We start from the raw sequence: 72,089 nt of genomic DNA, 5'->3' as shown, positions 1-72,089 counted from the left end.
TTTGCCCCTACATCCCTTTAAAACGTTTATTATGGTCAGGGTTGATCTCAGGGCGTGTAGAGACAATTATTGTGGGGAAACTAGCCTATTCAAATATTTGAATTTTTTCAGCCAAAATGCTGAACCACCCCGGCCCTTACAATTTTGGCCCAAAAGTGGTGTTTATTCGATTTTTAACAATATTTGCCCCTACACCCCTTTCAAACGCATATGATTGTCAGGGTTGATCTCATGGCGTGTAGAGACATTTATTGTGAGGAAACTAGCCTATTTTAATATTTGAATTTTTTTAGCAAAAATGCTGAACCACCCCCGCCCTCACCATTTCGGGCTCAAAGCGGTGCTTATTCGACTTTTTACAATATTTGCCCCTACATCCCGTTCTAACGCATATGATGGTCAGGGTAACTCTCATGGCATGTAGAGACATTTATTGTGAGGAAACTAGCCTATTTAAATATTTGAATTTTTTCAGCCAAAATGCTGAACCACCTCGGCCCTTACCATTTTGGCCTCAAAAAGGTGTTTATTCGACTTTTTACAATATTTGCCCCTACACCCCTCTCAAACACATATGAGGGTCAGGGTTGATCTCATTGCATGAAGAGACATTTATTGTGAGGAAACTAGCCTATTTAAATATTTGAATTTTTTCAGCGAAAATGCTGAACCACCCCGGCCCTTACCATTTTCGGCCTCAAAAAGGTGTTTATTCGACTTTTTACAATATTTGCCCCTACACCCCTTTCAAACGTATATGATGGTAAGGGTTGATCTCATGGCGTATTGAGACATTTATTGAGAGGAAATTAACCTATTTCAATATTTGAATTTTTTCAGCCAAAATGCTGAACCACCCCGGCCCTTACCATTTTGGCCTCAAAAAGGTGTTTATTCTACTTTTTACAATATTTGCCCCTACACCCCTTTCAAACGCATATGAGGGTCAGGGTCCATCTCGTGGCATGTAGAGACAACTATTGTGAGAAAACTAGCCTATTTAAATATTTGAATTTTTTCAGCCAAAAAGCTGAACCACCCCGGCCCTTACCATTTTCGGCCTCAAAAAGGTGTTTATTCGACTTTTTACAATATTTGCCCCTACACCCCTTTCAAATGCATATGAGGGTCAGGGTCCATCTCATGGCATGTGGAGACATCTATTATGAGAAAACGAGCCTATTTAAATATTGAAATTTTTTCAGCCAAAATGCTGAACCACCCCGGCCCTAACCATTTCGGCCTCGAAGTGGTGTTTATTCGACTTTTTACAATATTTGCCCCTACATCCCTTTAAAACGTTTATTATGGTCAGGGTTGATCTCAGGGCGTGTAGAGACAATTATTGTGGGGAAACTAGCCTATTTAAATATTTGAATCTTTTCAGCCAAAATGTTGAACCACCCCGGCCCTTACCATTTCGGCCCAAAAGTGGTGTTTATTCGACTTTTTACAATATTTGCCCCTACATCCCTTTCAAACGCATATGAGGGTCAGGGTTGATCTCATGGCATGTAGAGACATTTATTGTGAGGAAACTAGCCTATTTAAATATTTGAATTTTTTCAGCCAAAATGCTGAACCACCCCGGCCCTAACCATTTCGGCCCAAAAGTGGTGTTTATTCGACTTTTTACAATATTTGCCCCTACACCCCTCTCAAACACATATGAGGGTCAGGGTCCATCTCGTGGCATGTAGAGACATTTATTGTGAGGAAACTAGCCTATTTCAATATTTGAATTTTTTCAGCCAAAATGCTGAACCACCCCGGCCCTTACCATTTTGGCCTCAAAAAGGTGTTTATTCGACTTTTTACAATATTTGCCCCTACACCCCTCTCAAACGCATATGAAGGTCAGGGTCCATCTCGTGGCATGTAGAGACAACTATTGTGAGAAAACTAGCATATTTAAATATTTGAATTTTTTCAGCCAAAAAGCTGAACCACCCCGGCCCTTACCATTTTCGGCCTCAAAAAGGTGTTTATTCGACTTTTTACAATATTTGCCCCTACACCCCTTTCAAACGCATATGAGGGTCAGGGTCCATCTCGTGGCATGTAGAGACATTTATTATGAGAAAACGAGCCTATTTAAATATTTGAATTTTTTCAGCCAAAATGCTGAACCACCCCGGCCCTAACCATTTCGGCCCAAAAGTGGTGTTTATTCGACTTTTTACAATATTTGCCCCTACATCCCTTAAAAACGTTTATTATGGTCAGGGTTGATCTCAGGGCGTGTAAAAACAATTATTGTGAGGAAACTAGCCAATTTAAATATTTGAATTTTTTCAGCCAAAATGTTGAACCACCCCGGCCCTTACCATTTCGGCCAAAAAGTGGAGTTTATTCGACTTTTTACAATATTTGCCCCTACACCCCTTTCAAACATATATGATGGTAAGGGTTGATCTCATGGCGTATAGAGACATTTTTTGTGAGGAAACTAGCCTATTTAAATATTTGAATTTTTTCAGCCAAAATGCTGAACCACCCCGGCCCTAACCATTTCGGCCCAAAAGTGGTGTTTATTCGACTTTTTACAATATTTGCCCCTACACCCCTCTCAAACACATATGAGGGTCAGGGTCCATCTCGTGGCATGTAGAGACATTTATTGTGAGGAAACTAGCCTATTTCAATATTTGAATTTTTTCAGCCAAAATGCTGAACCACCCCGGCCCTTACCATTTTGGCCTCAAAAAGGTGTTTATTCGACTTTTTACAATATTTGCCCCTACACCCCTCTCAAACGCATATGAAGGTCAGGGTCCATCTCGTGGCATGTAGAGACAACTATTGTGAGAAAACTAGCATATTTAAATATTTGAATTTTTTCAGCCAAAAAGCTGAACCACCCCGGCCCTTACCATTTTCGGCCTCAAAAAGGTGTTTATTCGACTTTTTACAATATTTGCCCCTACACCCCTTTCAAACGCATATGAGGGTCAGGGTCCATCTCGTGGCATGTAGAGACATTTATTATGAGAAAACGAGCCTATTTAAATATTTGAATTTTTTCAGCCAAAATGCTGAACCACCCCGGCCCTAACCATTTCGGCCCAAAAGTGGTGTTTATTCGACTTTTTACAATATTTGCCCCTACATCCCTTAAAAACGTTTATTATGGTCAGGGTTGATCTCAGGGCGTGTAAAAACAATTATTGTGAGGAAACTAGCCAATTTAAATATTTGAATTTTTTCAGCCAAAATGTTGAACCACCCCGGCCCTTACCATTTCGGCCAAAAAGTGGAGTTTATTCGACTTTTTACAATATTTGCCCCTACACCCCTTTCAAACATATATGATGGTAAGGGTTGATCTCATGGCGTATAGAGACATTTTTTGTGAGGAAACTAGCCTATTTAAATATTTGAATTTTTTCAGCCAAAATGCTGAACCACCCCGGCCCTAACCATTTCGGCCCAAAAGTGGTGTTTATTCGACTTTTTACAATATTTGCCCCTACACCCCTCTCAAACACATATGAGGGTCAGGGTCCATCTCGTGGCATGTAGAGACATTTATTGTGAGGAAACTAGCCTATTTCAATATTTGAATTTTTTCAGCCAAAATGCTGAACCACCCCGGCCCTTACCATTTTGGCCTCAAAAAGATGTTTATTCGACTTTTTACAATATTTGCCCCTACACCCCTCTCAAACGCATATGAAGGTCAGGGTCCATCTCGTGGCATGTAGAGACAACTATTGTGAGAAAACTAGCATATTTAAATATTTGAATTTTTTCAGCCAAAAAGCTGAACCACCCCGGCCCTTACCATTTCGGCCTCAAAAAGGTGTTTATTCGACTTTTTACAATATTTGCCCCTACACCCCTTTCAAACGCATATGAGGGTCAGGGTCCATCTCGTGGCATGTAGAGACATTTATTATGAGAAAACGAGCCTATTTAAATATTTGAATTTTTTCAGCCAAAATGCTGAACCACCCCGGCCCTAACCATTTCGGCCCAAAAGTGGTGTTTATTCGACTTTTTACAATATTTGCCCCTACATCCCTTAAAAACGTTTATTATGGTCAGGGTTGATCTCAGGGCGTGTAAAAACAATTATTGTGAGGAAACTAGCCAATTTAAATATTTGAATTTTTTCAGCCAAAATGCTGAACCACCCCGGCCCTAACCATTTCGGCCAAAAAGTGGTGTTTATTCGACTTTTTACAATATTTGCCCCTACACCCCTTTCAAACGCATATGAGGGTCAGGGTCCATCTCGTGGCATGTAGAGACATTTATTATGAGAAAACAAGCCTATTTAAATATTTGAATTTTTTCAGCCAAAATGCTGGACCACCCCGGCCCTTACCATTTCGGCTCAAAAGTGGTGTTTATTTGACTTTTTACAATATTTGCCCCTACACCCCTTTCAAACGCATATGAGGGTCAGGGTCCATCTCGTGGCATGTAGAGACATTCATTGTGAGAAAACTAGCCTATTTAAATATTTGAATTTTTTCAGCCAAAAAGCTGAACCACCCCGGCCCTAACCATTTTCGGCCTCAAAAAGGTGTTTATTCGACTTTTTACAATATTTGCCCCTACACCCCTTTCAAACGCATATGAGGGTCAGGGTCCATCTCGTGGCATGTAGAGACATTTATTATGAGAAAACGAGCCTATTTAAATATTTGAATTTTTTCAGCCAAAATGCTGAACCACCCCGGCCCTAACCATTTCGGCCCAAAAGTGGTGTTTATTCGACTTTTTACAATATTTGCCCCTACATCCCTTAAAAACGTTTATTATGGTCAGGGTTGATCTCAGGGCGTGTAAAAACAATTATTGTGAGGAAACTAGCCAATTTAAATATTTGAATTTTTTCAGCCAAAATGTTGAACCACCCCGGCCCTTACCATTTCGGCCAAAAAGTGGAGTTTATTCGACTTTTTACAATATTTGCCCCTACACCCCTTTCAAACATATATGATGGTAAGGGTTGATCTCATGGCGTATAGAGACATTTTTTGTGAGGAAACTAGCCTATTTAAATATTTGAATTTTTTCAGCCAAAATGCTGAACCACCCCGGCCCTAACCATTTCGGCCCAAAAGTGGTGTTTATTCGACTTTTTACAATATTTGCCCCTACACCCCTCTCAAACACATATGAGGGTCAGGGTCCATCTCGTGGCATGTAGAGACATTTATTGTGAGGAAACTAGCCTATTTCAATATTTGAATTTTTTCAGCCAAAATGCTGAACCACCCCGGCCCTTACCATTTTGGCCTCAAAAAGGTGTTTATTCGACTTTTTACAATATTTGCCCCTACACCCCTCTCAAACGCATATGAAGGTCAGGGTCCATCTCGTGGCATGTAGAGACAACTATTGTGAGAAAACTAGCATATTTAAATATTTGAATTTTTTCAGCCAAAAAGCTGAACCACCCCGGCCCTTACCATTTTCGGCCTCAAAAAGGTGTTTATTCGACTTTTTACAATATTTGCCCCTACACCCCTTTCAAACGCATATGAGGGTCAGGGTCCATCTCGTGGCATGTAGAGACATTTATTATGAGAAAACGAGCCTATTTAAATATTTGAATTTTTTCAGCCAAAATGCTGAACCACCCCGGCCCTAACCATTTCGGCCCAAAAGTGGTGTTTATTCGACTTTTTACAATATTTGCCCCTACATCCCTTAAAAACGTTTATTATGGTCAGGGTTGATCTCAGGGCGTGTAAAAACAATTATTGTGAGGAAACTAGCCAATTTAAATATTTGAATTTTTTCAGCCAAAATGCTGAACCACCCCGGCCCTAACCATTTCGGCCAAAAAGTGGTGTTTATTCGACTTTTTACAATATTTGCCCCTACACCCCTTTCAAACGCATATGAGGGTCAGGGTCCATCTCGTGGCATGTAGAGACATTTATTATGAGAAAACGAGCCTATTTAAATATTTGAATTTTTTCAGCCAAAATGCTGAACCACCCCGGCCCTAACCATTTCGGCCCAAAAGTGGTGTTTATTCGACTTTTTACAATATTTGCCCCTACACCCCTCTCAAACACATATGAGGGTCAGGGTCCATCTCGTGGCATGTAGAGACATTTATTATGAGAAAACAAGCCTATTTAAATATTTGAATTTTTTCAGCCAAAATGCTGGACCACCCCGGCCCTTACCATTTCGGCTCAAAAGTGGTGTTTATTGACTTTTTACAATATTTGCCCCTACACCCCTTTCAAACGCATATGAGGGTCAGGGTCCATCTCGTGGCATGTAGAGACATTCATTGTGAGAAAACTAGCCTATTTAAATATTTGAATTTTTTCAGCCAAAAAGCTGAACCACCCCGGCCCTTAACATTTCGGCCCAAAAGTGGTGTTTATTTGATTTTTAACAATATTTGCCCCTACACCCCTTTCAAACGAATAAGAGAGTCAAGGTTAATCTTATGGCATGAAGAGACATTTATTGAGAGGAAAGTAACCTATTTCAATATTTGAATTTTTTCAGCCAAAATGCTGAACCACCCCGGCCCTAACCATTTCGGCCCAAAAGTGGTGTTTATTCGACTTTTTACAATATTTGCCCCTACATCCCTTTCAAACGCATATGAGGGTCAGGGTCCATCTCGTGGCATGTAGAGACATTTATTGTGAGAAAACTAGCCTATTTAAATATTTGAATTTTTTCAGCCAAAAAGCTGAACCACCCCGGCCCTTACCATTTCGGCCAAAAAGTGGTGTTTATTCGACTTTTTACAATATTTGCCCCTACACCCCTCTCAAACACATATGAGGGTCAGGGTCCATCTCGTGGCATGTAGAGACATTTATTATGAGAAAACGAGCCTATTTAAATATTTGAATTTTTTCAGCCAAAATGCTGAACCACCCCGGCCCTAACCATTTCGGCCCAAAAGTGGTGTTTATTCGACTTTTTACAATATTTGCCCCTACACCCCTCTCAAACACATATGAGGGTCAGGGTCCATCTCGTGGCATGTAGAGACATTTATTATGAGAAAACAAGCCTATTTAAATATTTGAATTTTTTCAGCCAAAATGCTGGACCACCCCGGCCCTTACCATTTCGGCTCAAAAGTGGTGTTTATTTGACTTTTTACAATATTTGCCCCTACACCCCTTTCAAACGCATATGAGGGTCAGGGTCCATCTCGTGGCATGTAGAGACATTCATTGTGAGAAAACTAGCCTATTTAAATATTTGAATTTTTTCAGCCAAAAAGCTGAACCACCCCGGCCCTTACCATTTTCGGCCTCAAAAAGGTGTTTATTCGACTTTTTACAATATTTGCCCCTACACCCCTTTCAAACGCATATGAGGGTCAGGGTCCATCTCGTGGCATGTAGAGACATTTATTATGAGAAAACGAGCCTATTTAAATATTTGAATTTTTTCAGCCAAAATGCTGAACCACCCCGGCCCTAACCATTTCGGCCCAAAAGTGGTGTTTATTCGACTTTTTACAATATTTGCCCCTACATCCCTTAAAAACGTTTATTATGGTCAGGGTTGATCTCAGGGCGTGTAAAAACAATTATTGTGAGGAAACTAGCCAATTTAAATATTTGAATTTTTTCAGCCAAAATGTTGAACCACCCCGGCCCTTACCATTTCGGCCAAAAAGTGGAGTTTATTCGACTTTTTACAATATTTGCCCCTACACCCCTTTCAAACATATATGATGGTAAGGGTTGATCTCATGGCGTATAGAGACATTTTTTGTGAGGAAACTAGCCTATTTAAATATTTGAATTTTTTCAGCCAAAATGCTGAACCACCCCGGCCCTAACCATTTCGGCCCAAAAGTGGTGTTTATTCGACTTTTTACAATATTTGCCCCTACACCCCTCTCAAACACATATGAGGGTCAGGGTCCATCTCGTGGCATGTAGAGACATTTATTGTGAGGAAACTAGCCTATTTCAATATTTGAATTTTTTCAGCCAAAATGCTGAACCACCCCGGCCCTTACCATTTTGGCCTCAAAAAGGTGTTTATTCGACTTTTTACAATATTTGCCCCTACACCCCTCTCAAACGCATATGAAGGTCAGGGTCCATCTCGTGGCATGTAGAGACAACTATTGTGAGAAAACTAGCATATTTAAATATTTGAATTTTTTCAGCCAAAAAGCTGAACCACCCCGGCCCTTACCATTTTCGGCCTCAAAAAGGTGTTTATTCGACTTTTTACAATATTTGCCCCTACACCCCTTTCAAACGCATATGAGGGTCAGAATCCATCTCGTGGCATGTAGAGACATTTATTATGAGAAAACGAGCCTATTTAAATATTTGAATTTTTTCAGCCAAAATGCTGAACCACCCCGGCCCTAACCATTTCGGCCCAAAAGTGGTGTTTATTCGACTTTTTACAATATTTGCCCCTACATCCCTTAAAAACGTTTATTATGGTCAGGGTTGATCTCAGGGCGTGTAAAAACAATTATTGTGAGGAAACTAGCCAATTTAAATATTTGAATTTTTTCAGCCAAAATGCTGAACCACCCCGGCCCTAACCATTTCGGCCAAAAAGTGGTGTTTATTCGACTTTTTACAATATTTGCCCCTACACCCCTTTCAAACGCATATGAGGGTCAGGGTCCATCTCGTGGCATGTAGAGACATTTATTATGAGAAAACGAGCCTATTTAAATATTTGAATTTTTTCAGCCAAAATGCTGAACCACCCCGGCCCTAACCATTTCGGCCCAAAAGTGGTGTTTATTCGACTTTTTACAATATTTGCCCCTACACCCCTCTCAAACACATATGAGGGTCAGGGTCCATCTCGTGGCATGTAGAGACATTTATTATGAGAAAACAAGCCTATTTAAATATTTGAATTTTTTCAGCCAAAATGCTGGACCACCCCGGCCCTTACCATTTCGGCTCAAAAGTGGTGTTTATTTGACTTTTTACAATATTTGCCCCTACACCCCTTTCAAACGCATATGAGGGTCAGGGTCCATCTCGTGGCATGTAGAGACATTCATTGTGAGAAAACTAGCCTATTTCAATATTTGAATTTTTTCAGCCAAAATGCTGAACCACCCCGGCCCTTACCATTTTGGCCTCAAAAAGGTGTTTATTCGACTTTTTACAATATTTGCCCCTACACCCCTCTCAAACGCATATGAAGGTCAGGGTCCATCTCGTGGCATGTAGAGACAACTATTGTGAGAAAACTAGCATATTTAAATATTTGAATTTTTTCAGCCAAAAAGCTGAACCACCCCGGCCCTTACCATTTTCGGCCTCAAAAAGGTGTTTATTCGACTTTTTACAATATTTGCCCCTACACCCCTTTCAAACGCATATGAGGGTCAGGGTCCATCTCGTGGCATGTAGAGACATTTATTATGAGAAAACGAGCCTATTTAAATATTTGAATTTTTTCAGCCAAAATGCTGAACCACCCCGGCCCTAACCATTTCGGCCCAAAAGTGGTGTTTATTCGACTTTTTACAATATTTGCCCCTACATCCCTTAAAAACGTTTATTATGGTCAGGGTTGATCTCAGGGCGTGTAAAAACAATTATTGTGAGGAAACTAGCCAATTTAAATATTTGAATTTTTTCAGCCAAAATGCTGAACCACCCCGGCCCTAACCATTTCGGCCAAAAAGTGGTGTTTATTCGACTTTTTACAATATTTGCCCCTACACCCCTTTCAAACGCATATGAGGGTCAGGGTCCATCTCGTGGCATGTAGAGACATTTATTATGAGAAAACGAGCCTATTTAAATATTTGAATTTTTTCAGCCAAAATGCTGAACCACCCCGGCCCTAACCATTTCGGCCCAAAAGTGGTGTTTATTCGACTTTTTACAATATTTGCCCCTACACCCCTCTCAAACACATATGAGGGTCAGGGTCCATCTCGTGGCATGTAGAGACATTTATTATGAGAAAACAAGCCTATTTAAATATTTGAATTTTTTCAGCCAAAATGCTGGACCACCCCGGCCCTTACCATTTCGGCTCAAAAGTGGTGTTTATTTGACTTTTTACAATATTTGCCCCTACACCCCTTTCAAACGCATATGAGGGTCAGGGTCCATCTCGTGGCATGTAGAGACATTCATTGTGAGAAAACTAGCCTATTTAAATATTTGAATTTTTTCAGCCAAAAAGCTGAACCATCCCGGCCCTTAACATTTCGGCCCAAAAGTGGTGTTTATTTGATTTTTAACAATATTTGCCCCTACACCCCTTTCAAACGAATAAGAGAGTCAAGGTTAATCTTATGGCATGAAGAGACATTTATTGAGAGGAAAGTAACCTATTTCAATATTTGAATTTTTTCAGCCAAAATGCTGAACCACCCCGGCCCTAACCATGTCGGCCCAAAAGTGGTGTTTATTCGACTTTTTACAATATTTGCCCCTACATCCCTTTCAAACGCATATGAGGGTCAGGGTCCATCTCGTGGCATGTAGAGACATTTATTGTGAGAAAACTAGCCTATTTAAATATTTGAATTTTTTCAGCCAAAAAGCTGAACCACCCCGGCCCTTACCATTTCGGCCAAAAAGTGGTGTTTATTCGACTTTTTACAATATTTGCCCCTACACCCCTCTCAAACACATATGAGGGTCAGGGTCCATCTCGTGGCATGTAGAGACATTTATTATGAGAAAACGAGCCTATTTAAATATTTGAATTTTTTCAGCCAAAATGCTGAACCACCCCGGCCCTAACCATTTCGGCCCAAAAGTGGTGTTTATTCGACTTTTTACAATATTTGCCCCTACATCCCTTTAAAACATTTATTATGGTCAGGGTTGATCTCAGGGCGTGTAAAGACAATTATTGTGAGGAAACTAGCCTATTTAAATATTTGAATTTTTTCAGCCAAAATGCTGAACCACCCCGGCCCTAACCATTTCGGCCCAAAAGTGGTGTTTATTCGACTTTTTACAATATTTGCCCCTACACCCCTCTCAAACACATATGAGGGTCAGGGTCCATCTCGTGGCATGTAGAGACATTTATTGTGAGGAAACTAGCCTATTTCAATATTTGAATTTTTTCAGCCAAAATGCTGAACCACCCCGGCCCTTACCATTTTGGCCTCAAAAAGGTGTTTATTCGACTTTTTACAATATTTGCCCCTACACCCCTCTCAAACGCATATGAAGGTCAGGGTCCATCTCGTGGCATGTAGAGACAACTATTGTGAGAAAACTAGCATATTTAAATATTTGAATTTTTTCAGCCAAAAAGCTGAACCACCCCGGCCCTTACCATTTTCGGCCTCAAAAAGGTGTTTATTCGACTTTTTACAATATTTGCCCCTACACCCCTTTCAAACGCATATGAGGGTCAGGGTCCATCTCGTGGCATGTAGAGACATTTATTATGAGAAAACGAGCCTATTTAAATATTTGAATTTTTTCAGCCAAAATGCTGAACCACCCCGGCCCTAACCATTTCGGCCCAAAAGTGGTGTTTATTCAACTTTTTACAATATTTGCCCCTACATCCCTTAAAAACGTTTATTATGGTCAGGGTTGATCTCAGGGCGTGTAAAAACAATTATTGTGAGGAAACTAGCCAATTTAAATATTTGAATTTTTTCAGCCAAAATGCTGAACCACCCCGGCCCTAACCATTTCGGCCAAAAAGTGGTGTTTATTCGACTTTTTACAATATTTGCCCCTACACCCCTTTCAAACGCATATGAGGGTCAGGGTCCATCTCGTGGCATGTAGAGACATTTATTATGAGAAAACGAGCCTATTTAAATATTTGAATTTTTTCAGCCAAAATGCTGAACCACCCCGGCCCTAACCATTTCGGCCCAAAAGTGGTGTTTATTCGACTTTTTACAATATTTGCCCCTACACCCCTCTCAAACACATATGAGGGTCAGGGTCCATCTCGTGGCATGTAGAGACATTTATTATGAGAAAACAAGCCTATTTAAATATTTGAATTTTTTCAGCCAAAATGCTGGACCACCCCGGCCCTTACCATTTCGGCTCAAAAGTGGTGTTTATTTGACTTTTTACAATATTTGCCCCTACACCCCTTTCAAACGCATATGAGGGTCAGGGTCCATCTCGTGGCATGTAGAGACATTCATTGTGAGAAAACTAGCCTATTTAAATATTTGAATTTTTTCAGCCAAAAAGCTGAACCACCCCGGCCCTTAACATTTCGGCCCAAAAGTGGTGTTTATTTGATTTTTAACAATATTTGCCCCTACACCCCTTTCAAACGAATAAGAGAGTCAAGGTTAATCTTATGGCATGAAGAGACATTTATTGAGAGGAAAGTAACCTATTTCAATATTTGAATTTTTTCAGCCAAAATGCTGAACCACCCCGGCCCTAACCATGTCGGCCCAAAAGTGGTGTTTATTCGACTTTTTACAATATTTGCCCCTACATCCCTTTCAAACGCATATGAGGGTCAGGGTCCATCTCGTGGCATGTAGAGACATTTATTGTGAGAAAACTAGCCTATTTAAATATTTGAATTTTTTCAGCCAAAAAGCTGAACCACCCCGGCCCTTACCATTTCGGCCAAAAAGTGGTGTTTATTCGACTTTTTACAATATTTGCCCCTACACCCCTCTCAAACACATATGAGGGTCAGGGTCCATCTCGTGGCATGTAGAGACATTTATTATGAGAAAACGAGCCTATTTAAATATTTGAATTTTTTCAGCCAAAATGCTGAACCACCCCGGCCCTAACCATTTCGGCCCAAAAGTGGTGTTTATTCGACTTTTTACAATATTTGCCCCTACATCCCTTTAAAACATTTATTATGGTCAGGGTTGATCTCAGGGCGTGTAAAGACAATTATTGTGAGGAAACTAGCCTATTTAAATATTTGAATTTTTTCAGCCAAAATGTTGAACCACCCCGGCCCTTACCATTTCAGCCCAAAAGTGGAGTTTATTCGACTTTTTACAATATTTGCCCCTACACCCCTTTCAAACATATATGATGGTAAGGGTTGATCTCATGGCGTATAGAGACAATTATTGTGAGGAAACTAGCCTATTTCAATATTTGAATTTTTTCAGCCAAAATGCTGGACCACCCCCGGCCCTTACCATTTCGGCCCAAAAGTGGTGTTTATTCGACTTTTTACAATATTTGCCCCTACACCCCTCTCAAACACATATGAGGGTCAGGGTCCATCTCGTGGCATGTAGAGACATTTATTATGAGAAAACGAGCCTATTCAAATATTTGAATTTTTTCAGCCAAAATGCTGAACCACCCCGGCCCTAACCATTTCGGCCAAAAAGTGGTGTTTATTCGACCTTTTACAATATTTGCCCCTACACCCCTCTCAAACGCATATGAAGGTCAGGGTCCATCTCGTGGCATGTAGAGACATTTATTATGAGAAAACGAGCCTATTTAAATATTTGAATTTTTTCAGCCAAAATGCTGAACCACCCCGGCCCTAACCATTTCGGCCCAAAAGTGGTGTTTATTCGACTTTTTACAATATTTGCCCCTACACCCCTCTCAAACACATATGAGGGTCAGGGTCCATCTCGTGGCATGTAGAGACATTTATTATGAGAAAACGAGCCTATTTAAATATTTGAATTTTTTCAGCCAAAATGCTCAACCATCCCGGCCCTTACCATTTCGGCCCAAAAGTTGTGTTCATTCGACTTTTTACAATATTTGCCCCTACACCCCTCTCAAACACATATGAGGGTCAGGGTCCATCTCGTGGCATGTAGAGACATTTATTATGAGAAAACGAGCCTATATAAATATTTGAATTTTTTCAGCCAAAATGCTGAACCACCCCGGCCCTAACCATTTCGGCCCAAAAGTTCCGTTATTCGACTTTTTACAATATTTGCCCCTACATCCCTTTAAAACGTTTATTATGGTCAGGGTTGATCTCAGGGCGTGTAAAGACAATTATTGTGAGGAAACTAGCCAATTTAAATATTTGAATTTTTTCAGCCAAAATGTTGAACCACCCCGGCCCTTACCATTTCGGCCAAAAAGTGGAGTTTATTCGACTTTTTACAATATTTGCCCCTACACCCCTTTCAAACATATATGATGGTAAGGGTTGATCTCATGGCGTATAGAGACAATTATTGTGAGGAAACTAGCCTATTTCAATATTTGAATTTTTTCAGCCAAAATGCTGGACCACCCCCGGCCCTTACCATTTCGGCCCAAAAGTGGTGTTTATTCGACTTTTTACAATATTTGCCCCTACACCCCTCTCAAACACATATGAGGGTCAGGGTCCATCTCGTGGCATGTAGAGACATTTATTATGAGAAAACGAGCCTATTCAAATATTTGAATTTTTTCAGCCAAAATGCTGAACCACCCCGGCCCTAACCATTTCGGCCCAAAAGTGGTGTTTATTCGACTTTTTACAATATTTGCCCCTACATCCCTTAAAAACGTTTATTATGGTCAGGGTTGATCTCAGGGCGTGTAAAAACAATTATTGTGAGGAAACTAGCCAATTTAAATATTTGAATTTTTTCAGCCAAAATGCTGAACCACCCCGGCACTAACCATTTCGGCCAAAAAGTGGTGTTTATTCGACTTTTTACAATATTTGCCCCTACACCCCTTTCAAACGCATATGAGGGTCAGGGTCCATCTCGTGGCATGTAGAGACATTTATTATGAGAAAACGAGCCTATTTAAATATTTGAATTTTTTCAGCCAAAATGCTGAACCACCCCGGCCCTAACCATTTCGGCCCAAAAGTGGTGTTTATTCGACTTTTTACAATATTTGCCCCTACACCCCTCTCAAACACATATGAGGGTCAGGGTCCATCTCGTGGCATGTAGAGACATTTATTATGAGAAAACAAGCCTATTTAAATATTTGAATTTTTTCAGCCAAAATGCTGGACCACCCCGGCCCTTACCATTTCGGCTCAAAAGTGGTGTTTATTTGACTTTTTACAATATTTGCCCCTACACCCCTTTCAAACGCATATGAGGGTCAGGGTCCATCTCGTGGCATGTAGAGACATTCATTGTGAGAAAACTAGCCTATTTAAATATTTGAATTTTTTCAGCCAAAAAGCTGAACCACCCCGGCCCTTAACATTTCGGCCCAAAAGTGGTGTTTATTTGATTTTTAACAATATTTGCCCCTACACCCCTTTCAAACGAATAAGAGAGTCAAGGTTAATCTTATGGCATGAAGAGACATTTATTGAGAGGAAAGTAACCTATTTCAATATTTGAATTTTTTCAGCCAAAATGCTGAACCACCCCGGCCCTAACCATGTCGGCCCAAAAGTGGTGTTTATTCGACTTTTTACAATATTTGCCCCTACATCCCTTTCAAACGCATATGAGGGTCAGGGTCCATCTCGTGGCATGTAGAGACATTTATTGTGAGAAAACTAGCCTATTTAAATATTTGAATTTTTTCAGCCAAAAAGCTGAACCACCCCGGCCCTTACCATTTCGGCCAAAAAGTGGTGTTTATTCGACTTTTTACAATATTTGCCCCTACACCCCTCTCAAACACATATGAGGGTCAGGGTCCATCTCGTGGCATGTAGAGACATTTATTATGAGAAAACGAGCCTATTTAAATATTTGAATTTTTTCAGCCAAAATGCTGAACCACCCCGGCCCTAACCATTTCGGCCCAAAAGTGGTGTTTATTCGACTTTTTACAATATTTGCCCCTACATCCCTTTAAAACATTTATTATGGTCAGGGTTGATCTCAGGGCGTGTAAAGACAATTATTGTGAGGAAACTAGCCTATTTAAATATTTGAATTTTTTCAGCCAAAATGCTGAACCACCCCGGCCCTAACCATTTCGGCCCAAAAGTGGTGTTTATTCGACTTTTTACAATATTTGCCCCTACACCCCTCTCAAACACATATGAGGGTCAGGGTCCATCTCGTGGCATGTAGAGACATTTATTGTGAGGAAACTAGCCTATTTCAATATTTGAATTTTTTCAGCCAAAATGCTGAACCACCCCGGCCCTTACCATTTTGGCCTCAAAAAGGTGTTTATTCGACTTTTTACAATATTTGCCCCTACACCCCTCTCAAACGCATATGAAGGTCAGGGTCCATCTCGTGGCATGTAGAGACAACTATTGTGAGAAAACTAGCATATTTAAATATTTGAATTTTTTCAGCCAAAAAGCTGAACCACCCCGGCCCTTACCATTTTCGGCCTCAAAAAGGTGTTTATTCGACTTTTTACAATATTTGCCCCTACACCCCTTTCAAACGCATATGAGGGTCAGGGTCCATCTCGTGGCATGTAGAGACATTTATTATGAGAAAACGAGCCTATTTAAATATTTGAATTTTTTCAGCCAAAATGCTGAACCACCCCGGCCCTAACCATTTCGGCCCAAAAGTGGTGTTTATTCGACTTTTTACAATATTTGCCCCTACATCCCTTAAAAACGTTTATTATGGTCAGGGTTGATCTCAGGGCGTGTAAAAACAATTATTGTGAGGAAACTAGCCAATTTAAATATTTGAATTTTTTCAGCCAAAATGCTGAACCACCCCGGCCCTAACCATTTCGGCCAAAAAGTGGTGTTTATTCGACTTTTTACAATATTTGCCCCTACACCCCTTTCAAAGGCATATGAGGGTCAGGGTCCATCTCGTGGCATGTAGAGACATTTATTATGAGAAAACGAGCCTATTTAAATATTTGAATTTTTTCAGCCAAAATGCTGAACCACCCCGGCCCTAACCATTTCGGCCCAAAAGTGGTGTTTATTCGACTTTTTACAATATTTGCCCCTACACCCCTCTCAAACACATATGAGGGTCAGGGTCCATCTCGTGGCATGTAGAGACATTTATTATGAGAAAACAAGCCTATTTAAATATTTGAATTTTTTCAGCCAAAATGCTGGACCACCCCGGCCCTTACCATTTCGGCTCAAAAGTGGTGTTTATTTGACTTTTTACAATATTTGCCCCTACACCCCTTTCAAACGCATATGAGGGTCAGGGTCCATCTCGTGGCATGTAGAGACATTCATTGTGAGAAAACTAGCCTATTTAAATATTTGAATTTTTTCAGCCAAAAAGCTGAACCACCCCGGCCCTTAACATTTCGGCCCAAAAGTGGTGTTTATTTGATTTTTAACAATATTTGCCCCTACACCCCTTTCAAACGAATAAGAGAGTCAAGGTTAATCTTATGGCATGAAGAGACATTTATTGAGAGGAAAGTAACCTATTTCAATATTTGAATTTTTTCAGCCAAAATGCTGAACCACCCCGGCCCTAACCATGTCGGCCCAAAAGTGGTGTTTATTCGACTTTTTACAATATTTGCCCCTACATCCCTTTCAAACGCATATGAGGGTCAGGGTCCATCTCGTGGCATGTAGAGACATTTATTGTGAGAAAACTAGCCTATTTAAATATTTGAATTTTTTCAGCCAAAAAGCTGAACCACCCCGGCCCTTACCATTTCGGCCAAAAAGTGGTGTTTATTCGACTTTTTACAATATTTGCCCCTACACCCCTCTCAAACACATATGAGGGTCAGGGTCCATCTCGTGGCATGTAGAGACATTTATTATGAGAAAACGAGCCTATTTAAATATTTGAATTTTTTCAGCCAAAATGCTGAACCACCCCGGCCCTAACCATTTCGGCCCAAAAGTGGTGTTTATTCGACTTTTTACAATATTTGCCCCTACATCCCTTTAAAACATTTATTATGGTCAGGGTTGATCTCAGGGCGTGTAAAGACAATTATTGTGAGGAAACTAGCCTATTTAAATATTTGAATTTTTTCAGCCAAAATGTTGAACCACCCCGGCCCTTACCATTTCAGCCCAAAAGTGGAGTTTATTCGACTTTTTACAATATTTGCCCCTACACCCCTTTCAAACATATATGATGGTAAGGGTTGATCTCATGGCGTATAGAGACAATTATTGTGAGGAAACTAGCCTATTTCAATATTTGAATTTTTTCAGCCAAAATGCTGGACCACCCCCGGCCCTTACCATTTCGGCCCAAAAGTGGTGTTTATTCGACTTTTTACAATATTTGCCCCTACACCCCTCTCAAACACATATGAGGGTCAGGGTCCATCTCGTGGCATGTAGAGACATTTATTATGAGAAAACGAGCCTATTCAAATATTTGAATTTTTTCAGCCAAAATGCTGAACCACCCCGGCCCTAACCATTTCGGCCAAAAAGTGGTGTTTATTCGACCTTTTACAATATTTGCCCCTACACCCCTCTCAAACGCATATGAAGGTCAGGGTCCATCTCGTGGCATGTAGAGACATTTATTATGAGAAAACGAGCCTATTTAAATATTTGAATTTTTTCAGCCAAAATGCTGAACCACCCCGGCCCTAACCATTTCGGCCCAAAAGTGGTGTTTATTCGACTTTTTACAATATTTGCCCCTACACCCCTCTCAAACACATATGAGGGTCAGGGTCCATCTCGTGGCATGTAGAGACATTTATTATGAGAAAACGAGCCTATTTAAATATTTGAATTTTTTCAGCCAAAATGCTCAACCATCCCGGCCCTTACCATTTCGGCCCAAAAGTTGTGTTCATTCGACTTTTTACAATATTTGCCCCTACACCCCTCTCAAACACATATGAGGGTCAGGGTCCATCTCGTGGCATGTAGAGACATTTATTATGAGAAAACGAGCCTATATAAATATTTGAATTTTTTCAGCCAAAATGCTGAACCACCCCGGCCCTAACCATTTCGGCCCAAAAGTTCCGTTATTCGACTTTTTACAATATTTGCCCCTACATCCCTTTAAAACGTTTATTATGGTCAGGGTTGATCTCAGGGCGTGTAAAGACAATTATTGTGAGGAAACTAGCCTATTTAAATATTTGAATTTTTTCAGCCAAAATGTTGAACCACCCCGGCCCTTACCATTTCGGCCAAAAAGTGGAGTTTATTCGACTTTTTACAATATTTGCCCCTACACCCCTTTCAAACATATATGATGGTAAGGGTTGATCTCATGGCGTATAGAGACAATTATTGTGAGGAAACTAGCCTATTTCAATATTTGAATTTTTTCAGCCAAAATGCTGGACCACCCCCGGCCCTTACCATTTCGGCCCAAAAGTGGTGTTTATTCGACTTTTTACAATATTTGCCCCTACACCCCTCTCAAACACATATGAGGGTCAGGGTCCATCTCGTGGCATGTAGAGACATTTATTATGAGAAAACGAGCCTATTCAAATATTTGAATTTTTTCAGCCAAAATGCTGAACCACCCCGGCCCTAACCATTTCGGCCAAAAAGTGGTGTTTATTCGACCTTTTACAATAATTGCCCCTACACCCCTCTCAAACGCATATGAGGGTCAGGGTCCATCTCATGGCATGTGGAGACATTTATTATGAGAAAACGAGCCTATTTAAATATTTGAATTTTTTCAGCCAAAATGCTGAACCACCCCGGCCCTAACCATTTCGGCCCAAAAGTGGTGTTTATTCGACTTTTTACAATATTTGCCCCTACACCCCTCTCAAACACATATGAGGGTCAGGGTCCATCTCGTGGCATGTAGAGACATTTATTATGAGAAAACGAGCCTATTTAAATATTTGAATTTTTTCAGCCAAAATGCTCAACCATCCCGGCCCTTACCATTTCGGCCCAAAAGTTGTGTTCATTCGACTTTTTACAATATTTACCCCTACACCCCTTTCAAACGCATATGAGGGTCAGGGTCCATCTCATGGCATGTGGAGACATTTATTATGAGAAAACGAGCCTATTTAAATATTTGAATTTTTTCAGCCAAAAAGCTGAACCACCCCGGCCCTAACCATTTCGGCCCAAAAGTGGTGTTTATTCGACTTTTTACAATATTTGCCCCTACATCCCTTTAAAACGTTTATTATGGTCAGGGTTGATCTCAGGGCGTGTAAAGACAATTATTGTGAGGAAACTAGCCTATTTAAATATTTGAATTTTTTCAGCCAAAATGTTGAACCACCCCGGCCCTTACCATTTCGGCCAAAAAGTGGAGTTTATTCGACTTTTTACAATATTTGCCCCTACACCCCTTTCAAACATATATGATGGTAAGGGTTGATCTCATGGCGTATAGAGACAATTATTGTGAGGAAACTAGCCTATTTGAATATTTGAATTTTTTCAGCCAAAATGCTGGACCACCCCCGGCCCTTACCATTTCGGCCCAAAAGTGGTGTTTATTCGACTTTTTACAATATTTGCCCCTACACCCCTCTCAAACACATATGAGGGTCAGGGTCCATCTCGTGGCATGTAGAGACATTTATTATGAGAAAACGAGCCTATTCAAATATTTGAATTTTTTCAGCCAAAATGCTGAACCACCCCGGCCCTAACCATTTCGGCCAAAAAGTGGTGTTTATTCGACCTTTTACAATATTTGCCCCTACACCCCTCTCAAACGCATATGAAGGTCAGGGTCCATCTCGTGGCATGTAGAGACATTTATTATGAGAAAACGAGCCTATTTAAATATTTGAATTTTTTCAGCCAAAATGCTCAACCATCCCGGCCCTTACCATTTCGGCCCAAAAGTTGTGTTCATTCGACTTTTTACAATATTTACCCCTACACCCCTTTCAAACGCATATGAGGGTCAGGGTCCATCTCATGGCATGTGGAGACATTTATTATGAGAAAACGAGCCTATTTAAATATTTGAATTTTTTCAGCCAAAAAGCTGAACCACCCCGGCCCTTAACATTTCGGCCCAAAAGTGGTGTTTATTTGATTTTTAACAATATTTGCCCCTACACCCCTTTCAAACGAATAAGAGAGTCAAGGTTAATCTTATGGCATGAAGAGACATTTATTGAGAGGAAAGTAACCTATTTCAACATTTGAATTTTTTCAGCCAAAATGCTGACCACCCCGGCCCTTACCATTTCGGCCTCAAAAAGGTGTTTATTCGACTTTTTACAATATTTGCCCCTACATCCTTTCAAACGTATATTATGGTCAGGGTTGATCTCAGGGCGTGTAGAGACAATTATTGTGAGGAAACTAGCCTATTTAAATATTTGAATTTTTTCAGCCAAAATGCTCAACCATCCCGGCCCTTACCATTTCGGCCCAAAAGTTGTGTTCATTCGACTTTTTACAATATTTACCCCTACACCGCTTTCAAACGCATATGAGGGTCAGGGTCCATCTCATGGCTTGTGGAGACATTTACTATGAGAAAACGAGCCTATTTAAATATTTGAATTTTTTCAGCCAAAAAGCTGAACCACCCCGGCCCTTAACATTTCGGCCCAAAAGTGGTGTTTATTTGATTTTTAACAATATTTGCCCCTACACCCCTTTCAAACGAATAAGAGAGTCAAGGTTAATCTTATGGCATGAAGAGACATTTATTGAGAGGAAAGTAACCTATTTCAATATTTGAATTTTTTCAGCCAAAATGCTGAACCACCCCGGCCCTAACCATTTCGGCCCAAAAGTGGTGTTTATTCGACTTTTTACAATATTTGCCCCTACATCCCTTTCAAACGCATATGAGGGTCAGGGTCCATCTCGTGGCATGTAGAGACATTTATTGTGAGAAAACTAGCCTATTTAAATATTTGATTTTTTTCAGCCAAAAAGCTGAACCACCCCGGCCCTTACCATTTCGGCCAAAAAGTGGTGTTTATTCGACTTTTTACAATATTTGCCCCTACACCCCTCTCAAACACATATGAGGGTCAGGGTCCATCTCGTGGCATGTAGAGACATTTATTATGAGAAAACGAGCCTATTTAAATATTTGAATTTTTTCAGCCAAAATGCTGAACCACCCCGGCCCTAACCATTTCGGCCCAAAAGTGGTGTTTATTCGACTTTTTACAATATTTGCCCCTACATCCCTTTAAAACGTTTATTATGGTCAGGGTTGATCTCAGGGCGTGTAAAGACAATTATTGTGAGGAAACTAGCCTATTTAAATATTTGAATTTTTTCAGCCAAAATGTTGAACCACCCCGGCCCTTACCATTTCGGCCAAAAAGTGGAGTTTATTCGACTTTTTACAATATTTGCCCCTACACCCCTTTCAAACATATATGATGGTAAGGGTTGATCTCATGGCGTATAGAGACAATTATTGTGAGGAAACTAGCCTATTTCAATATTTGAATTTTTTCAGCCAAAATGCTGGACCACCCCCGGCCCTTACCATTTCGGCCCAAAAGTGGTGTTTATTCGACTTTTTACAATATTTGCCCCTACACCCCTCTCAAACACATATGAGGGTCAGGGTCCATCTCGTGGCATGTAGAGACATTTATTATGAGAAAACGAGCCTATTCAAATATTTGAATTTTTTCAGCCAAAATGCTGAACCACCCCGGCCCTAACCATTTCGGCCAAAAAGTGGTGTTTATTCGACCTTTTACAATATTTGCCCCTACACCCCTCTCAAACGCATATGAAGGTCAGGGTCCATCTCGTGGCATGTAGAGAAAACTATTGTGAGAAAACTAGCATATTTAAATATTTGAATTTTTTCAGCCAAAAAGCTGAACCACCCCGGCCCTTACCATTTTCGGCCTCAAAAAGGTGTTTATTCGACTTTTTACAATATTTGCCCCTACACCCCTTTCAAACGCATATGAGGGTCAGGGTTCATCTCGTGGCATGTAGAGACATTTATTATGAGAAAACGAGCCTATTTAAATATTTGAATTTTTTCAGCCAAAATGCTGAACCACCCCGGCCCTAACCATTTCGGCCCAAAAGTGGTGTTTATTCGACTTTTTACAATATTTGCCCCTACACCCCTCTCAAACACATATGAGGGTCAGGGTCCATCTCGTGGCATGTAGAGACATTTATTATGAGAAAACGAGCCTATTTAAATATTTGAATTTTTTCAGCCAAAATGCTCAACCATCCCGGCCCTTACCATTTCGGCCCAAAAGTTGTGTTCATTCGACTTTTTACAATATTTACCCCTACACCCCTTTCAAACGCATATGAGGGTCAGGGTCCATCTCATGGCATGTGGAGACATTTATTATGAGAAAACGAGCCTATTTAAATATTTGAATTTTTTCAGCCAAAATGCTGAACCACCCCGGCCCTTAACATTTCGGCCCAAAAGTGGTGTTTATTTGATTTTTAACAATATTTGCCCCTACACCCCTTTCAAACGAATAAGAGAGTCAAGGTTAATCTTATGGCATGAAGAGACATTTATTGAGAGGAAAGTAACCTATTTCAACATTTGAATTTTTTCAGCCAAAATGCTGACCACCCCGGCCCTTACCATTTCGGCCTCAAAAAGGTGTTTATTCGACTTTTTACAATATTTGCCCCTACATCCTTTCAAACGTATATTATGGTCAGGGTTGATCTCAGGGCGTGTAGAGACAATTATTGTGAGGAAACTAGCCTATTTAAATATTTGAATTTTTTCAGCCAAAAAGCTGAACCACCCCGGCCCTTACCATTTCGGCCAAAAAGTGGTGTTTATTCGACTTTTTACAATATTTGCCCCTACACCCCTTTCAAACGCATATGAGGGTCAGGGACCATCTCATGGCATGTGGAGACATTTATTATGAGAAAACGAGCCTATTTAAATAGTTGAATTTTTTCAGCCAAAATGCTGAACCACCCCGGCCCTTACCATTTTGGCCAAAAATTGGTGTTTATTCGACTTTTTACAATATTTGCCCCTACATCCCTTTCAAACATATATGAGGGTCAGGGTTGATCTCATTGCATGAAGAGACATTTATTGTGAGGAAACTAGCCTATTTAAATATTTGAATTTTTTCAGCGAAAATGCTGAACCACCTCCACTTGACCACTTCGTATTCAAAATCAGTAATCTATTACATTGATAGCAATAATAAAAAGATTTATATACCTGGGTTATTTGAATATCCATACAGAGTCACAGACACTCAACAATTACAGGTACTCCAAAATTGAAGTTGCAAACTAATACTAACACTCGTACCATGTAGAAGTAGTAGAATACGTGCAGGTATTATGTATGTACAGTGGCTGCTAGATATGAGCTCACAGGACAACGTAATTTAATCAGTTAAAAGCTGAAGATGATTTTCTCTCCACCGAGGTGACAATTGACCTTGCTCTTCAAGCTAGCAAACCATGATCAAATAAAAATAAGACACACAATGACTGTTCCTGAGTAAGGTGTCAAATCAGGGACACAGACTTGTACACGGAGAAATGAGGGTTACATTAAGCAGTTACAACATGCCAGTAGAGAGGTGTTAGTACAGTATGAATTTTTTGATGGAAAAATTGACAGCTTACACCAACAATTATTTGATCATGTCAAGGAAACAGGAGCATTGTATAAATTTATACTGCTCTAAATCATGTGGTTTCACACTCCACTGGTTTAAAAAAACAGTCAAACAATAACATACATTACTAAAAGACTGCCAAACAAATACAAAAAATTGTCTTTAATGGCAGGTGGTTTTAAAAGACATGCTTAGTTTAACAATTACACTACTTTACAAATATGGTCTTTCTAGATACAGGTGGTTGCTAAAAAAAGGTTTGATTATATCTAGATAGCAATTGTCCTGTAAGAATGGGGGTCTGCTACTAGAAACAGACTGGCTTGTAGAATCAGGAACCCTTATTTGGAAATGTCCTTCAAAGTCCAAATTCTTCATTTACAATCACAGTTGAAAGGCTAGGCTAGGCATTTTCTATATTATTCTCTCCCACTGTTCAATTATTCCAATTTTGAAAAGCAAAGCAATACATTTGTGCACAACCCAAGCAAGCGGCGCTGCCCTACCAAGGATTTAATCCTTAATAATTGGTTGTTGTATGTTTTCTAATCTATGTTCTGGTTCAGAACTACATGTACTTTCTTTTCTTATTCATGTATTCATGATTTTTCACTTCCCATTCTTCACTTTCTTTTTTATTCATTTCTCTCTCTCTCTCTCTCTCTCTAGCTCTCTGTGTCTGTCTATGTTTTTCTCTCTTTCTCTCTCTCTCTCTCTCTCTCTCTCTCTCTCTATATATATATCTTTATTCCTCTCTTTAATTACTCTCTTCTATTTCAGATAATTGAGCACCATGTATGTAACACTTCCTTGTACTGTAGGTCTACTAAACCTGATTTGTTTTAAAATTAAATTTTGCATGCAATATGCAGTTAAAATCAAAACAGTCTAAAAAATTGAAATGTTGATGAAACTCTCAGATGAAGATGTAACTGTAAAATAGAACAACATTTGAATGTGATGGCAGATTGACTGATCCTAAAACATGCCTACATATTCAAAAGACATATATTCTTTTCTTTCCCTGTCTGACATTTTACTTACAGCTACATATATAAAAACACTTTGCTCTTTTCAAAGGCATACAGCTGAGAACTTCAAAATCTACAGTCCACATTTTCCTAACCACATACAAAATACAATGTAGCCTGCATGAACTCTTTATTTAAAATTTATTTGTGATTATTTTTCTTTAGTGTGGTTAACAAATTTGGACGGTAAAAGTATCTTGAGTATATTTCACCTCACTTTGAGTTTCCCTATTATCTACATGTACATGTACTTCAAATATCTGTGACCATTATTCAACTACCTTTTCACCTCCTTCAGTAAATTCAGTTACTGTTGTAATTCAATTTTACATGCTGTTTATACACTGTATCAGGGACACGGGGTCCTTTTGATACAAACCAAAGTGGCCTACCTTTACTACTGTACACAAGTCCAAAAATGTGCCCTTCTTTTGAGGGGTGGTTGCTTGTTAGAGAGTTTTGGGAATGAACTGGAAAGAACATAAAACTTTGTAAGGACCGCCCCCTCCCCCCAAACACTTTTTTGGGGGCTGTCAGCAAATTCTATTAAAACCCCACTGTACAGTACTACTTGTAACTACATGGTGTACTTGCTCCCTACATGTAGAAAACAATGCCTTATCGGTGACCATTGGTCCCCCATGATCCTCTTTTTCTTATGTTAATTGAGAGCCGAGTTGATGAGATAGCCACCTGTCAGTGAGCACCCTGGATGGTCTAATCCCTCCTAGCCAAACTAATACAGAAGGCCTTTAAAGTTGTGTTTGTGCCCCCTCTTTTACCGAATCCTTGATCTTTGCCCATGCCGTATAGAGTATCGAAGCTGTGACGTCATAAAAATCTATTTTTAGAATTTCTCAATGTTTTCTTCATTGGCTCCTAATGGTTAGGAGCCAGAGCATATAAAAACACTGAGTTCCGTCATGTAGGACATTTATTTATTCAGATGGTTATATCTCAGCCAATACTTACATGTACATATTCAATTGGTTTTCGACATTTAGACATTATTTTTTATGCTCTTTCGGAAAATGAAGAAAAAATTGAGAAATTCTAAAAATAGATTTTTATGAAGTCACACTTCACTACTCTATGCTTCTTACATTCACCTCCTGGTTAGACTAATGCAATTTATTGCCAAGCTGACTTTGTTAGAAGAGCAAATTGTCATTTATTTCCCTCCACAAAAGCAATAACAATGATTGTTTTGTAATTGATCCGTCATATCACTAACACCACCAGCACCTTGTAATTTAGACCTTTTCAACTATATCAAATGACTCATTAATCATTAGTTAGTTTTAATTTGAAACTAGTTCTCAGTTTTTTTTTATTAACTCATCACACAGCTGTAGTGCTTGTACCTTCAATTGTCACTAAAGTACAGAGTTTTAGTGAAATCAGTTGAGTTTTGTACAGTGGTGTTTGAAATGTTGAGAATGAGTATAATAGAACAAGTTTTGATACACAGCCAGGATAGTATAATGCAGCTATGTGTGTGTGGGTACCACACATAGAATCTATAGTCTAGTCCTTACCTTACTTCCTTATAGACTTAGTAAAATCTAGACCTATTATTAAAAATATTATTATCAACATCATAATATGAACCATTGCCAATATCATCATTATCTCCTCCTTCATCACATCATCATCATCAGCATCATCATCATCATCATCATCATCATCATCATCATCATCATCATCATCAGCATCATCATCATCATCACCATCGTCTTTAAACAAAAATATTTAAAAAATCATTGAACTTCGGTCTTGTACTAGCTGTAGGCAACACAAAAAAATACAATATGTGGGACTGGGTGTGAGAGGTGCTATCTAATAACGGGTTCAGCAACATAACATTAGGCCTAACACGTATTCACCTAGAAATACATGAATTTGTTCTCCCAGTAGATTAAGAAAACAAGAATTAGGCTGTACTCACAGTGACTTATTCAACTAATAAATAAATAGATTATCGTCTCCTGAGTCCCGAGTATCAAATCCACCGCCAGATCGATGTGTCACGCTAGCAGCTAGAAATACTGTAAACAATGCGTACGAAATTAACGGAACATATCTCGGCGAGCTATCCTCGCCACAACCGCCGGGGCAAGGAGCGATCGGTCGGCCCACTCGCTGGCTCGGCTGTCGTCTGCAGAGCTAGAGATACTAGCCCAGCTTCGTGGACAGTTATGGGAGGGGGTCGTACCAGATGACCATCGAGCGACCGAGAGGGGATAAGGGGTGCAAGTTGTCCTATCATCCCTTCCCTTTATTTACTTTTTTTCTCCCGTATGCACAACATGTATGACTATGACAATGCATGATGAGCTCCTTTTTTGTCACGAGGGGGGCCGGGGGGGGGGGGGGGGGGGTGGGGTACTAGTAGGCCTAATATGCCATGTTATCGGGGGAAATTTATTCATCCAGACAGTGAGTAGAGTCTAGCCAATGTTTACCAATCCGGTTGTTCGCATGATGGACAATATCTCAAATTGGCCCCATAGACCCGGGAGTCAGCCAGTCAGGAGTTCTTGGGGTTTCAGTGCAGCACCCCCTCCCCCTTTCTTCTTCTTTTTGGGATGTGGGGGGGGGGGGGGTGCATGATGCCGGGGTGTTGCACAGTATATATCCCTGACTGAGAGAGCGTCAGTGGGGCTTGGCGGCATGAAGGGTGGTGCAATTAAGGGGGCTGCACAGGGTCCTGATTGATAGTAAACTTGGAGTGCCGGAAGAGGAACCTAGAATTTACACCGTTGTTAGTTTGCTTGAAAAAGTACCTCCCATCAGCCCAATTAGCCCAATATTTTTTTTTCTCCAATCGCTCCTGGTTACTAGATGTTATATTAACTCAATTCTAAGAGTGTGTAAACGGTACACAATGTGATAGGTAATTATAAGCCGGCCTGCTTCAGCTCGAGTTTGGGCTCAGTCCACCCCCCAACATTCTTGGGTTAATTTTTGAAGCTGTAAACGACAACTCTATGGAAATTAAATGCTCATACCAGCCATCCTCTCCTACCGGCGCTATGGTTATCTTTTGCCTATAAGCTCAAGAAAGATAATCAACAGTCCTATACATGGACTCCCCAATCCTACCCCTCTCACATGGTGCAACCCTAAACCTAATTGAGCATTGATTTATTTACCAGTCCATGCAGACTATTAGCAGGGGCGACCGAGCGACTTTCAAAGTGGGGGTGGGGGCACCAAGAAAAAGGGCACTTTTTGGAAAAAGAGGGCACCTACAAAGGAAAATCTCAAAGCGAAAATATACACTCTTTTAGACATAGGTATATACCCCTACATTGTAATTACATTATCAGGGATGATTTCAATATTTGTTTCACTTTATACACCATACATACCATACAAGATATTGCTTAAACATCATGCTTTGCAGTTGGGTGTGATGGTCTGAAAAATTAATTGCGAGCGACCGAAGGGAGCAAGGAAAATATGTAATATTTGTGAGATCGCAGTGCAAAAATCTTATAAAGAGGAAAAAAAAACAATCCTGATGGGGTTATAAGCACATTATCATAACGGAAGACTGAAAAGACCTTTGATAAGTAACATAACTATATCACATATAGATGCGTGCGAGCGTAGCGAGCGAGCTTTTGGAGAAATTGCTTTTAGTCGCTTGAAATTTGTGGCGCGTTTAATGATGAGAGGAAAAGGGGATACTTATCAGAAAAGAAAAGGAGCATGTGTCAAAGTACAAAGAGTAATTATCGGAGGTGAAAATTGGGCACTTCTTACACCCTCTAAAAGAGGCACTCACCGGGGATGAAAAAAGTCAGTCATGAGAATAGAAAATGGTCATTTGTCGACGGAAAAGGGGCTCTCATCAGATTTTGATACGGGCATTTATAGGAGGTGAAAAGGGGCATTTATGAAAAGGGGATAGGTCCTTATTAGAAAGGAAAAGGGGCACGTATCATTGTTAAAAGGGAAATTATCAGAGGTGAAAAGAGGCACTTATCGCACCTGGAAAAGGTCATTTACCATAGAAGGGGCACTTATGAGAAGGGGAAGGGGCTCTTTTTTAATGGGGCACTTATCATTAGGTAAAGGGGCACTTATTAGAAAGGAAAATGGGCATTAGTCGAAAGAAAATGTGCACCGATCAGATTTTAAATGGCATTTTTAGTATCGGAGGTTAAGGGGGCACTTACCAAAAGTGAAAAGGAGTAACTTCTCGTACCTGAAGAGGTTATTTACCAGAGAAGGGGCACTTATGAGAATGGAAAGGGTCTCTTTTTTTGATGGGGCAATTATCATTGAGAAAAGGGGCACTTATTAGAAAGGATAAGGGGCACATGTGAAAATATAAGGTGTGCTTCTCCGAGTTAAAATGGGGGTAGTTATTAAAAGGGAAAGGGGCACTTATTACAAAGAAAAAGGGGCACTTATTGCAAAGGGAAAAGGGAACTTGTCGAAAGGGGCACGTGTCCAAATAAAAGGGGCACTTATCAGCACTATTCCTGTGTAAAAAGGGGCTCTTCTTACAAAGTTTAAGGGGCACATTTCCTATGTAAAAAGGGGCACTTTTCGGGTGCTTGAAAAAGTGGGGGCACTGTGCCCCCCCCCCCCACCCCCCCCCCCCCCCCCCGGAGGGCCGCCTCTGACTATTAGTATGCTAGAGTACAGTTATAGAACTATCTTTGTACACATTATTATGTTGTAATAGATAAAAAGAAAATGAAAAAAATAGTGATATATTAAATATAATGTTAGTAAACTAATAGTGAGCATCGGATGGTAATATATACGGAGACCAAAAGGGTGTGCCGACATCTGATATAGCGATTTCCCATTTCTAAATCACTTAGTGAAGAATTACTGTACTTATACACAAATGATTATAAACCACCAAACTAATTGTAAAGCGATGGTTTGCCATTCAAAATTCTGACCTGAGGCTGTAACCCCCACCCCCTGGTGCAGGCCCCGCAGAACGTTTTTCGAAATGGGAAGGGGATGGGGGGGGGGGTAAAGTATTTATGATCACGTAGGGCGGAGAGTAGATTGACGTTGGGTCCAGGGCCGGGGGTCTAAGCCAAGCTTAGGTGTTTTAGGCATTTAATTACGGTCAGATGAACATAATTTGATACCTTATTATTTTGTGGCACTGGCCGGTAACTATATTTTTGTTTAATGACGACAATCATGGTGTGAAGCAATATTTCATTCAAATGAGACAATTATTGCTATATAAATTTAACTTTGACCCTTTATTTGTGTGATCACACTTTATTATTGATTGAAAATCAATTTTTGTTTAAAATATAATACAAGCGAGTTCTGTATCATCTCTTCCTCTCACATTATTATTTCTAACGTTTGTGGCAGATTTGTTGTGTAGATTTGTTGTTCAATGCAAGGGTTGCGCCAATAGAAAGTGCGTTTATGCGTTCCATACACACCTTTCCGTTTCCAGGATCGCCATTAAGTATGATTTTTACAGTTTGACCATTAAAGATAATTTATAAAGAGTCTGTCTTTCTTTCTATATCTCTTTAACATACTTTTTCAAAGAGTGTGGGGATGGGGCTCGAGCCCCGTCGTTCCGCGGGCCCTGTGGTAGGGTCAACACTAACAAGACAAATGAATACAAAATTCAGAAACCCAAATATTGCATTAAAATTCAATATTTTCGTATGCCCATTAATTTGTCCGTTTTGTTGTTGTTGTTGTTGGGGGGGGGGGGGCTTTTCTGTTCAAGTACATTCTATGGACATGAGTGTTCATCCAGTCATCCAGCTTTCACAGAGTCCATCTCGCAATTTCCCTCAACATCTTTATTTTTTCATTTTTAACCGCACATTTTTTCTCAGGTTCCTGATGGGTCTGTTATAATATCCTTGTACAGGTTGCACGAAACGCTTCACCGTGCCGAATCATGAAGCTCCATAGTTACATCAATCATGCCTAAAGATAACAAAACATCATGCGTTCACCGCAATCTTAAGAAAGCTTATTGGAAAAAAAGGATTAGATTGAGTTAAGCTACTGGTAGTGGTAAATCTCTTTCCATTGATAGGTTATACCTTGAGGTGATGCTTTGCTTAACTATTCTAAGGTCTCAGTAACAATATATAGATTTGTACATGGAAGGTTATTAACTAACTACTGAGATCAAAGGTATACAATATGAGATTCGGCTATATCATGATATCTCTCTCATCTGTTCACAGTTTTTGCTTGAAATATGATGTTGCTTTTAGCGAAAACTGTTTAAAGATATACAGTATCTTGATGGGCATACTTATGTCTTGATAATTCCCTTTCGCACCATGAAACGTGTTTATAATTATGCAGCGGGTATTATTTACTAATGTGGCCTGGGTTCTAAGCTCGGTGATTCAGCAAAATGATTTTCATACGAGAATCTACAGTTAACAACTAAAATATTCATACCCCTTGTAAATTTGATTTGGTGTGTGTGTGTTTCTCGTTACTCAAGAATGAAAGGTGGACTGGTGGAATAAGGGCATCTGTTGAATACTTTTAGATGTACATTCTCAAGAAATATGATTTGAGACAAATAAATTGTTAAAATACTTTTGACAATTACAAAACTCTGTTATGGAATGAATAATTTAGTTGTTAACTGTAGTATTAAATCAGATCGTGTGGTGACTCCAACCTCGATCACGTGGCAATTAAACTCTGTAAGTTGCCATTGCTTGCCAGATACCGAGACTTCATTAAGTCTCAATTAGCAAGCCGAGCAGAGAAGGTAAAAAGACAATTAGAGGGCCCTGCTAGCAATGTAGCATTTGTTCATAAACCACTTTATGGGAAGAGGTTGCACGTACTGATACTACATCGTAATACAATTTCGAGGAAGAGGAGCAACTGAGAAAGGGAGAGTCTAACGGTTTGAACACGTCATTTTTTCGCCTCATGTTCCGCCATCTCTCCCCTTTCTTTCAAGATCCTACACAACATGCCCTCCCTCTATCATTCTCTCTCCCTCCACCCCTCTCACTCTCTCTCTCTCTCTCTCTCTATTTCCCTTCCACTTTCGGCTTTCACCAGAACCAGTTATCATTACTTTAGTATCGTTTATAAACCGTGTCCATAATGAGAATGATAATGAAAAACACGCGCAGAATACAATGCAAAATAATCCATGCATACAATATTTGTCCATGTTTATACCATTTTGTCATGAAGCAGTATGAAGAAGTCGATAATTTCCGTGTTTGTTTTTGCATTATGCAAGCTTAATTGCAATTGCAATGTCGTGAAAGCAATTAAAGATGCTTATCTTTATTTCAAGAAAATGTTCTTGCTCATTTTTGTTGACATAAAAATAAAATATGGAATTGTATAAAATTACCCTCCAGCAAAAGTTGACATTTCAAGGCAATTTCTTTGAAGAATTCGGAACGCAGTTAAAGGAAAGCAAAACGTTTATTATGAAATCTTTTATTAGATTAAGGTATAAGCAACAACAGACCAAAAAAAAGAGAGAGAGAGAGAGAGAAAAGGGGTGGATGCGGATTAATATTCAAATACAAATTTGAGTGATTTTTAAAAATCGTTATCTAAATCAAGCGGTTTCTATTGATGCATGAACTCGATTAAAATCACCTTTTCTTTGTGGGAGGGGAAGGGGGAGCAGTCGATGTGCCTTACTTATTTGGGGCATTTATCAAGAATATATTAATGATGATTCAGGTTACTTTGGAGGAAAAAAAAGAGAAACCTCAATGTCAACGCGAGTAAAAAGTTATGTACGCTTGTGAGCTTTAAAGTACAATAATGTATGCATGTTTAAAGGTGGTTTAATCATTAGGCTCCACCAGAGAAAAGGGAAAAGAAGTTTCCTTTATGGGGCCTGCATCTTGGGACTATATTTACTAGAATTTCAACACTTCCACCACACTATAACAATCACATCAAGCTGTCTTTCCTGAGGGACCCATTCAATACATCGCTTTGTGAAATATAAAAGGAGTGAATAAGATCCAATACCAAGCATAACAAAATTAAATCTTTGGTCAACATTGGGCTATTGGCGCTACTATGGGTTCTTAAGATGGGTAGCATAAGAGCACTGCTAAGGATTCGGGAGGTTCTCAGAGAGGACGAGCGGATTAAACCTTGAGCAAAATAAAGCTGGGATGTCTATTGCGAGAGAGTGTATATTGATTGGGAAGACACTCTCATTGCGTAACTATAGCGCTTTGGTTAACATCACTCCATCACTCCCCTACTGATTACCGCCACATTACGACGACAGGGGACGAGACACCACTTTACATATAACTGTCACTAATGGCAGTGCCACCGTCAAGTGTTGTGACGAGTCATGTCTATTCTTTATACCTAATTGGACGGGACATTGTTATGTTTTGGAAGTTTTAAGTAACTGTTGATGGTTTTCAGTGACTTGGATTATAATTTTTGCTTCCCGGCCACCTCGTGGTTTTAAAGGATCGCGACGACAAACAAAAATTGATTTCAAATTGTATTTCATACGAACTCATGTGTTGTGGTGATAAATTATCATTTATCTGCGATTCGATGTCTTCTTTAAGTATATTTTTGACAGGAGAATAGGACACTCTTTGATTGTATGGTCTGTTTTCGACGTAGCTCACTTGAGGTTTCTTCACAAAGAGGATTTCTACGGAAACGAATGTATACTTTCTGTTCGAGTATCGAAAGGACAGTGCCTGATGAAAAATGATTTCTTGACATGGGAATACATTTATGGATGGGATGTGAGTGCTCAGAGAAATCAAATAAAGACAAAATGGAGTGAAATGATTCAAAAGAATTGACAGCACTAGCTTTTGTCTTATTTTCTTCAATCTCTTTCTCCTCCACACTCTCCCTCTCCCACATCACGATGAGCGGACAAGGATCGAGCAGACTTTTGGCAAAACGGGAGAATACGTCTCTTGCCGAAGTCGATTTGATCAATTCGAATCAATTTAAGCACGACCAACAGAAGCTTCAACGTCATCAAGCAAAACTCAGGAAGGATTACATTGAAACCATGTTGGTCCATAATCGGGAGTACTCGGAACTTAAACAGTTCCTTCATTGCATCAAACAAGTGAGCAAAGAGGATGACGATCCGTCCGTCAAATCAGTGCAGCGACCGCTAGGTGCCAACCAGAAGAAGTGCATAAAGGGCAAATCTAAGAAAAGGCACAAAGATGTTGACGATGAAGATGATAGCGATGATGAAGACGATGATGATGACGAAGACAGTGATGGATCAGCTGATGATAATCAGGATCAGGCAAAGAAGATGGATAAATCTGGTCAAGAAGTCGCCTCTAAAAAGGCAAACATTTACTTGACACGACCAAATGGCATGGTGCGAGTGAACATTAATCAAAAGAGTACGGACGACAAACCTGTTCCTGGTAAAACAAAAGCCGTGCAACCACGATTGACATCAAGAGAACAAATAGACAACTCATCTGCGCTTTCAGATATTTCAGAGTCTACACGGAAAACCACCGCCCGTCTAACAGCTTTAAATCTTAATGCGATGAGAGAACAATTTCAACGGATATCGAGCCCGTTGCCGCCGAACAATGTGGCGCCAAACACCGGCGCAATGGTGGGTTCGAATTTAAGAGCGAGTTCACCAAGATTTCAAAATCACAATACTTTATTTCCCACCAACAACCAAAGAATGGGCGCATCGTCTCCATTCCATATTAAACAGACTGGTGATCGCCCGTCGTCAAGGCGAGAATCCTCCTCATTTGGAGCGAGCGTTTCTCACTTTACTCTGTCGGCACCTCGACGTTTGTCTGCCGTTCCGCCGCATTCGTCATTTTATCCACGTCCTCAAAGCGGGATGAGCGACGCCGATTTCGGTTCTCCCAAGGTGTCCAGCTCATTCCCCGGTGCTCAAAGACCATCGCTGTCGAGGGAAACTGTCACCGGAGAAGGCTCCGTTTCCAGCAGTGCTCGCTCCTCAAGCAGACGTGCACCAGTCCCGCCAAAAATCGGCACCAAGGCTCTTCAGGTGCTCGTAGCATCGCAGAAGAAGATCCTAGAGAGAAGAAAATCGGGTGAGAATTTGAGCACCCGGCTCATGACTCCTGGTGAGTGCATCGAGATGCAGAACAGACGGAGAGCGCTCATGAGGATCTCTGAAGAAAAGCGAAACAGCATACCACCAAATACTCCTAGAATTGGACCAAAGAAGTTATCGAGTTACGACAAAAGTAAATCTTTTTAAACGCAGGACGAGGGCATGATCAATTAGAGTTTGAGTTTTTGAGAAAACGACCCGTCTTCATCATAATTATATTTATGGAGAAGGTTGCAAAGATGAATACATTCTTATACTCATAATTATATTACTTACATTGCTTGATTGAATGACTGACTACATTTATAGTTTTAACAAGTGCAATGTAAATGTATCAAAAGTAATGTATGGAAATCAAGATTTGCGTTGTTCTATTTTCATAGCATATCCTGCTGTCCTCCGAAATATTTATTGTGATAGTTTGTTAGACAAAGCTCTCTGTAAGCATAGGGAAGCTGAAATGTTTGTTGTAATATTATTGATTGATTTGCTGCTTCTGTCGGTCTGTCTCTGTCTGTCTCTCTCTTGTACGTCTTTTTCTTCTCTCTCCATGTTTTTGTTTTGTTTTGACAAGCAGAAAGGCGCGGTCCTTGATTACACCATAATCAGATAATAAATTAAGATAACAAATTGTACATTTTCGTCCGTCATTATGTTTGAAGAAATAACTTAGCGAAAGTTAGAAACATATTGAATCTTATTATAAACATTAGTTCATAAAACAATTTATATTATAATTTTTTTGTTCGTTTGTTTTTTATTCCTTGTCGATATCATGCGCATGATAGCTTGCATCAAGGATTAAGTTGTGAAAACGTGAAGGTTTTATAAACAAACAGTTGTAGTCAAACAATTGCAGAAAACTTGCTCAGTCATATCGTGTGCAATACAATAGAACAGGCGTATGTATTTTATTGACATAGTCAAATGTTGTACTTGTTTGTGCTCCTGGTGATTTGATACCTTTACAAAAAGCCATCGCGGTATAAGAAATCTATCTGTCATAGGGAGATACCGTCTTACATTAATAATGGACTTGATAGGTCATCAATTAGTGTTCTAAAGAAAAACATTCTTAAGTTTGAACTGGCTCCTGGCCTAGTCAATCTGCCTCCTCAAATGTTATAGTACAACGTTTTTCAACCGGGTTGCCGCGAGATTATTTTAGTTACATCAACAAGTAACAATAACTGGAATAACGTCAACTTCAAAACTGCAATATGCCTAAATATTATGTATAGAGATCTCGCTGGTCATTTTGATGAAGAAAAATTATTTCAAAGATATTACAGTGTATTTTTTTTCTCGCTCGCTTTGCTCACTCGCAAAATGTAAAAACGGGATAGTTTTTGGCAGCGAGGCAACATCCCCATAATATTCGTTCAGCATGGCGCCCGAATATAACCTTCTTTATTGTATTTGTATATCGAAATTAAAATGTATACCACACAAAGTGTATTTTTTTCCCTCGTTCACTTCACTTCTCGCAAAATTGCTAACTCATGATGATTTCTGGCAACAAGATGACCGACTATATAATTTAACATCTTATCTAGTGTATATTGATGACTAAAAAACATTATTTGTTGCCATTGAAAGAAAAAAGTTGCAAATTTTCGCTCGATCACTTTGCTCGCTCACAATATTTCAGATCCGCATAGTATATTTTCGGGCAAGAAGCCTTCACGACCCTCACGCAAAAATTTTTACATAGGAATAGTGACCCTTTTTGACAAGTGCCCCCTTTTAATTTGTAAAAGTGCCCCTTCCCCTTTTCAACTCTGATAAGTGCCCTTTGTATTTGTACACGTGCCTCTTTTCCTTCGACAAGTTCCCATTTTCCTTTGCAATAAGTGTCCATTTTCGATTCTTATAAGTGCCCTTTTTAATCTCTAGTAAGTTTCCCCCAGTTAGGTACGAGAAGTGCCTCTTTTCACTTTTGATAAGTGCCCCCTTCACCTCTGATAATTGTCCTATTTAATTCTGAGAGGTGCCTCTTTTACTTTGACAAGTGCCCCTTTTCCTTTGTAAGAAGTGCCACTTCCTTTCTTAATAACCACCCCCATTTTAACTCGGATAAGCGCACCTTATATTTTCACATGTACCCTTTTCCCTTTCGAATAAGTGCCCCTTTTCCCAATGATAAGTGCCCCATTAAAAAAACAGCACCTTCCCCTTTTCATAAGTGCCCCTTCTCTGGTAAATGACCCTTTTTAGGTACGAGAAGTTACTTCTTTTCACTTCAGATAAATGCCCCCTTCACCTCCGATAAATGCCCCTTTAAAATCTGATCGGTACCCATTTTCTTACAACTAATGCACATTTTCCTCTATTACAAGTGCCCCTTTTTCATTCACATAAGTGCCCTATTCATATCTGGTCATTGCCCCTTTTCAGATGCGATAAGTGCCTGTTTTCACGTCTGATAAATTCCCTTTTAACAATGATACGTGTCCCTTTTCCTTTCCAATAAGGGACCTATCCCCTTTTCATATATTCCCCGTTCAAAATCTGATGGGGGCCTCTTTTCCGTCGACAAATGCCCATTTCCTATTCTTATGACTCACCTTTTTTTATCCCTGTAAGAAGTGCTCCATTTTCACCTGTGATATTTACTCTTTGTACTTTGGCACATGCTCCTTTTCTTTTTTGATAAGGTCCCCCTTTCCTCTCATCATTAAACGCGCCCTAGCTAATTTCAAGCGACTATATATAAGAGCAATTTCCCCCAAAGCTCGTTCGCTACGCTCGCACGCATCTATAGATGATATACTTTAATATGTTACTTATCAAAGGTCTTTTCACTCTTTCGTTATGAGAATGTGCTTATATCCCCATTAGGATTGGGTTTTTCCTCTGTGTAAGATGTAATTTATCGCACTGCGACCTCACACATCTTAAATTTTTTCCTCACTAGCTTCGCTCGCTCGCAAACAGTTTTTTAGAAATTCAAAAGCAATATCTTGTATGGTGTATAAAGTGAAACAAATATTGAAATCATCCCCGATAATTGTAATTACAATGTAGGGGTATATACCAATGTCTAAAAAATTGTATATTTTCGCTGTGAGATTTCCCTTTGTAGGTGCCCTTTTATCTTGGAAATTTCTGTTCATTGGTTAAAACAAATAATGTATTTACTTCCTTATTTTGATCACCATTTTGCACCAGGTCATTGCTGTAATGTCTTAAATATATATAGCTGTCTAAAGGAAAACGTACTCTTCTAACTAAAGAATGAAAAGAATTCATGATTTTCATAGAATTACAAAATATGGGCCTTTTTATGGCATTCCCTTCCCTGCACTCCGACAGTTTTTTTCCATAGTTATCCCGCTACCAACAAAAAGATAGAAAGCTCATATAACGTCATCTTTCATGAGAAAACTTAATCAAACAAAATTAACAGCCTTCTTCAACCTTACCGCTGGATAAACAAGAATTGCGCAATCAATGCCCTTACTCTGTATTAAAGGTACTATGTCCCATTTGCAGGCTAAAAAACGAAAAGGTTTTTTTTTTTGTGGGAAAATGACGACCGTTAGTTGTCGAATCGACTGTAGTGATTGCAATCATTTAGTAATGGTTTGATTTTCAGACCCTTGTACCGAATGGTCGTACGTTTTGTAGGTGCTGCGAAAAGAGTCAGTTTACAAGAAGTGGGTTATTGATGTAGACAAGACAGTGCTCATAATACCTTTACAGCTCATTTTATGAATTGTATTACCAAAGAATAGTGTCTGACAGTGAAGTCTGGAAAGTAACGAGATTCCTTGCGTACTGTGAATACTAGGACACTGCTAAAGTTTAAATTTTACAGATAGGACATACGTGACATATTCATAATTCCTGCAAAGTTCAACAGAAATTGACATTGGCTGCAAAAGGGATACACTATACACCTTTAATTACGTTCAGCAAGATAGAGCACATTGTGAAGTCGGGATATATAGAGTGCTCGCCCTCATATGTCTTGATATTGCAGGTGTACTTTCTTCGTGACTTTTAATTGAGATTCGATCGAATAAACGTTCGAACCTGAACATACTCCAAGTTTCAAATCAACGAGGTTTTCTTTACATATATGATTACATGCATCTTGACGTCACCCAAAAAATGCAATGTTTGTCTAGACTGTACAGTGTAAAAAGGCTCGATATCAAGACCTGTGTCGTTTACACATTCATTTAACGAATCTTTCTACTAGTAAATATTGACTTGATTTACTTTCTCTGTACCGGGTAGTACCAGGTCTGCTAATGACCACGGGCTTTTAGAGAAAAAAGCAGACGGCTCTTGGTGATACGCAAGAGATAGCAAAGGGGTGGAGAGGGAGAGGGAGAGAGAGAGAGAGAGAGAGAGAGAGAGAGAGAGAGAGAGGGAATGATAGATAGAGGGGGAGGCAAGGGGTGGAGAGGGAGAGATATATTATGGGAGAGAGAGAGAGTGAGAGAGAGAGAGAGAGAGAGAATGATAGAGAGAGGGGAGGCCAAAGGGGGGAGAAGAGAGAGAGAAAGAGGGGGGGGGGGGGGGAGAGCTCATGTGTTTGTGTAGTTTTGTGTACAAACTTTTTATTGCAAATTTATTCAATCATTTCAAAATGAGAAAAAACTATTTCTAAGAATGATTTGTATTGTTTTGGAATCAATAAATCAATAAAATTAAATTAAAAAGAGGGAGGGGAGAAGTGGAAAGAGAGATTGGCAGATAGGAAGGGGAATGGGAAAATGAGAGAAGAAATGAAAGAATAATGATAGGGTGATGGAATCAAAACAAACATTCTGACAGAACGGAAGTAAGAAATAAAGTTGTTTATATATTTTTTAATATTTTATGTACAACATATAGTATAACGACTTCTATGAAAGATTGCAAAATACATGTATGTCCATCACAGTCCCAAGAGTTCATTGCACATTTTATATCAAACAAATGTGCATTAAAAAGCTGCATATTCCCATGCAATTGTCCAAACAATGATAATGATTTTTGTTGTTGCAGATAACAAAGTTATGTAAGATTTGTTATCTTACTAAGCTTTTATCAAACAAACTCATCCCATCAGAAAAATAAACATAACTGACTCTTAAATCTAAAGTAACAACAAAATACAATGTACCCAGTAATAGATGGGAGTAGTGGATTTTCATATGTACATGTATGAACAGTTTGAACGTTACAGCACCATACACTTACCAGGAACTAAAGTAATGAATTCTATGAACAAATTTTAAAAAGTTAAAAAAAGGACATGATAAATCAACCCGACTGCCCCAAAAAGTACCCTAAGAAAGAATAGTCCATCATATTTTATTCTATTCAAGAATAATAAATTAAATATCAACCATTATAAACATCAGGCCATCGTTGCAATACCGAGTATTAATACTGCCATTGATGAAGAGGCTCATTGTTCATTTACTACATCAAGTAAGAAATAAACGAGATCTTTGATACATAAAACTTTCATCAGTTGGGGATAATGATAAAATGTAGTGTTTAAGCTTCTACCAACCTTAAATTTGTTATGCAAACGTGTGACTCAGACTAATCACTTAGCTTGAGAAAGTCCACAGGAGTGGACGAAAGCTTGCATAACAAATTTAAGGTTGGTAGAAGCTTAAAAACTACATGTTAAACAAGATCTTTGTTTTTAGTACATGGTGAAACGACAATTCCACTCAACCACTTACATTAAAAGATATTTACATTTACTATTCTGCACCTAAGAGTCTCTTTGGTATAACAAAGGAGGAGGGGGGGGGGGGGGAGGGGCTCAAAAGAAGTAACCGCAGAAAAGGCAAGTTACTTTATATGGTTAATGACTTCATTTTCAAAATCACAAAGCATGGATGTGGAGAGGATGAATAGTGGATAGGATAGACGGTTTAATGGCATAGCAATGTGCAATAAGTGTTGAAAGAACTTAGTAAGGAATAAATTATTTGAAAATTTCCAGCTTATGCACAGACATGTCAAATTTTTACAGATTTGTATACTGGAACCCTCCCACACCCCCCTTTGCCTTTTCCCCTGATAACCTTTATATTTGCTTGTCAGAGATTTTTGGGTGCTGAAAAAATCTGATGACTTTACAGGTAAAAGGGACTTGGACCCATCTTAAAATATTCTGGAGCCCCCCTTCTTTTAAAATAGCTTTGAATGAAGATTTCAATTCACTGGATTCCAAAAGTGTCAATTTGTCACCTTTAGCATTATATCTACTCTGTTGAAATGTTCATTCATATGTTTCTTTAATTTGTCTGCTTCTTTTCACAGCAACATGTATATCCACTCATAGATTCCTTCCACATTTAACATCATATGTGTTCAAACATGAACAAACAAAACAAATCTTACACATATTATTTGACACAAAACTGTGGGCCTACATATAATAATAATAATAATAATAGCCTATGGGCCACCTCATTCATTGCTTTTTAAGTAGGTTCATTAATTTCACAAGACTCTAAAAAAGGATATCATTTTAAGATCATACAATGTAATTAAAGGGATAGTTGAGTTCTGTTGCAGAGGGTGCTACACATTTTTTTTGTGAGATAGTGAAAAACTGAGTGTCAAATTTGAAAGAACATATAATCTAAATGACAAAATCATCTTTGTTTGATCAAAATATGTTCAGAGACAGCTGAATATCCATAAATATAACTATTTCTAATACTTGTGTACCACCACAAATATTAGATAATTTGAAAAAGCCGTTGCAAAAACGAAATAGCGCCTTTTACGTCGTATTTCAGCCAATGCCGATGTTGGCTTATTTTTGTTGGCATTTTCGTGTTGGTTATATTACGCACAACCAGCCGGCCCATGTATTGTTATTTTTAATTAAATAATTAATTAATGGTCACCATATTCTTTAAAAGTGGAGCTGAATTGGTATGATCGTATTGGCTAAATTTCACACATTCTGGGGTCTAAAATGACCTTCATAGCAATTTTAAAAGGGCACTAGAAATGTCATAGATAAGAATAAGAGCAATAACCATGCACTTTGAAGGATATTTGCAGTCTGAAAACAGAACTCAACTATCCCTTTTACCTTACCTAATCACATAGAATGTAAATGTGTCATTTATACATAAAGTACAGTTGGAAGAAAAAAGATCACTTTAGATAATTGTATAAAAACCATGCACATTCAAAATTCAAAATAATGAAATAGCTTTTGGCACTAACCCAAACAAAGATAATTATCATCACAAAGAATACTCTCAGTGATACAAATGTGGTACATAACTCTTAGTAAAGTAACATAAATATAACCAAGATATTGATTTGAGTTGATTTGTGTCATAGAACCAACATTCAGCTCCAGAAAAAACGGTATAGAGTGTGATGTCTCTGAAACACAAATCTTTTGTTCTGTTTTTAGATACAAGCATTTCATTTTTATCAATTTGTTTAATGCCCTGGTACTCAAAACAGGATATCACAATGCCGGATATCACCTAGAACTACTTCATGGAATAAAATGCATTATACAGAACTCCTATTCCTTCACTTCTTTAACGACATTAGTTGTATTCAATTCAAGTTATCATTAATTTGTTTTTATAATAAAAACAGAAAAAAGAGAAAAGCGGGTCAGTAAATGTATAAGGAAAATCCAATGAACGATAAAAAAACTCATGAAATTTTAAAGTAGTAATCAATCAAGTCCAAATTGCCAACTCTATGACATATTCTTAGAGCACCTCTCCCATTTCATAATTTATTTTTTCTGAGGAAAATATCTACATGTATTTATATAAAATAGGGTATTTGTTTGCAAGTATCTTCTCAGCTAAAATGTGTCATGTGACAATCAACAATTTGTGCTTGGTGCTTGGTAAAAAACATATTTTGCATGGTATAGCACATATAAAAGTGAATTACACAGGCAGTGCACCTATCCCCCTATGCATACCCATTGTTTCCATTGTCTTGCATACTAGCTGCGCACATCTGATGGAAGGCAACCTGAATGTAATCAAGAGGGACTGACTCCAGAGGAGTAAATGCATGAGAACATGTATATCCTAAATTTTATACAACAAATATTGCATGCATTTTCTTGTTCAATATAACAAATATTCACCTACATATTCAGAATTTCCCTGGTGCCATTATACCTCACCCTTTGCCTGCGGCTTCAGTGACATATATCATTAGTAAGAAATTTTGTATTTTTTGTTTGCATGTATTGTTATATTGAGCGCTGGAGATTCAATATTTGTGTATTATACCCGAGCCCTAGATATATTATTGGGAAAGATCTATAGCTTTATCAACAATAATTAAAATTGAAATTTATGAAATTGTCATTGCAAAGCAAATGATAGAGGTACTCGAAGGGTGTGTCAGCATCTGTGTTAAATTGATTTTTAATTTGTTTTTTCCTTCTCTTTATTCTTGATAACAATTTCCTTTAACTTTTAAAGAACTTTTTGACTCATTTTGCTGCATTCTTTGAGAGAAGTATACCCTTGTTTATCTTGATCTATATCAATATTCACACATCACAAACCCCTCACTTGTCAGGCACTGAGTTATATAATATTGCTGACATTATGAGTAACATCTGAATAAATAAGCTACCCTTTGTATTGCAAAACTATTTATATATTTGACTCTAGATTCACCAGGCTACAGGTAAACATACAAGATATACACGCATTGGTAAATATTCCTAAACCCTGCACAAAATTCACAATATTTTGATGCAGCTGTGATACAAATGCATATCAAATTGCAATTATTGGAAAGATTAAATCACTCTTTCAATATCCAATAAAAAAAAATGTTTCCTCAACATATCTACCTGAACATAAAACCCAATAACATTAACAAACTGCAAAATTTTGTTGATGCGTAATGCAGCGTAAATTGTAATTAAATAATTTTTGCATCGTGTTACAAACTTTGTGTGCATTGTATGCACACAAAAAGATTCAAAATCAAAACCAATAGGCAGGCTTACCTCATGTTTTTCTATCATTGTGACATTCATTTGAGTGACAGATCTTAATTCAGACTATTCAATATCATCAAAGTTAACAGAACATTAGATGAAGGATTGCACATTTTGGTCATGAACAATATAAAAATTGTTTTGCTATTGAAATTGAAACTTGAGGGAAGGGAAGGTAAAGTTTGTTGTAAATGATGTTTCAAGCTGATAATCTCTCTCACAAATCACATGACTTGTCACCTGATGCATCTTCATGGCATATCCACTTAAAGGGGCACGTTCCCCCAGTGTAGTTATCGGAACATGCCATCTGCGTAAGAGCCGTATTCTGTTGGCGTCAATAGGCAGCTATAGCACCGTCCGCCAGCGCGTACGTATTTTGAGCGCCTTCTGGATTTACTTTTAATACACACAATAAATTACCTAACAAAAAGGGCATGCTGTAGTTTGTGTCACGTGATCTTGATACCGCTGACGGTGAACGTGGAGCTGAGGGAACGTAAGCTAACGACCCTCTTGCGGGAATAGAAGCGGTGGTTGAAGGCACATGGTACTTGACGACAGAAGATTGCCAGGAAGACGCACAGGCATAGTAAGAAGGGAATGACATAGCTCTTTGGAATGTACAGATCAGTCTGCTGTAAGAAAGAAGCAAATAAGACAGATGCATCCTACATTCCTATTCGTAATATAAAACTTGCACAAGTAGAGAGAATTTAACTTCTCAATAATTAAGACATGCCTTTCCTTAATTAGTATACATATTAGCAAGGATGCTGTCGAAGTCATTCAGAAAATAGATATAATATATTGAGTAATATTTATGTATGAATGTATTCATGATGTAACTCCTAATTTTGTTCTTGTTATATACCATCTGCTGAGATCTTGAAGAGCATTATATTATGAATAAATAAAAATATAAAACATAAGAAGCTAACAGAAGTAAAGAATAATAAAACTAAGAGACTGGTCTCATTTACTTACCCCTAATTGGTGGTACTGCTCATGAATTTGCTTTTGTTTCCAATGCACTAAGTGTGTAAAGAGTGCATCATACAGAGGCATACTGTCATCTAGTGAGGCCTGTAAGATGTCAAAAATAATATTTAGGAAAATGAACAGAGGTAATAATAAGGTTTAAATTCAATTAACGAATGTGCATGCCATAACATAACATTAGGTATGATAGCTAGTGTTCAAATTCAACAGGTGCCACAGAAATATTACATCTTTTAACTCATAAAATACATTTTATCAATAATGAAAACTTTTAACCCAATTTCAAGTTTATGGACACTCAAAATATGCAAGATAATCATCTTAAAGCTGTCCTTTTATGCACTTTTTAAATATTTCAACACAAATCATACTGTAATATGCACCAGAAAATATAGTACATTGCATATCTTTGTGGGAATTTATAATGAAGAAACATATACCAATGCAAAACATATTTTGTTCTCTCAACCTTGAAACTAGTATCTGATCAACTTTTCATCAACAATTACCAAAATGATGCATTGTCTCATGCCATAATCTGGCAATAAATTAATAAATAAATAAATAAACTGTTCATCAACATAGCTGTCCTTCAAATAAATCTTTGATACAATAAGAAAAGCCCTTAAATCACTCAAGAGGTTCATCTGATTGTCATTGAAAGTTAGTTCTCTCTTCACAACTCGTAGAAGAATTACCTTTTTCTTAAAGCCTTCACTTGCCATGCAGTACAAATGCGATACATCCTTGAACTGATACTTAGGCCGACACACTCTTTTTTTTCACTCTACCATCCCATTTCCCCCATGATGTAATGCATCATAAATAGCGTCAGCTACGAAACAGGTCTGAAGAAGCTTGCAGCATCAGGCATGGCAAATAAAAACTCACCGAAACAGGTAATTTTTCTACTGAAAGTGAAGAAAGAACTAATTTTCATCAATAAGAAGAACCCATAAGGGTGAAGATATGTTCATACTTACTACTAATTTTTCATTTGGAGGATTGAAGAGATCAAAGCACTGTTTATTATCTACATCACCCTCACCCCACATCTCAACATTCAAGGAATATGGTATCTGTAGAAGAATAGACATATCAGTTGAACTCATCTAGTCTGGTAAAAAATACATAATACATTTGTATTTTTTTAAATTGTTTAAAGGAAACAACAAAGCTGAATATCTGAAAAGAAAACAAAGCCTGAAGTATTACAAGGGTTACAAAAAAAATAGCGAGTTTCTGATTCTGGGGATTATGCAATATTGTATTACTACATCACAATAGCATAATGTACATTTAAACACTTACAGTAGAAACAAATCAGAATATCATTACACCAAAGTCTTGCTCAAAACTCCTGATATGTATTTTACCAGTTTTCCATGACCATACACACTGCGTCTGAAATCTTACTGTATCGTATCTCAACAAATAACATTCAGGGTATTGCAGCCTTTTAAAAACACTGCCTTTGATGCTTTAACCTCCATCTAGACCCTGTTTTCCTTCACTCATATTTAAAGATTTTCACTATTATAAAAAAAAGTAATACAATAGCATGGATCAATTACATCTCTAATGATTTTGGCAATAAAAAGTATGAGACAACTGACATACTGCATTTAACAACCTAGTGCTCAGCAACGCCTTTATGTATAATATAGCAGCATTACTGACTTCTTCAATGGGCATAATTGTACATAACAGTGAATGTTTTCAGTCTTCAAAGAAAAGGCCGAGTTCTGGCAAAGATGACAAATAATTTGTGAGCATTCTCATTCTATTGATGTCAGTTTGGAAGAATATTAAAGTAGAAATATCCCCAGAGCAGGATTGCTCTTCAAATGCCTTTATAATAAAAGTATAACAGGGAATAGATGTAGCTGAAAAGATTGGACCAAACTTTCATGCCACATGTGTGTGGTCCTATACAATATACATATGTATATATATATATATTCAAATGCGCACACACAAAAATGTGTATAAATGCGTATGTATAAACATGTACATATTTTTGTGTGTGCATATTTTATTTTTAGCAAGATTGAGTCAATTTGTTTCATTTTGATCATTCAAAGACCTTACAGACTGTTTTTGTTCCCTTGCAGTTTTCTTCCAAATATAATTGGAAGACCCGTTCTAAAGTTTAGCTTCAAAGGCCCACTGCACTACATGTAGCTACTTGCGCCCTCTATATAAAACACAATGCCTAATCGGTGACCATTGGTCCCCCATGATCCTCGTTTTCTTATGTTAACTGAGAGCTGATTTGATGAGATAACCACCTGTCCAGTGACCGACCTTGAAGGGAGGTCTAATCCCTCCTGTACACTAGGCATATTACAGATAATAGCTTACCTTTTTGACACCAGCCATATAATCATATATGGTGCCATCAGCAGGGTATTCACAGAGGTTATAGCCTATTCCATATTTAAATGAAGAGCCTCCTGCCTTAGACATTGCTTCAGCTAAAGCAAGCTGGACAATACTATTCACTGGGACTATTTTGGCCTTTCTAGAGGCAGAATCTGTGATAAAGAAACAAAAGGAGAGAAATGCAATATTGGAAGACAAAACAAGGAATAAGGTGTTGGAGGGTTTATCCAACAAATAAAAGATGGTGGAACTATAAAATCTCATATTTATAAAAGCTGAAGATGATACAATCAAACCTGTCTATTGAAGCTAACCAAAGGGAAACAAAAAAAGTGGCCAATGTAGACAGGTGGCCATTTGACACAGGTTCTACAACACCGTTTTTTTCTTGAGGGAGACAAAATACTTGGCCACTACTGAAAGGTGGCCTTTATAAGAGGTGGCGACTAAGACAGGTTTGATTGTAGATTTCCTTGTGCTTTACAGTGTCTTTCAGTTTTATCTATGTTAAGGGGATATATTCTACACAAACAACCCATGAAATTTGCAGGCATTTCTGCTTGAGGGTCCCTAGCAGTGCAAGGCTAAGTTGAGCCTAGTGCCAAGTTAGCCTCCTAGGGGGGTCACTCTCATACAAAAGTGCTACCCACCCGTGTCCATCAACCTCTGAAATGGACCCTAATGGCGTATCGCACCTTTTCTGAAACCTGTAAACCTGAAAAGGTACCCTTTTTTAGGTTTTTGTTCGATCAGTGCTTGAAAAACACACCCTTTTATAGGAAAACGTTGATGACGCCAGACCTGTAAACCTGAAATGAAAAGGTGCCCTTGTTTTGCTTTTGTGCGATCAATGCTTGAAAAACACCCCTTTTTGAGAAAAACGGCGACAACGCCGTGTACTGAAAAAGACACCCTTTCAATACTTTTTCAGGACGCGGATGCGTAGCTAGTCATGTGGAGAGTGACGCACCCATGGGGTTAGCCTGACCCTATCTACATCTACATTTTCACAACAATCAAAAAAACATACCAGCAAATGGAATGTAGATTTGTTTGATTCCAGAGTGGAATGAGATGAAGGCATCAAAGTGATGTGTGTTTGACAGCTCCAAGTAGACTCTGCCTTCAGGTTCTGAGTAGATGATAGAATGGAAAATATTATCATTATGTTATTCATCAAACCTAAAGTATTAACAATCACTACAAGTGCATTTAATATTACTTTCATTCAACTTCAGTGAAGTTGTAAAAGTGTCGATTTTAAAGGTGACAGGGAGACAAATGAATTCTTACCCCGGAAAATAATAATGTGAGTGCATTTTCCTTTAAAAAGAGAAAAAGGAGAATAAAATTTAATAACATGGGGTATAAAGGAGAAGCTGGGAATCAGTACATTGCATTGTGAAGCGATCAGTCTTATCCACAAGACCACTTTGCCTCACTGCATTAAGGTGTATAAGAGTTGTTCCAAACTTGTGACAATTGAATTCTTAATATTCAAATCTGAATGACACGCGCCATAAAAACTATATCGACAACAACAGCAAGAATTTAAGGCTCTAAAGATATGACACGGTAAGCCGCTACAAAAAGCCACAAGGTTTTCTTTATGTGAAAATGAATTCCTACTATGCACAAAACAGGTCTTGCGCATATTCACTGCTATAAGAAACAGCAATGTGTAGTGTACCGTAGTACACTTTATGTCATTAAAAAACATTGCGGTTTTGCCACATTATATCTGAACAAGGCTCTAATGTACCTGATGAAATGAAACCATAGCAAATTCACAATAACAGAATTAATCAACACATCGTGATTGAGGAAATGATTTAATAACATACAATAATCTTTTAATGAAACTCATTGTCAACAGCAGACAAATTTTGACTATTTCAATTTGAAGGGATTTTTACTTGCAGTGCCTGTACAATTATTCTGCACCAAACTGATTTGAATGTTAGACGGCCTTGTCCTTGCTTTTAAAATGCATTCTCAATACTACCAATGAAAAACACATGAACGAAACCCAAACCGGACCAGAAACAGACCAAACACAAAATTACATGTACATAACCCTAAATGGCAAAGAACTGGTTGGTCTGGAGTCAGTCTGGACTCTGGAGGTGTGACTATGGTATAACATTAATCAAATAGGATTACGCTTCATGTATGTACCTGAATGTGGAAATGGCCCTCTAAACTCCTCATCACCAGGATCCCCTGAGCTTCCACGACCTCCAAAATTCCAAGGAAAGTTCCTGTCCAAGTCCACCCCAGTGCTAGTCCCCCTCCAGCAGTAGTTACCCGTCTTTTCAATGAGATGTCTTCCATCTGGATTAGCCATAACAATGATGTAAATATCCAGCTGAGAAAGAACATGTTTGGTGTACTGGTCCTCCGGGCTATTGAGTGGAGCATACAGCCCTCTTGTGATTCTTTTCAGAAGATGTATCATACTTTCAACTGGGAAGAACTCTCTAGCATGTTCCCCGAACGAGAGGAGGAGGCGGGGCTTGACATTTGACACACCGTGGCTTCCATACGATATCCTTGAGCTTGAAAAATTGGTCATGTGCAAGACGTACTGAGGAATGTTGGAGCGGGACTTGAAGTTTAAATCTAATCGAAAGTAGGTTGGATGTTTGACGACCAGGTCGGTAATGAATGTCCCGATGGAGGATACATTATGATAGTACTTGTAGTTAGGCACATAGAGTTCAGCTCTTGGGCTCACATTCCCAGCAGAGCCAAGACCAAAAAGGAATAAACATATAATGAGAGAGGAAAATAATAATGTTATATGCATGAATATGCTCGGGGGCTTTGTGATGCAAGTCCTAATAGTACAGGTTTCTTGTGTTGCCATCTTTGCACTGTCTTCGACGCACGATTTCACACACCTGAAATCGTGTTAAATGAAAAGCTCACTGTGTGCCAGAAGTTGATATTGGTAGCCTGGAAAATCATAGAACAAAGAAAAACATAAGAAATTAAGTCCTCCCAAGCATCAAGTTGTAAAAATATGGGATAAACAGATGTTTACAACTTAATGGATGTGAAAGTTGCAAGGTTTTGAGAGTTAATTGTGACTAATCACATGCATACGGACAACTCTGTTGTTTCTCTTGATATCCACCCTCTAAAACATCCACATCACCCCCACTTTATTTACGATATTTACGATTAGGAATGTAAGCTTAGTTTATGGTCACTAACTGTGTTCGCTGCATGCAAGTTGGATTTATCGATCGTTGATAATGCAGTGTCAGATTGATCTTTACTCATGAGGAAATAGTAATTGGAATACATCTCAAAACTAAGGTAGGCCTATTTATTTATTTCAATCACTTTCTTAATTTACAATGAGTGGCTTTCGAGCTTTCTCTCATTATGTTTTGACCCTCCATGCCATGGCATGCTAGCATGGCTCGATTGCGGCTTGCATGCAATTACCGTACCTGGCCGGCCTGTAGTACTGTGTTGGTGTGTGCGACTAATTCAAGGCTAGCCGGTGATGATGAATGTACTTTCGCGCGAAGTTTTGAACTTGTTGTCCGGGCAATGACCATGATGACACGCCTATTCCCTCGGTCCTGTCTAATTCTCAACGTAATTTTTGGGACCGAGAGGCTCACCTACTTTGGGTTGAAGCTGGCAAAAACAGACAGGGACGGTTATTTGAACTAAAGAAGAGGGCCAATGCACGATTCAAGTATGCTCTCCGTTTTATAAAGAATAATGAGAATGTTATGCGGGCGGACTCTGTTGCTCGTAAATTGCAGGGTAAAAGTTATTATGAGTTTTGGAAAGAAATTAAAGGTGTTAATAATAGTAAAGCGCCTCTTCCAACTAATATTGAAGGTATCTCTGGTGATGAAAAAATAAGTGAATTGTGGTGTAATCATTACAAGGATTTGTTTAATTGTGTACAGAGTACGGTGCAGGATGTTACCAATGTTGACTTTGATGTAAATATGGTTATCTCTCCAGAGGAGGTTAAAGAAGCTATCAGAAAATTAGATGACAATAAGTCATGTGGTCTTGATACTATTACAGCTGAACATCTAAAGCTTGCAAGCCCGAAACTCATGCCGTTGCTTGCAATGTGCATTTCGGGCTTTTTGATTCATGGTATCTTACCAGATAGTATGATTTCCGTTGTTTTGGTGCCAGTCATTAAAAATAAAGCTGGTCGCATTACTAGTAAGGACAACTATAGACCTATAGCATTGGCAAGTGTCCTGTCCAAAGTGCTGGAAAAGATATTGCTTGGTAGGTTAGAGATGTATATTCTTACTAAAGATAACCAGTTCGGTTTTAAAGCCAAACATGGCACTGACATGTGTATATTTGCTCTGAAGGAAATCATTGCAAGTTATCGTAGCAAAAATTCTTCCTTGTTTCTTTGTTTTCTTGATGCTTCTAAAGCTTTTGATCGGATAAATCATGATAGGCTGTTTACGAAAATGGCTGATAGAGGTATTCCTAAGTACCTGATTAGGATACTCGTGTTTTGGTATGCCCATCAAACAATGATGGCTAGATGGGGAAGTAGTGTCTCTGAACCATTCCATGTCAGTAATGGTGTTAGACAAGGTGGTACTCTTTCTCCCTTTCTCTTTAACCTGTACATGGATGGTCTATCTGACAATTTGAATGCTTGTAAAAAAGGCTGTGTAGTTGGTGGTATGGTAGTCAATCATTTAATGTATACAGATGATCTCGTTATTATTAGCCCGTCAACTGCTGGGTTGCAGAGTTTGCTCAAGATTTGTTCTCATTATGGATATGATAATGATGTCAAATATAATGCAAAAAAGAGTCATGTTATGATAATTAGATGTAAGGAACACCGTAGATTGGTATTCCCGGATTTTTATTTGTGTGGAGCTAAACTCAATGTCTGTACAGAGGCCATGTATCTTGGTCATTTCTTTACTGAGGATTTCAGTGATGATAAAGATATTAGTCGACAGTGTCGTAAATTATATGCTCAAGGTAATATGCTTGTTAGGAAATTTCATATGTGTTCTCCGGATGTGAAGGTGGCTTTATTTAGGGCATACTGTACACCTCTATACACTGCGCATCTGTGGTGTACTTTTAACAAGAGCAGTTTGTACAGGCTTACTGTTGCCTATAATGATGCCATGAGAATGCTTCTTAGGGTACCTAGATACTTTAGTGCTAGTCAAATGTTTGCTGAGTTGAATGTAGGGAATGTTCCAGCCTGTTCGGCTGTATTACGAAATCTTATGTATAAGTTCATCCAGAGAGTGGATGTGTCTGAGAATGGTATTTTAAAGATGTTAGTGAACCCCTCGTATAGTTGTCTTAGATACACATCGGGCCTCTGGAGATTTTGGCTGAATAGCCTACTGACACATGGCGATTGATCATTATGTTCCTGTTACCAAGGATTCCAGTATCCTTGTTTCTTTGTTTTTTTATAATAGTTATTTATTATTAGTTTATCGTTTTGGTTAGTTGAACAGAGACAGATTGTTACGAGATACAACTTTAATAGATTGTTATTGATTGTAATACGTACTTATTTTAATTTTACAGTTACAGGTACAGCTTAGAGTTAGTTTGTTATGCTGTTATCAACCTTGCAGGTTACATGTTACTCTTAGAGTTTAGATTGTTTGTACGTAGGCCTAGTAGTTTAGTTATACTCTTTGTAAGATTTGTTGTTATTATACTCATCATGTTTATACTCCCTATATATCTATGTAACATATGTTTTATGGACCTCTGCCTTGTGTAGTTGAGTCTGAAATAAAGTTCTGAATTGAAATTGAATTGAAATTGATTGTTTCAAGGCTCTTAGTACGGCCAGGCGTAGAAGGAATAGCATAGAAAAGAGCTGGATATCTCCTATTTTATGGAACTTCTGGAGTCGGCAGATGGGCGAGCTGTCTTAGTGAAAAAAAATGCTTTCTTTTAACCTTTGTTTTATTTTAAACAAATTTGTTATTAAAAAGTTAGATTTGGGCATTGGCCTCCCTACTAATACTAGACTAGTCTAGATCTAGATTTAGATCTAGATTTAGATCTAGATCTAGGCCCTATAAACTTTTAAAACAAATAAATGACATATAAATGAGATAGGGACTAGAATCTACATTGTTATTGTTTACAATTTGTAAACAATAATAAATAGTCTATGGCACCTAGACTTAAGCCACTCCAGCAAAGCATAGAGTCAATGCTAATGCGTATTGACCTCTAACACTGCATACTTGCTGAGAGGCAGGTATTTATACACACACCACACACTATTGCATAGACTGCATACAGTACCGATTGAGTTGATCGGCAAATTTGACACTAGACCTACAATTTCAATTTTTAAATTATTCTTTTTAACATCAGTAAGTTGAAAAAATTGTATTTTACTGCTACTTAGGAGTCATCAATTGTCACTAAAGCAACGATTTTGAATGATATCAGTTGAGTTTTGTACAGTGGTGTTTGAAATGTTGAGAATCAAAAGCACAGCTTTTAATACACAGCCAGGATAGTAATGCACCTATGTGTGACCTAGGCTAGTCTAATCTAGTGTACTTTCGTATCAATTTTTATTAGCAATTTCATATCCATTCTTAGCAAAGGAATTTTAGCCCAATTTTTTACTAATTTTTATCACAATCATATATCGCATTTTCACCTGAATTTGGATCACATCCGATATCGGTAAGCCTCCGTTTAGGGCTTCGATGTCGACATCGTCGCTCAGTACCGTCACTAGATAGTAGAAGCTCTACGCTGTAGCTGTGCACCTCAAACTGAAGCTATCAGTATAACATTATACAAACTTGTAAGGTTTATGGTATCGTGCATGCGCGTAATACCATAAACCATACATCGAAATCTTGGTTTGAGTTCGTTGAAACCATACGAGAGATTTGCATATTTTTTTTACTGATAGCTTCAGTTTGAAGTAAAAAAAAAAAGGGGGGAGGGGGGGGGGGGGGGAGGGGAAAGGGGGAAAAAGAAAAAGGGAAAATAAAGAAAAGGGAAGAGGAGTAAAAGGCGGAAAAGGAAGAAAGGGGGATGATATTATAAGAAAGTGTTTTTTTTTACCGGGAAAAGGGAGGAGGCATGCAATTTTGCAGTGTGCATAATATGGGGTCCCTCTTGCCAGGCGTATAGCCCCTCCGCCCCCCCCCAAAAGCACAAAAAGACAACAACAAAAAAGAGGAAAAAAGGGGGAAAGAGAATTAAACAACGATAGAAGAGAGGTGTGAGAGCACGAGACATTTCTTTTAAAAGAATACTGGAATAACAAACAGGGGCGTCGCCAAAGGGGGGGGGGGGGGAGGGTCGGGATATTGTCAGGATTCTGTCGGTAGAATTGCACTGCTGTCGGGGAAAATGAGAAAAGGGGGAGGTGTAAATGAGAGGGAAAGGGAAAGGAAAGGGAAAGGAAAGGGAAAAAAGGAAAAGAAAGGTTTGAACGACATGACAGATCACTTTTCTCTAACTTCTAACCAATCAGAAGACCTCGGTTTTTTCCAGGAAGTGCCGGTGGACATTAATGCGTCAAATGTGGTTCTCAAATTGCAAAAGATCGCTACTCTTGGAGGAGGTAGGAGAAAGCAATTTTACGCCGTATAGGAAGTGCCTTAAAATTCGCCTAAGTAGTTCTAAAATTGCAAATGCTTCCTACTCAGGGAGGGGGTTCTGACCCCCTCCAAGACCCATCCTTGCTTGGTCGTTCAGCTTACTCGCCGCTGACGCCTCGCCGCTGTCGGTTCGCTCCATCGTTTTTCATATATTGTATCGAGTGGGTGAGGTTTGTCGATGCAGAAGTGGCGGACCCGGGGGGCAGGGGGCACACCTTTTTAATGTACTCCTAAATTGCCCCTTTTTACATAGGAAAAGTGCACCTTTAAATTCAGATAAGTACCCCTTATTATTTGTATTATATAGGTGCCCGTTTTACAATCTTATAAGTGCAATTGATAAGTGCCACTATTCAAATGTAAGTGGTGCCCCTTTTACTTTAACAAGTGCCCTTTTCCTTTGTAATAAGTGCCCATTCCTCTTCGCATAAGTGCCCCTTTTCATCTCTGATGAGTGTCCCTTTTCATCTCTGATAAATGCCTCTTTTATTCTTAATAAGATCCTCTTTACCTTCTCATCAATAATGCCTCTATTAAAATCTGTTAAAATTGCCCCTTTCCATTCTCAGAAGTGCCCCTATTCATTTCAGCTTAATACCCATGTAAAGGTCCAAGAAGCCTTTTCCACGTTGGATTAATGGCCGCTTTTAAAATCTGAGAGGTGCCCCTAATATTTTGACATGTGCCTCTTTTCTTTTGTATGCCCCTTTTCATTTCTGATGAGTGCCCTTATTCAAAAATTGAGAGGTACCCTCTTTAAATTTGTAATAAGTGCCCATTTTCAGCTCTGATAGGTGACCCTTTTATTTTTACACGTGCCCCTTATCCTTTTCAAATAGTGCTTATTCAAAAATAGTGCCTATTCCTTTGTAATAAGTGCCTATTTCTCCTCTGATGAGTGCCCCTTATCAGGTGCGAGAAGTGCCCAGTCTTCACCTCTGATAATTTCCCCTTTCAAGTACTTTGACAAGTGCTCTAATCTTTTTAATAAATATCCTTTTCCCTTAGGATAAGTGCCCCTTTTCCTTTCACCATAAAATATGCTCCTAATCTAAAGCGATTAAGAGCAACTTTTTCTTTATTTTTCACCCTAACTTGAGCTCGCTCGCTACGCTCCCTCTCACTTCGATTTTATGTAATTATGTTTTTCATTAAAGGTCTTTTCAGTCTTTCATGATTAGACTGTGCTTAAAACCACATCAGTATTACTTTTCCTCTTTATAAGATGTAATTTTTCGCATTGCGACCACACAAATCTTAACATTTTGCTCGCTCACTTCACTAGCTCACAAATGCATATTCAGAACATAACACCAAACTGTGAAGTATGATCCAACATAATGGAATATAGGGGTATATAACAATGTCTAAAAATTGTATATTTTTGCTTTGAGATTTCACTTTGAGGTGCACATTTTTTCTCTCCAGAAGTTACCCTTATTTTGTTGGTGACCCCCCCCCCCCCCACACACACACACACTTTTAAATACGCTCCATCGTCCGTCTCGATGTTCGTCCCTCGATCGCAGTAGGCGAGTGTTTTTTTTAACAACTTTTACCAAAAGTTGTAGAGTACTAGGACGGTAAAGCTCATTTTTAATGGAGGGAGGGATCGCCAGGGGGAAATGCGCAATGCCTCAATAACTTCCAACTTGAAGTTGCCATTCTAACCTTTCAATTGTGCATAACCTAATGCAGGGCATCACGATTGGCTCACCAGCTGTTGAGATCTATCTAGTTCCGTTGTAGGACAGGGATCGGATAACAAGTCAAGACGGAAAGTCAGTCTCCTTGAAAAGGAGACTAGGGCGGGTTGAGGAAAATCTTGAATCACTGCCAAATCATTCAGGATGGCATGCACCAGAAAACAATAATGCCTAGCGAAGTTCTTGGATATATTACAATTACAAACATAACTTCACGTTTTGTAAGGATTATTTTTTTTTTAAAGAACGAAAAGCAAATGCATAATGTGCACTATGAAGAAGAAAAAAATGCTTGTTAAGCAGTGTGTAATTATTTTTTTATATTTACAGTTTTCTGAGGCATGTTTTTAGACGCAGTAGGTGGAAATGCCATTAGCCAAATGATCTGCAAATGTATTTTTTTTAAAAAATGTATATATATATATATATATTCATTGTTCGGGGTTAATAGGGGTCATCCCGGTAAACTAACAGCTCACTAGACTAAACAAAAAATACATACACATAATTTTTAAAGAAAGTTCAGAAGACCCGCAAGACGGCCCAAGGGACTGACACAATTTAATATTGGACATTGCCTTTTTTTCATGATGGATATTTTGTCATAACCTTAAAGCAGAAGGGCTATATACCTTTGAACTTAAGGTGAATCCTGATATCAAGTCTAATGTTTCTTGTTAGGGATACAATATAGCATTGATCTTTACATGACACATCGTGGTTATGTTATGGATTATGGTATCTGTTGTAACTGGTAGGCCTATGAATGCCTTGTACATGGTAAAGGCCGGTCATGAGCCTGTCATAACAGTCACCTAATTTCACGACCCCTCAAAATCACGATCTCAGTCTAATTTGAATAAAACAAAATTAATCATCCTGATCATAGCTGTCGTGTATAAGCCCCCAGAGCCATTAAAGCTGACCCGAATGTCGGGTCGTTTGAAACCCATCTAGCCCATGTAACAGACTTTGTCAGTATAAGAAGTAGCACGAACGGACATTACAAAACATTAATTTTCTGGATGGGTTGTCACACACCTTATACTACTACTACTACTACTACTACTACTACTACTACTACTACTACTACTACTACAAATACTACTACTACTACTACTACTACTACTACTACTACTACTAGTAGTGATGGGATGTAAAGTTGTAGGTGTTGTCGACATTTGGGAGTAGAAAGACCAATAATTATTGTCGAATTCATGAAAGGTTAGTGTCAAAATTCTCCCCCCTGATTTGCTTATTCAAACCATATACAAACCATGTACAATCTCCTTGATTTATGTCCTCCCGTTCATGACATTCACAAGGGCGTTTATTCAGACCTCACTTCAGCATTATTATCCAGAGATACCTCTTGTCAAAATAAATGCCGAAACCGCCAATGAGATTCCTTGACATGCATCCCCTATACTTCAAAATGTCAGAGCTGGCGGCCTCGGCTATCATATCGCACATATACCGAATACCTCCAAAGATGTTTCATCAGAGATCAGGTTTGAGGGAGGGGGAGGGGCAGGTGGGGAGGGGGGGGGGGGGCTTGGTACGTCACCAGTTCTCATCTCATGACTGTGCATATTGACCACGATTTTTTGACTCACCGGAGCTCTGAAGATCACAATCTCGATTTGGGAGCGCGGTCTTGTCTGCTTGCTTACTATGTACATCAACCATCAGAGACGGACTTTATGAGGTAAGTTCAATTTGACTTTGGTTCCACGATTATGATTATTAACATCAACAGTAAACTGCAGCAGACTTTCGTGCCGCTATTTAACGCATTCGTCATCATTGTTGATTCGTAATGGACAGGCCTGTATTATTACAATTACTCATGTGTATAGCCAGATAGCATGCTGAAAAATAACATTTTTAAGGCTTCGTTTACAGGAGCAGTTCTAGAAGAGTATTTCTTTTCGTTGGTGGGGGGGGGGGGGGGGGGGGGGGGGGGGGGGGGGGGGCTTGGGAGTTTTCGCATTCATTTTATGCATATGCCTTGCGTTTGTTTTGTTTTGTTTTCGTTTCCGTTTTGTTTTTTGGGGTGGGCTTGAGCTCCACAACCCCTCTAGAACCGCTAATGATTGTTCAAACCATGCAGCCTTGCACGTAACCCTTTTCTTTACCCATTTTATTGTAGCAAACCATGTACCCCTCTTCGATCATATGACCTTTGGCGTATAGGCCCAACCATCTTAGCTATATACACGTAGGGTTTATTGGTTACCGCCTTAGAATCAATTTTTGTATCAACATTATTATTTTCGTTCCGCAAATATTTGTAATCATTTGCGTAGCTACGGGTTGGGAGGGGTGGGGGGGGGGGGGGTGAGAGCGAGAGGAAAGAAGGAGGAAAAGGGAATATATGGAGATATTTTTTTCAAGAATGCTCTTCAAAGATTAAGCTTTTATGTGATTGCACCTTTTACAATAGATTATTAAAAAGAAAAATCACGATTAGATTTCATATTGAGTACTAAACCTGTAAACAGAAACTGACTCGTTTAATTTCTTGCTCGTAAATATCCCTGTTACGATCAATGTGGCTATATATTCTCATTATTTTTTTTAACCATACTCATATAGTTTTAACATCGTTAAAACATCAGTATCGATCATATAATTATCGTGGGGGAAAAGACATCGATTATTCTTTTCATTTAAGAAATTGATGATAAATAGGATTAGAATAATAGGCATATAATAAAGATCAAAAGATTATCTCAAGCATAATATGGTATTAGAGATTTAATTTAACAAAAATGAATATAAAAAGTAAAAATTTACCTGCCAAAACTAGCGTTTCCTCTATTTATAATCTAATTGATTATTGTTTAGTGAAAATGAATATTCTTACTTAAGGCGTAAAATACCACTTCGTGGCAAATTTGTTGCTTATAATGGTACGCTCTCAAAATTGATAGTTAAAGCAATAATGATAGTGGTGATAATTTTGATAGTAATAGTTAAATACAAGTAATTACTTCTATATTTATAAAGTTACATTCATAAAACCAGGCGCGTACACAGGGGGAGGGTTTGGAGGGTTAACCCCCCCCCCTTTGGTAATTTTTTTGTGTAAACCCCCCCCCCCCTAAATTACCTTAAACCCCCCCCTTTTGGATTTTTTTTTTTTTTTTTATTATATAAAAAAAAAAAAAAAAAAATTCCCATGGCTGACCTCAAAAAGATGACCATACCCCCCCCAACGGAGCAAAATATTAAATTTTCAAATTTCGATACAACAAAAAAAAAAAAAAAGTGTGCTCTTACCCCCCCCCCCGATTTATAATTTATAAATGTTAAACCCCCCCCCCCCTTGAAAAAATCCTGCGTACGCGCCTGCATAAAACAGTGTTTTTTATAGTCAAGTTTAGTGCTTGCAAATACTAAAGGCCTATGTTATTAATTTGATTTCGAATGATGATAACCTTAAAGTTGAATTTATTTTTTCATAATGTTGTAAAATAGCAATTCTTTTTCCATTGGTTCAAAGATAAACAGCAGAATTATACATCACAAAGAAGTGTACAGAAGTGTTCAATGACAAATATACATTATATGATCACAAAACAGAAGAAAATACAAAAGAAGTTTTAAGGAAGTTACAAAAACCAATTTGTTCGTATAATAGCACATTCATAGTAATTCATTAAAGGCCAAGTCCACTCCAAAAATAACGTACTTTTAATAGAAGCAGAAAAATCAGACAAACCAATAAAAAAAAAAGTTTGAGCAAAATCGGATAAATAATAAGAAAGTTATTAATTTTTAATGACATGAAAAACTTTGAAAATCACAAGACAAATTGGCAACTCACGCATGAGTCTGTGACGTCATGTCCTCACTATCCACTAATTATTTTCTTTATATTGATAATATAAATTTCCTATTTTCTCCCTAAGAATCTTATTTCTTCACACCAGCATCCAAGTTAGATTGATAGTAATATGTTTTTGTGTGGATGCACTAATATAGAGACAAAAATTCTAGTTAAATCACGAACAATGTGAGTTTGAATAAACTATTTATATAAAAATCAATAATTATGAATATAAAATATTCAGAAAGTAGTATAAATCCTTCAAAGTTCATAAAGGATTTTGTGAAATGTCATGCACGCAATATAATACAAGTCATATAAACTGGGCAAAGGCATGGGGAAATCAAGTTTTTGGGGATAACAAGGGAAATGAATGGGATGAAAATGTATAAAGCAATGATAAATAGTGAGGCAATGACGTAATAAACTGATAACCAATAGGCAATTTGTGTTGTGGTTTTCTAAGTTCCATAGTTTTTCATACTTTAAAAAAAGTTCATAACTTCCTTATTAGTTATTTGATTTTAATCAATTGTTTTTGCTCTGTTTCTTTTGTTTTTCTGCATCTATTAAAAACAAATTATTTTTGGAGTGGACAACAAATATTTTCTGCAGACTAAAGTAATGTTTGCGTTTAAATTGCTCTTGCTTATGCAGTGTTAAACATCCAGTCGTGGTTAAAGGAGAACAGTATAGTTTACTATGGCAGGAGGAGATGCTAGCGAATCTTTGATGATGGCCCGCGTGAATGAAGGAGATTATCCGAGGACATTCAGAGAGACACCAAATGGAGAGCCAGAATACAGGATGGTTCCGAAAGACAGGTAAAAGCAGTTTCTATAAGATCCGTCTCAAAATGAGAAATGAATATCATTAAATAGCATGGATATAAAAAGTGGGAGGGGAAGATGGGTAATATTTATAATAATAATTGAGATAATAATAACAATAATAATAATAATAATATTTATATTGATAATAAGAATAAGAATGAAAATAAGAATGATAATTGAAAATAATAATGATATTAATGATAACAATAATAATAATAATTATAATTATACGCATACGAATACGAATAAGAAAAAAATAATGATGATGATGATGATAATAATGATAATGATATAGTATGATAATATAGTAATGAAAATGAAATGGAGTGGGAGAGAGACCAAACAAAAGGAGAGGAGGAGGGAGAGAGAGAAAGAAAGAGAGAGAAAGAGAGAGAAAGAGAGAGAGAAAGAGAGGAGGAGGGAGGGGATTGAGAGAGAGAGAGAGAGAGAGAGAGAGAGAGAGAAGAGAAAGAAAGAGAAAGAGGGGGGGAGAGGTCTTTTGGGAATGTAGAAAGTATGACAGTGACTAAACTCACATCATGATATCCCTCATCTTGCATGCTCTGTTATCATAAATGAATTGTATTTATAGCCTTTTCTTTATTATGTTACTTAGGTTTGGGATTGTGGCAATGATATTCCTTATCCAAGGAATCGGAACTCTGTACCCATGGAATAGTTTCATCACAGCTGAACGTGTAAATATATCAACCTCAATCTTAAATCATTTTGTTGGGGTATCGATTCTAGTATACCTCATTCGAAAGCCATCGTATATCCTTTAGTCTAATTTGCATAAGGTTGCAGGACTTTTAAAAATATTTGACGGCTGATAAATTTCATTTGTTGCTCATTTACAGTGGCGTATCTAAAGAGTGCAAAGGGACTTTGCACCCTGGATGTTAGAATAAATCAAAGTTTGCCCATTCACAAAATTAGGAGAGAAAGTATAACGATCATTTGCTGTGCTACTTTGAACATTTTGTATTGTAAAATGCGCAATAAACTATATTTCTTGGGGTGAAGATGTAAATCACATAGTTCTGTAATTTGATAAAAGATGATTGGCTGGGAGTGGCGGAGTTCATTTATTTTTCTGTGCGTATGTTTCCTTTCTTCATTGTAAAAAATAATTTGTTCATTGGTAATTTTTACGTATTTTTTCCATGTAGAATTTACTTGAAAACATTAGTTTTGCCACTTACGCACTAAATTTAAGTCTTGCTAACTCAAACTTTCAATTTAGTAGAACATACGTGGAATATTTAAGTAAAATCAAATACATAAGAACTTTAAGTAATTTCAGCTTGTATTAATTTAGTAATTTTAACTCAAAATCAGAAATTATACGTATTACTCAAACAATTTATGTTGATTATTCTTATCTTTTTAAAGTAAGGACCGATACAGTGCGTAATAGAAATATTTACATAATTTATGAATATTCATTAAGACCAAATTAAACTCTTTTTTAAATAAAACAATTCTTTTTTGTGGTTGAATGAAAATTTAAGGACTTTAAAACATTTATTAATTCATTTAACATGGCTAAGCAAAGACAAGACAATTTTAATTGTTACCCAGTTCAAAACAAATAAAAACTTGATATTTCAGGAAATTGTCAACCAATTTTCCTTTTAAGATGCTACGATCAAGTATATATATATATAAAATTTGGAGCCTTTCAATATGTGTCGAATTGAAGCGTATGTAATAGTTTGTGATGGTGGTAGATATAAATATACGGTTCACTCTTAAATAGAAGTAGTGATTGATTAGTGGAAGTTGCTTGTTAGATTAGATGGGTACCAAATCGTGCAATATGTAATCCTATCATAGCTTTTTTTTTAATTATCTAAAATGATTACAATACTTAAATTATTTACTTTTACTGTAACTCGATTTAACTGAGTAAAAATTTATTCAGCAAAATAAGTAAATTCTACTTAACATGCCGTAGGTAATATTTACTTAATAAAAATAAGGCAATTCTTTTCCTCAATTTCATTGAGTTATTTCGACTATTACTTTTTTACAGTGTTCTAAGCCCCCGCCCCCTCTCTCTCTCTCTCTCTCTGTAGGCTCTAGTTCCGCAATGATAATTTTGAGGGGAGATGGGAGGGGGTGAGGGAAAAGGGGCTACTTCATCGTTGCCATTAAGTTTTTTTTAAATATTTTTAATATGCAATCACATTACTTGTTTGTTATCTTAGTATTTTACAGATCACAAATTTGCTAACGTGAGTGACAACATGGAATACAAGGATAAATTTACCCTGTATGTCGCTTATGGCAACTTCACTCCGTACGTCTTCTTTCTATTTCTCTCACTCTTCTTTCCTGCAAGGTAAATACAATCATTGTATTTGTTTACAATTTTACCGAGTAATTCGAGATGGAGATTCAACTTTATCTGTGTTTCATTTGTTCATATTTTGGCTAACAATTTAATTTTTTTCAGTAAATTTATACACATATTGAATCATTTATTTATTTATCTATTCTTGTATTTATGAATATATTTATATATATATTTATTTATTGATTTTTTGGGGGGTTATTTATTCATTTATTCATTTATTCATTCGTTCATCTTCACTATTTTGAAGGGAAATATAGGGCTTTAAGATATTTCATGCGCTATTTGACGCCCTTTTGAAATGACAGTCAAAATAAAAGTTAACGTATGAGAAAGGGACGGCGATCACTGTCTTTCTATTTTCAAAACTTAGATGGCGACACATAAATATGTGTTATTAGCAACATACCATAATCAGGCTGTGTTTAAGGGTGGGGAGGGGGGCAAATACACAGCATGCCCCCACATTGACGCACTTTGTTGGCATATCCGTTTTGAGTATTCCTCGGAAATGATAAATGAAAAGGAAAAGTTATGTTCGCATGTTTATTTAGGTCAATCTATAACATATCTGGCAATTTCGTCGTATATCGTGATTGCCAGTAATCTGCGTTGGACCATGGTCGGACCTAGTTTCTAATACAAGTCATGTATAGGCCTAGTATGATTAGCATTTTGATATTGTGTATAATATATACAAAAAATGTGATCTAAGATATTTAGGAGATTGAAATGCTATTTCGGACACTTTTTCTGTCTTGCTACAGAACATCTAAAGTGTGGTGTTTTGCTGGGTTGGTAGTGATGTTCTTTCTCTTTATCATCACTACATTATTGGCTATTTTCGACACGTCACAATGTAAGTCATGGTATCAGTGTGTCCGAGCAGTACCCCCACCCTCACTCCTTCCCCTACCAGTGCCCCCATCTCCAGCCGTAGAGAAGTGGCCATTGATTTGATTAAATTCCTTTACTGAAAAAAAAACCCTGACCTATTATCTACACCAACAACACAGAGCCCAATGAAAGGCATTTCATAATAATACACTGTATGAACTAAATGACTCTAAATGATAAAAAAAACTGAAAAATGCTAAATGTCAAGAAATTAAAACTACACCACCCCTGTCGTGCAAGATTTCATTGAAACTTGACTCTTCTAAGAGAAATCTGAAATTGTGGAATATTTTGGACGGCAATTATAGAACTACAAACGTGACCAAGAAAATTGGCCCTTTACTGAAAGACTGCGCCGGTATATGAAGAATGAGTGTAGTGAAATGTTACAGAAGCTACCAACATAATATAACAATAAAATTACTAGTAATTATGATAATATTAATAACAATAATGATAATAGCAGTAATAATTATAATAATAATAATTATTATCATTATGATAATAAACGTTATACTAACTTTGATTATAATACCAATATAATGTGGTAACAACATTTTCATATTATATTGTTACATTGCGCCATTTAAGCCATTTTTACTTGTATATAATTATTGTGTTGCCTTGGTTGCGTGTTATCAAAATTCTCTCTCACTGTTACAAATAATTTTGAAATAATTTTTCTTGATGAAGAAATAACATTACCCGTTAAAAAGCCCTTTCTATTATGTTTATTTTTTGTTTATTTTGCAGGGCCTGGAACATTTTTTGGGATCACGATGGTGACTATAGTGATATTCAATGGTAAGAATGAAATACTTATAAGCATGATAAAAAAATCCTATGAATAGCACATTCTTCTCAGCATAGAGCGTATTTTTTTAACGTACATTCGTTCAGGTGGGAGGCTATGCAGATTTATATCTATGGCTTCTCTTATGACTGCGTAGAATATTACGTGTACTATGTCTACACAAAGTAAGGATATTTCATTGAGTAGCAAACAGAAGAGATGAAGATTCTATACTTTGATTGTTCTCATCAAAGCATTTTATTTACAAAGTAAACGAGTAATGATAATAATACTGAGATGTCATAGAAAACATCAACGACACATCTTTACTGCATGTTTAAGTTAATAGTCGGCAATTAAGTAGATGAGAGTATGAAATAACAATGTGATGTCAGGTGGGTTACGTGAAAACCAATTTGAAATTAATAGCCTATGTTTGTCAACTTTTATGAACAGTGATGTATTTGTTATTTCATCTCTGTGTGGAACTATCGTAAACTTCATATTTGTTTTTATCACATTTTTATTTCAACACGAATACGCTGCGTCAGCCCATTTTTAAATGGCCTTTCTTCTGCATGTCCGTGCACAATACGAAATATTATCCCGTAATTTTCATAATAATAACAATATCAGTAATAATAATAATAATAATTGTAACACTAATAATAATTGTAACAATAATAATAATGAAAGTGATGTATTCAATTAGCGAATTGGAGCATTTTCTATATAAAATGCGCTTCACAATTTGTTTTAAATTAAATAAGTGAGTTTTTTTTATTGTGTTCATAAGACATAATTATTTTAAGATAAGAAGTATGCATGATAAAGTTTGTAACTTTTGTTTTGGTAAAGCACAATGAAGACATGGAAGTAATCAGAGCAAAATTAATTGCCAAGGGAAGTTTGGGGAGTTTTCCCCACGGGCTTCTCGATATGTTGGCTTCCTAGACTATTTGTGATCTGAGGGCCGATTGATATGACTGTATCTTATAGAAATCCCCCAGTCGATTTTTAGTCGCCGTCGGCCCCTGGATAGAATGAAAGGATTGGTGTTTTGATTTTTTTTTACTCTCTCTATATAGCTGCAGCAGCTGTTTACCAATCAGGGATGTACACCCTCCTTGCTAAGCTCCCTCCTAGTTACATCCAGTGTTACCTCGTAGGACAGGTAAATTGTTCCAATTTCAAGTTTTATTCCTCGTCTTCTTCCTCACATACAAAGCATTTAATTCCAATTCAAATAAAGATTGAGTTTGAGACTGAGATTGAGATCGAGATCGAAGGCAAGATCGAGATCGGTATTTATATTTTGACTGAGACTGAGATTGAGACTGAGATTGAGATTGAGATAGAACCTGAGACTGAGATTGAGATTGAGACTGAGATAGAACCTGAGATTGAGATTGAGATTGAGATTCTGACTAAGACTGAGATTGAGATTGAGAATGAGACTGAGATTGAGATTGAGATTGAGACTGAGACTGAGATTGAGATTGAGATTGAGACTAAGACTGAGATTGAGATTGAGACTGAGACTGAGATTGAGATTGAGATTGAGACTGAGATAGAACCTGAGATTAAATTTGAGATTGAGACTAAGACTGAGATTAAGATTATGATTGAGATTCGGACTAAGACTGAGATTGAGATTGAGATTGAGATTATGATTGATATTCGGACTAAGACGGAGATTGAGATTGAGACTAAGACTGAGATTGAGATTAAGATTGAGACTGAGATTGAGATTGGGACTGCAATTGAGACTGAGATTGAAATTATATTGAAACTTTGGTTGAGACTGAGATCGAGAGATAGAGGCAGAGCATGAACGAGAGAAATAAGGGAAGGAAAAAAAACCGTCTCGGTTTGGGGGTGCATTCACTCTACTTTTCCCTCACTAATACCAGTTAATCAAAATGCTGAGAGGCAAAGGGTAACATTCGAAATACCTTTCATTTACAATTTTCCTTTTAATTACCTACTTTATATAGGGCTTCGGCGGAACCTTTGTTGCCATTTCTGCGATCATTTCAATAGCAAGTAAGTAAAACACGTACAAATAATTCTCAAGCTTAATTTGGAGTCGCAGGATTTGTGTCATGTACAAAAATATGGGTTAAGCTTTAATTATGGTCACTGTAACTTTGGAGAATATTTCAGTCATGTATCAATACTGTGGTTTTATGATCACATCTTTATACATCAGTCACACCAACGAGTCCAACAACGAATTGGTGACAGAAAGAAAAACATCAAAATTACATAAAGATTGAATCGTCGGAAGTAATTGCTGTTGCGTTAATTTTAAAATGTTTAAATCAAAGTTTTAAAAAAATGTATATAGTGTATAATTATGTTGAGTTATATATCTCGTGTATACATTTGCGTACGGCAGATCAGTTTCAACGGTTATTTGAAAACCAAACGTTTTCCTTGGTTCAGTGGTTATCCTTCAAGATAATAGGTTATTGTCATACATCATGGTAGGGTGTATTGAACGGGACCGACAGTTCCGAATATTAATAAGAAGTTGTTGATACTTGGTGATTCCATTAACCGAATATAAAGGCCTATTGTCAGGACGAAATCATTACTTATATATATATATATATATGAATGAATGAATTATTCTTTTCTATGTTGTTAATACCAGTTGCCGGTACTCATCGAAGTGCGGCGGTTGGCTACTTCACAACAGCCGTTGTCGTTCTTTTCGTCTGCGTCGTCAGTTACTGCCTGCTCTACAAAATGGTAAAGTAATCAATTTTGACGCTGAGGTTCCCAATCACTGATGAAAGTAAAGAAAATAATTGGATAAATTATCTAGTTCTAGATCAATAAAACGTCTTTACTTATACGACGCTACTCCAATTGCTTTGGTAGTTTTTATCACTCAATCATCAGACTCTAAAAAAATGACAGATGAGTTAAACCTGTTTAATCATGAAATATAGATTGATACATCATAATTTGAGGATACAGTGATTGACTGCATGGTTCTGATCATAATAAAGATTTATTTTGCATCATTCTGGCATTTCTTCAAGTGCCATATACACACGTAAATACACATTTGTTGTGTATTTTACTTTGCGAGCGAGCGACTCCAAAAATGGGAATTCGCCATATGGTAAAACATTTTTTTGCAATCAACACACTATATTATATAGTAATGTATGCAGGCACCTCGCCGCCGAATATGCGTGGATACATCAATCATATATTCGGCTGCCTTGATATACGAGTATGAGGTTATGCTTGGGCATCTCGTTGCCCAGAATGAGCATGTTTGTACACGAACGAGAGTGGTAAAAAGTAATTTTATTAAAAAATATATAAGGTATGTTCAGGCACCTCGCTGTTAAACAGAATGATCGCTTTACATTGTAATAGTTGCGAGGGAGCGAAGCGAGCTAGGGAAAAGGACACTATATTATTTTAGAAAAGCTATTTCCTAATGAAATTAGCCTAGCAGTTTTTGATACTTGGTTTTCACGAAAGCGACGTTATTTGTTTATATATAGGGGGGGGGGGGGGGGGGGGGGGGGTAAGAGGATTTTTTTTTTGGTCTCGGAATTTGAAAATTTGAACGATCGACATTTCGTTCCGTTAGTGGGGGGGGGGGGGGGTAAGGTCGCGTTTTTTTACTTCATTCGTTAGCATAATTTTTTTTAATTAAAAAAATAAACTAAAATCAACAAAAACACAAAGGGGTGGGGGGTGTTTTCCTCCAAACTACTCACATAAAAAAAAACCACCCCATGCGTTTGCGCCTGAATGAATGAATGTTTTTTGTTTGGTATAAATTGGAATTTTTATATTTTTTTAACAACGGCTTTTGTTGAATATGCACTTATCTCACGTATCTATGATAGTTAATCGGAGGAAGGGGGAAGGCAACATCCCCTTTTCTACTGGAAAAAAAAAGAAACAGAATTTTCAGGATAGTAAAATGTATTTTTTAAATGTGGGCAAAATTGTGGGAAGAAAATTTTGTTTAAAGTCACTCTATCTTTATTTTCTGTTCAAAATCATTTGCTGAGTATAGTGAACACAAACAAAACAAATCAAGATCTAGTTCATCGGTCCTGTAATGAAATTAATTAATTTAACATTAATGTAAACGACCACTGAGATACCTATAGATCTGCATTTAAAACCAATAGGGATAGATATCAGATTTCACGGTCATCACTAAAATGGTATTTTGTCTGTCGCTCCGTAGTCAGTGGTGAAGTATCACCTCGGCATAGCCCGAGGAAACGAAGCGGCTGATGAGATCAACAAAGCTGCATCGGGTATGATGGACAGTAGCGCTCTAAGGCAATGCTGTACAACGTGCACCAATCTAGCCCAAATATTCTGGGATGTAAGTATGCCCGCAACATATTTTCCCCCGTAAAACAATTATACATTACATTTTCATCAGTTGAAAGAAAAGCAGAATTGTTACGATTATTGATCTAGAATGTACACTATAGAGCTACAAATCGAGCATAATATTGTAATCTTAATTTCATCATCTTTAATTAAAAACGGCAACGATTTCGTGGATAAGAGAAGTAATTTTGATGATGACTACAATGAGAATATTCAACGTGTATAACCAGCTAAATGATATGTATCCTCCAGGCAGCAGCAGTCATGAATACTTTTAAAAGTAATCTTAATAACACTCATCTCAATGTAATGAACATGAAATTCTTCTCCATTGTCTATTCATCAGATAAAAATGCAATTTTTCAATATATGGATGACATTCTTCGTGACCTTGTCCCTGTTCCCCGTGGTCCTGGTCGAGATTCCTTCATCAAATGACCACCAGTCCGACTTTCTCGACCTCTACTTCGTCCCTCTCGTCTGTTTCTTCACCTACAACTTTGGGGATTTCTTGGGCAGTCTGGTACCGGCCATACCTCGTCTGAGATGGGTAAACCCTTTTTTTCTCTCTCTCTCTCTCTTTTAGTTTTTGGATTGTTTTCCCTCTTTCTTTGTATTCTTCTTCTTCTTGATATAATACAAAAATATTACATTTATAAAGCGCCTTTGGATTAGATACAAAGCTCATAAACAAGAAATAATTACCCCCCCCCAAAAAAAAAAGAGAGAACATTATGATATGAAGATTACATTAATTATAAACAGAAAGGAATATTACAACAAATTAGAAAAGATGAGTTTTTAGACACCTCTTGAAAGCTGTGAGAGTATGGCAATTCTTTAGTCCAGGGGGTTATAGGATTGCATTCCGAGTTTTAGGGGCAATAACAGAAAAACGCCCTATTACCTGTCTGTTTACTGATTCGAGGGACGGTAAGTGTTTTACTACTGGCTGATCGTGTATTATACATGGATGTTTATTATCGTGTATTTTTTGTTGTTTTGACAGTTGACAATGTTTGCGTAAACACATGAAAATAAATGAAAGCCTGTAGATCCAGCATTACTGTTCTATAAATTATTCAGCTTTGCATGATATATTCCTCTGTTCACCAGGAAACACATTTTTTCATCCACTTAGAAAAAATACCCAGATCAGCATATAGTTGAATTTAAAATAAAATTGTCGGGCCACTTTTCATTAACACGCCATTACGCACCTGCCATATCAAAAATATTGTCGATATATCATGGTGATTGGGATTGAACTCAGCATATCAATTTCATATAAATTAAAAGATGTACAACATCCAAAATGAATATCCAAGCCTTTTCCTACAAATAATCTGTTGTCACTTAATTTTTTTTTTCAGACAAATTCAGTTGCACTGATTGCAAAGCAAAAAGGCGTTAATACTATAAAGTATAGGCCTGTGTCGGATACGTCTTAATTAGGCCTATAGAACAATACACTAAGTGCGAAAGAGGAGAATAATATGGAAGGAAAAATAAACGGAAAAAAATAAAGGAAAGCGATGGGAAACGTAGTTGCATGCCACAAAATACATTGTAGTGTATTACTAAGCTGTACTGTAAAAGGTACTGTATAATTATATGACAATAAAATGGTAAGACTTAAGCGAAAATAACAAAGTATTCTTATAGAATGATACTTAAAACCTAATCATGTTTCCTTTTGCCTCAGAAATACCCTCGCCTAACGTGGATTTTGGTCGTCCTCCGTCTTGTATTCTTTATATTTGTGTTCTGCAACTATCGGTCTGATCGACGAACTCTACCTATTTGGATCGACAGTGACATCGGCTACGCCCTCCTCGTCATCATCTTCTCACTCTCTAATGGCTATCTCAAAGCTATCATTA

General features: G+C 37.8%; 2 protein-coding genes across 3 annotated transcripts; one reads left to right on the top strand and one right to left on the bottom strand.

Annotated features, from left to right (window-relative positions):
- Positions 1-42,818: 42,818 nt before the first annotated feature.
- Positions 42,819-54,536, bottom strand: LOC100890263 (carboxypeptidase A1). 2 transcript variants are annotated; one of them, XM_030999356.1, is made up of 8 exons: positions 54,440-54,536; positions 50,684-50,721; positions 49,942-50,641; positions 48,794-48,895; positions 47,743-47,915; positions 46,362-46,457; positions 45,364-45,462; positions 42,819-45,014 (listed from the first exon to the last, which is right to left on the bottom strand). In XM_030999356.1, the coding sequence occupies exons 3-8, from the start codon at positions 50,630-50,632 to the stop codon at positions 44,829-44,831; spliced, it is 1,347 nt and encodes a 448-aa protein (XP_030855216.1). In that variant the 5' UTR covers positions 50,633-50,641; positions 50,684-50,721; positions 54,440-54,536; the 3' UTR covers positions 42,819-44,828. The 2 variants fall into 2 exon arrangements, with proteins under 2 accessions (XP_030855216.1, XP_030855217.1); XM_030999357.1 differs by having other exon boundaries at positions 42,819-45,011; positions 49,942-50,721; positions 54,440-54,506.
- A 10,351-nt stretch (positions 54,537-64,887) lies between these two features.
- LOC756462 (equilibrative nucleoside transporter 1-like) lies at positions 64,888-71,233 on the top strand. The gene is made up of 8 exons (XM_030999152.1): positions 64,888-64,989; positions 65,781-65,831; positions 66,909-66,994; positions 67,818-67,866; positions 68,480-68,577; positions 70,052-70,195; positions 70,553-70,756; positions 71,216-71,233. The coding sequence occupies exons 1-8, from the start codon at positions 64,935-64,937 to the stop codon at positions 71,231-71,233; spliced, it is 705 nt and encodes a 234-aa protein (XP_030855012.1). The 5' UTR covers positions 64,888-64,934.
- Positions 71,234-72,089: the final 856 nt, after the last annotated feature.

Source organism: Strongylocentrotus purpuratus, unplaced genomic scaffold, assembly GCF_000002235.5.
Source record: "Strongylocentrotus purpuratus isolate Spur 01 unplaced genomic scaffold, Spur_5.0 spur5_scaffold_5, whole genome shotgun sequence".
Lineage (NCBI taxonomy): Eukaryota > Metazoa > Echinodermata > Echinoidea > Camarodonta > Strongylocentrotidae > Strongylocentrotus > Strongylocentrotus purpuratus.
This window is presented reverse-complemented; position numbering and strand designations above follow the sequence as displayed.

What these genes read in the sequence shown, in the direction of transcription:
- LOC100890263 (XM_030999356.1), bottom strand. Translation starts at nt 50,632, where the DNA reads ATGGCAACACAAGAAACCTGTACTATTAGGACTTGCATCACAAAGCCC. An exon ending in AGGGCCATTTCCACATTCAG is followed by an intron (nt 48,896 to 49,941) that starts GTACATACATGA and finishes TCATCTACTCAG; the next exon opens with AACCTGAAGGCAGAGTCTAC. An exon ending in CTCCAAATGAAAAATTAGTA is followed by an intron (nt 45,463 to 46,361) that starts GTAAGTATGAAC and finishes GACATCTTACAG; the next exon opens with GCCTCACTAGATGACAGTAT.
- LOC756462 (XM_030999152.1), top strand. Translation starts at nt 64,935, where the DNA reads ATGTTCTTTCTCTTTATCATCACTACATTATTGGCTATTTTCGACACG. An exon ending in GACTATAGTGATATTCAATG is followed by an intron (nt 65,832 to 66,908) that starts GTAAGAATGAAA and finishes CTCTCTATATAG; the next exon opens with CTGCAGCAGCTGTTTACCAA. An exon ending in TAGCCCAAATATTCTGGGAT is followed by an intron (nt 70,196 to 70,552) that starts GTAAGTATGCCC and finishes TCTATTCATCAG; the next exon opens with ATAAAAATGCAATTTTTCAA.